This window comes from Phyllobates terribilis, unplaced genomic scaffold, assembly GCF_046119375.1.
Source record: "Phyllobates terribilis strain yellow unplaced genomic scaffold, ASM4611937v1 Scaffold_4__5_contigs__length_816908805, whole genome shotgun sequence".
Classification (NCBI taxonomy): Eukaryota; Metazoa; Chordata; class Amphibia; order Anura; family Dendrobatidae; genus Phyllobates; species Phyllobates terribilis.
The window spans coordinates 350,357,782-350,429,870 of record NW_027362764.1 but is presented as its reverse complement, the minus strand read 5'-3'; positions in this window follow the sequence as shown (position 1 = coordinate 350,429,870).

Here is a 72,089-nt window from a genome sequence, read left to right as displayed (position 1 = left end):
CCATACAGAATAATTGACCAATATATTGCTCCATACAGAATAATGGACCCCATATATTGCTCTATACAGAATAATGGGTACCATATATTGCTCCATACAGAATAATGGACCCCATATATTGCTCCATGCAGAATAGTGGACCCCATATATTGCTTCATACAGATTAATGGGCTCCATATAATATTCCATACAGAATAATAGACCCTATGTATTGCTCTATACAGAATCATGGACTCCATATATTGTTTCATACAGAATACTGGGCCCCATATAATGCTCCATAAAGAATAATGGACCCATATTTTGCTCCATACAGAATAATGGACCCCATATATTGCTCCATACAGAATAAATGACCATATATAAAGCTCCATACAGAATATTGGACCCCATATAATGCTCTATAAAGAATAATGGACCCCATATATTGCTCCATACAGAATAATGGACCCCATATATTGTTCCAAAAAGAATAATGGACCCCATATAATGCTCCATTCAGAATAATAAACCCTTTTTATTGCTCTATACAGCATAATGGAACCATATATTGCTCCATACAGAAAAATGGACCACAGATATTCCTCCGAACAGAATAATGGACCCCATATATTGCTCCATACAGAATAATGGACCCTGTATGTTGCTTCATAGAGAATAATGGGCCTCATAATGCTCCATACAGAATAATGGACCCATATATTACTCCATACAGAATAATGGACCCCATATATTGCTCCATACTGAATAATGGACCCATATATTGTTCGATACAGAATAATGGACTCCATATATTGCTCCATACAGAATAATGGGCCCCATATATTGCTCCATACAGATTATTATACCCATATATTTCTCCATACACAATAATGGACCCAATATATTGCTCCATACAGAATAAGGGACCCATATATTGCTCCATACAGAATAATGGCCCCATATAATGCTCGATGCAGAATAATGGACCCATATATTGCTTCATACAGAATATTGTACCCCATATAATGCTCTATCCAGAATAATGGACCCCATATATTTCTCCATACACAATATTGGACCCCACATATTGCTCCATACAGAACAATGGACTCCATATATTGCTCCATACAGAATAATAGACCTCATATATTGCTCCATACAGAAAAATAGGTCCCATATATTGCTCCATTTAGAAAAATGGACCCCATATATTGCTCCATGCAGAATAGTGGACCCTATATATTGCTCCAAACAGAATAATGGGCCTCATATAATGCTCCTTACAGAATGGATCCCATATATCGCTTCATACAGAATAATGGATCCCATATAATGCTCCATACAGAATAATAGACCCCGTATATTGATCTATACAGAATTATGGACCCCAAATATTGCTCTATACAGAACAATAGACCCCATATATTGCTCCATACAGAATAATAGACCCCATATAATGCTCTATACAGAATAATGGACCCCATATATTGCTCCCTACAGAATAATGGGTACCATATAGTGCTCCATACAGAATAACTGACCCCATATATTGCTCCATGCAGAATAGTGGACACCATATATTGCTCCATACAGAATAATGGACCCCATATATTGCTCCATACTAAACAAAGGACCCCATATATTGCTCCATACAAAATAATGGGTCCCATATATTGCTCCATACAGAAAAATGGACCCCATATATTGCTCATTGCAGAATAGTGGACCCCATATATTGCGTCATACAGAATAATGGGCCACATATAATGCTCCATACAGAATAATAGACCCTATGTATTGCTCTATACAGAATAATGGACCCCATATATTGTTCCATGCAGAATAATGGGCCCCATATATTGCTCCATACAGAATAATGGACCCCATATATTGCTCCATATAGAATAAATGACCCCATATAAAGCTCCATACAGAATAATGTACTCCATATATATTGCTCTATACAGAATAATTGGCCCCATATAATGCTCCATACAGAATAATGGACCCATATATTGCTCCATACAGAATATTGGACCCTATATAATGCTCTATAAAGAATAATGGACCACATATATTGCTCCATACAGAATAATGGACCCCATATATTTCTCCATACAGAGTAATGGATCATGTATTGCTCCACACAGAATAATGGACCCCATATATTGCTCCAAAAAGAATAATGGACCCCATGTAATGCTCCATACAGAATAATGGGCCCCATATAATGCTCGATGCAGAATAATGGACCCATATATTGCTTCATACAGAATATTGTACCCCATATAATGCTCTATCCAGAATAATGGACCCCATATATTTCTCCATACACAATATTGGACCCCATATATTGGTCCATACAGAACAATGGACTCCATATATTGCTCCATACAGAATAATAGACCTCATATATTGCTCCATACAGAAAAATAGGTCCCATATATTGCTCCATTTAGAAAAATGGACCCCATATATTGCTCCATGCAGAATAGTGGACCCTATATATTGCTCCAAACAGAATAATGGGCCTCATATAATGCTCCTTACAGAATGGATCCCATATATCGCTTCATACAGAATAATGGATCCCATATAATGCTCCATACAGAATAATAGACCCCGTATATTGCTCTATACAGAATTATGGACCCCAATTATTGCTCTATACAGAACAATAGACCCCATATATTGCTCCATACAGAATAATAGACCCCATATAATGCTCTATACAGAATAATGGACCCCATATACTGCTCCCTACAGAATAATGGGTACCATATAGTGCTCCATACAGAATAACTGACCCCATATATTGCTCCATGCAGAATAGTGGACACCATATATTGCTCCATACAGAATAATGGACCCCATATATTGCTCCATACTAAACAAAGGACCCCATATATTGCTCCATACAAAATAATGGGTCCCATATATTGCTCCATACAGAAAAATGGACCCCATATATTGCTCCATGCAGAATAGTGGACCCCATATATTGCGTCATACAGAATAATGGGCCACATATAATGCTCCATACAGAATAATAGAACCTATGTATTGCTCTATACAGAATAATGGACCCCATATATTGTTCCATGCAGAATAATGGGCCCCATATATTGCTCCATACAGAATAATGGACCCCATATATTGCTCCATATAGAATAAATGACCCCATATAAAGCTCCATACAGAATAATGTACTCCATATATTGCTCTATACAGAATAATGGGCCCAATATAATGCTCCATACAGAATAATGGACCCATATATTGCTCCATACAGAATATTGGACCCTATATAATGCTCTATAAAGAATAATGGACCACATATATTGCTCCATACAGAATAATGGACCCCATATATTTCTCCATACAGAGTAATGGATCATGTATTGCTCCACACAGAATAATGGACCCCATATATTGCTCCAAAAAGAATAATGGACCCCATGTAATGTTCCATACAGAATAATAAAAACTTTTTATTGCTCTATACAGCATAATGGATCTATGTATTGCTCCATACAGAATAATGGACCCCATATATTGCTCCATACAGTATAATGGACCCTATAAAATGCTCCATACAGAATAATGGGCCCCAGATATTCATCCGAACAGAATAATGGACCCCATATATTGCTCCATACAGAATAATGGACCCTATATGTTGCTTCATACAGAATAATGGGCCTCATAATGCTCCATACAGAATAATGGACCCATATATTACTCCATACAGAATAATGGACCCCATATATTGCTCCATACAGAATAATGAACCCATATATTGCTCCATACAGAATAATGGACCGCATATATTGCTCCATACAGAATAATGGGCCCCATATATTGCTCCATACAGAATAATGGACCCATATATTGCTCCATACAGAATAATGGACCCCATATATTGCTCCATTCTGTATAATGGACCCCATATACTGCTCCATGCCGAATAATGCACCCCATATATTGCTCCATACAGAATAATGGACATCATATATTGCTCCATACAGAATAATGGGTCCCATATATTGCTTCCTACAGAATAAAGGTTCCCATATATTGCTCGATGCAGAATAGTGGACCACATATATTGTTTCATACAGAATTATGGGCCCCATATAATGCTTCATACAGAACAATAGACCCTGTGTATTGCTCTATACAGAATAATGGACCCCATATATTGCTCCATACAGAATAATGGACCCCATATAATGCTTCATAAAGAATAATGGACCCATATATTGCTCCATACAGACTAATGGACCCCATATATTGCTCCATACAGAATAATGGACTCCATATATTGCTCCATACAGAATAAATGACCCCACATAATGCTCCATACAGAATAATGGACTCCATATATTGCTCCATACAGAATAATGGACCTATGTATTGCTCCATACAGAATAATGGACCCTATATGTTGCTCCGTACAGAATAATGGACCCGATATAATGTTCCATACAGAATAATAGACCCATATATTGCTCCATACAATAAAATGGACTTCATATATTGCTCCATACAGTATAATGGACTCCATACAATGCTCCATAGAAAATAATGGGCCCCAGATATTCCTCCAAACAGAATAATGGGCCCCAGATATTCCTCCAAACAGAATAATGGACCCCATATGTTGCTCTATAGAGAATAATAGACCCCATATATTGCTCCATACAGAATAATGGACCCCATATAATGCTCCATACAGAATAATGGACCCCATATAATGCTCCATACAGAATAATGAGCCCCATGTAATGCTCCATACAGGATAAAGGGCCCCATACAATGCTCCATACAGAATAATGGACCCATAAATTGCTCCGTACAGAATAATGGAACCCATATAATGTTCCATACAGAATAATAGACCCATATATTGCTCCATACAGAAAAATGGACCCCATATATTGCTCCATACAGAATAATGGACCCCATATATTGCTCCATACAGAATAATGGGTCCCATGTATTGCTCCACACAGAATAATGGACCCCATATATTGTTCCATACAGTATAATGGACTCCATACAATGCTCCATACAGAATAATGGGCCCCAGATATTCCTCCAAACAGAATAATGGACCCCATATATTGCTCTATATAGAATAATGGACCGCATATATTGCTCCATACAGAATAATGGACCCCATATAATGCTCCATGCAGAATAATGGACCCCATATAATGCTCCATACAGAATAATGAGCCCCATGTAATGCTCCACACAGAATAATGGGCCCCATTTAATGCTCTATACAGATTAATGGACCCATATATTGCTCGGTACAGAATAGTGGACCCCATATATTGATCCATACAGAATAATGGTCCCTTATATTGCTCCATACAGAAAATGTTCACCATATATTGCTCCATACAGAATACTGGGCCCCATATAATGCTCGATATAGAATAATGTACCCCATATATTGCTCCATGCTGCATAATGGACCCCATATATTGCTCCATACAGAATAATGGACCCCATATAATGCTCTGTACAGAATAATGGACCCCATATATTGCTCCATACAGAATAATGGACCCCATATAATGCTACATACAGAATAATAGACCCATATATAGCTCCATACAGAATAATGGACCCCATATATAGCTCTATACAGAATAATGGACCCAATGTATTGCTCCATACAGAATAATGGGTCCCATTTATTGCTCCATACAGAATAATGGACCACATATATTGCTCCATTCAGAATAATAGGTCCCATATATTGCTCCATACAGAAGAATGTACCCAATATATTGCTCCATACAGAATAATGGGTCCCATATATTGCTCCATACAGAATAATGGACCCCATATATTGCTTCAATCAGAATAGTGGATCCCATATATTGCTCTATACAGAATAATGAGCCTCATATAATGCTCCATACAGAATGGATCCCATATATCGCTTCATGCAGATTAATGGATCCCATCCTTTTCTCCTTACCGAATAATGGACCCCATATATTGCTTCGTACAGAATAATGGGCCCCATATAATGCTCCATGAAGAATAATAGACCCTTTATATTGCTCTATGCAGAATAATGGACCCCACATATTGCTCCATTCAGAATAATTGTCCCCATATAATGCTCCATACGGAATAATGGACCCATATATTGCTCCATACAGAATATTGGACCCCATATATTGATCAATACAGAATAAATAACCCCATATAATGCTCCATACAGAATAATGGACCCCATATATTGCTCCATAGAGAATAATGGACCCCATATATTGCTACAAACTGAATAATAGACCCATATAATGATCCATGCAGAATAATGGACCCCATATAATGCTCTATACAGAATAATAGACACCATATATTGCTGCATACTGAATAATGGACCCCATATATTGCTCCATGCAGAATAGTGGACCCCATATATTGCTCCAAACAGAATAATGGGCCTCATATAATGCTCCATTAGGAATGGATCCCATATATCTCTTCATTCAGAATAATGGACCACATATAATGTTCCATACAGAATAATAGACCCATATATTGCTCCATACAGAATAATGGACCCCACATATTGCTCCATACATCCATACAGAATAATGGACCCCATATATTGCTCCATACAGCATTATGGGTCCCATATATTGCTCCATACAGAATAGAATAATGTACCCCATATATTGCTCCATGCAGAATAGTGGACCCCATATATTGCTTCATACAGAATAATTGGCCCCATATAATGCTCCATACAGAATAATGTACCCCATATATTGCTCCATGCAGAATAGTGGACCCCATATATTGCTTCATACAGAATAATTGGCCCCATATAATGCTCCATACAGAATAATGGACCCTATGTATTGCTCTATACAGAATAATGGACCCCATATATTGCTCCATACAGAATAATGGGCCCCATATAATGCTCCATAAAGAATAATGGACCCATATATTGCTCCATACAGACTAATGGACCCCATATATTGCTCCACACAGAATAATGGACCCCATATATTGCTCCATACAGAATAAATGACCCCATATAAAGCTCCATACAGAATAATGGATTCCATATATTGCTCTATACAAAATAATGGGCCCAATATAATGCTCCATACAGAAAAATGGACCCCATATATTGCTTCATGCAGAATAGTGGACCCCATATTTTGCTCCAAACAGAATAATGGGCCTCATATAATGCTCCATTAGGAATGGATCCCATATATCTCTTCATTCAGAATAAAGGACCCCATATAATGTTCTATACAGAATAATGGACCCCATATATTGCTCCAAACAGAATAATGGACTCCATATATTGCTCCATACAGAATAATGGGTCCCATATATTGCTCCATACAGAATAATGTACCCCATATATTGCTCCATGCAGAATAGTGGACCCCATATATTGCTTCATACAGAATAATGGACCCCATATATTGCTTCATACAGAATAATTGTCCCCATATAATGCTCCATACAGAATAATGTACCCAAATATTGCTCCATACAGAATAAAGGACCCATATATTGCTCCATACAGAATAATGGACCCCATATATTGCTCCATACAGAATAATGGACCCTATATAATGCTCCATACAGAATAATGAGCCCCATTTAATGCTCAATACAGAATAACGGGCCTCATAAAATTCTCCATGGAGAATAATGGGCCCCATAAAATGCTCCATACAGATTAATGGACCCATATATTGCTCAGTACAGAATAATGGACCCCATATATTGCTCCATACAGAATAATGGACCCATATATTGCTCCGTACAGAATAATGTAACCCATATATTGCTCCATACAGAATTATGGGCCCCATATAATGCTCGATACAGAATAATGTACCCCATATATTGCTCCATGCTGCATAATGGACCCCATATATTGCTCCATACAGAATAATGGACCCTATATGTTGCTTCATACAGAATAATGGGCCTCATAATGCTCATACAGAATAATGGACACATATATTGCTCCATACAGATTAATGGACCCCATATATTGCGCCATATAGAATAATGGACCCATATATTGCTCCATACAGAATAATGGACCCCACATATTGATCCATACAGAATAATGGACCCCATGTAATGCTCCATACAGAATAATGGACCCCATATATTGCTCCATTCAGAATAAAGGACCCCATATAATGCTCCATGGAGATTAATGGACCCCATATAATGCTCCATACAGAATAATGAGCCCCATGTAATGCTCCATACAAACTAACGGGCCTCATAAAATGCTCCATAGAGAATAATGGTCCCCATATAATACACCCTACAGAATAATGGACCCATATGTTGCTCCATACAGAATAATGGACCCAATATATTGCTCCATACAGAATAATGGACCAATATATTGCTCCATACAGAATAATGGACCCCATATATTTCTCCATACAGAATATTGGGCCCCATATAATGCTCGATGCAGAATAATGGACCCATATATTGTTCCATACAAAATAATGTACCCGATATATTGTTCCATACAGAATAATGAACCCCATATAATGCTCTATGCAGAATAATTAACCCTATATATTGCTCCATACAGAATAATGGACCCCATATATTGCTCCATGTAGAATAGTGGACCCCATATATTGCTCCAAACAGAATAATGGGCCTCATATAATGTTCTATTAGGAATGGATCCCATATATTTCTTCATTCAGAATAATGGACCCCATATAATGTTCCATACAGAATAATAGACCCATATATTGCTCCATACAAAATAATGGACCCCATATATTGCTCCATACAGAATAATTGGCCCCATATAATGCTCCATAAAGAATAATGGACCCATATATTGCTCCATACAGAATAATGGACCCCATATATTGCTCCATACAGAAAAATGGACCCCATATATTGCTCCATGCAGAATAGTGGACCCCATATATTGCTTCATACAGAATAATGGGCCGCATATAATGCTCCATACAGAATAATAGACCCTATGTATTGCTCTATACAGAATAATGGTCCCCATATATTGTTTCATACAGAATAATGGGCCCCATATAATGCTCCATAAAGAATAATGGACCCATATATTGCTCCATACAGACTAATGGACCCCATATTCTGCTCCATACAGAATAATGGACCCCATATATTGCTCCATATAAAATAAATGACCCCATAAAAAGCTCCATACAGAATAATCTACTCCATATATTGCTCTATACAGAATAATGGGCCCCATATAATGCTCCATACAGAATAATGGACCCATATATTGCTCCATACCGAATATTGGACCCCATGTAATGCTCGATAAAGAATAATGGACCCCATATATTGCTCCATACAGAATAATGGACCCCATATATTTCTCCATACAGAATAATGGACCCATGTATTGCTCCATACAGAATAATGCACCCCATATATTGCTCCAAAAAGAATAATGGACCCCATATAATGCTCCATACAGAATAATAAAAACTTTTTATTGCTCTATAAAGCATAATGTACCCATGTATTGCTCCATACAGAATAATGGACCCTATATGTTGCTTCATACAGAATAATCGCCTCATAATGCTCCAAACAGAATAATGGACACATATATTGCTCCATACAGATTAATGGACCCCATATATTGCTCCATATAGAATAATGGACCCATATATTGCTCCATACAGAATAATGGACCCCATATATTGCTCCATACAGAATAATGGACCCCATGTAATGCTCCATACAGAATAATGGACACCATATATTGCTCCATTCAGAATAATGGACCCCATATAATGCTCCATGGAGAATAATGGACCCCACATAATGCTCCATACAGAATAATGAGCCCCATGTAATGCTCCATACAAACTAACGGGCCTCATAAAATGCTCCATAGAGAATCATGGTCCCCATATAATACACCCTACAGAATAATGGATCCATATGTTGCTCCATACAGAATAATGGACCCAATATATTGCTCCATACAGAATAATGGACCAATATATTGCTCCATACAGAATAATGGACCCCATATATTTCTCCATACAGAATATTGGGCCCCATATAATGCTCGATGCAGAATAATGGACCCATATATTGTTCCATACAAAATAATGTACCCGATATATTGCTCCATACAGAATAATGAACCCCATATAATGCTCTATGCAGAATAATTAACCCTATATATTGCTCCATACAGAATAATGGACCCCATATATTGCTCCATGCAGAATAGTGGACCCATATATTGCTCCAAACAGAATAATGGGCCTCATATAATGTGCTATTAGGAATGGATCCCATATATTTCTTCATTCAGAATAATGGACCCAATATAATGTTCCATACAGAATAATAGACCCATATATTGCTCCATACAAAATAATGGACCCCATATATTGCTCCATACAGAATAATTGGCCCCATATAATGCTCCATAAAGAATAATGGACCCATATATTGCTCCATACAGACTAATGGACCCCATATATTGCTCCATACAGAAAAATGGACCCCATATATTGCTCCATGCAGAATAGTAGACCCCATATATTGCTTCATACAGAATAATGGGCCGCATATAATGCTCCATACAGAATAATAGACCCTATGTATTGCTCTATACAGAATAATGGACCCCATATATTGTTTCATACAGAATAATGGGCCTCATATAATGCTCCATAAAGAATAATGGACCCATATATTGCTCCATACAGACTAATGGACCCCATATGTTGCTCCATACAGAATAATGGACCCCATATATTGCTCCATATAAAATAAATGACCCCATAAAAAGCTCCATACAGAATAATGTACTCCATATATTGCTCTATACAGAATAATGGGCCCCATATAATGCTCCATACAGAATAATGGACCCATATATTGCTTCATACAGAATAATGGGCCTCATAATGCTCCATACAGAATAATGGACCAATATATTGCTCCATACAGAAAAATGGGCCCGATATAATGCTCTATACAGAATAATGGACCCATATATTGCTCCATACTGAATAATGGACCCCATATATTGTTACATACAGAATAATGGACCCCATATAATGCTCCATACAGAATAATGGACCCATATAATGCTCCATACAGAATAATGAGCCCCATGTAACGCTCCATACAGAATTATGGGCCCCATATAATGCTCCATACAGACTAATGGACCCCATATATTGCTCCATACAGAAAAATGGACCCCATATATTGCTCCATGCAGGATAGTGGACCCCATATATTGCTTCATACAGAATAATGGGCCGCATATAATGCTCCATACAGAATAATAGACCCTATGTATTGCTCTATACAGAATAATGGACCCCATATATTGTTTCATACAGAATAATGGGCCCCATATAATGCTCAATAAAGAATAATGGACCCATATATTGCTCCATACAGACTAATGGACCCCATATATTGCTCCATACAGAATAATGGACCCCATATATTGCTCCATATAGAATGAATGACCCCATAAAAAGCTCCATACAGAATAATGTACTCCATATATTGCTCTATACAGAATAATGGACCCCATATATTGCTCCATATAGAATAAATGACCCCATAAAAAGCTCCATACAGAATAATGTACTCCATATATTGCTCTATACAGAATAACGAGCCTCATAAAATTCTCGATAGAGAATAATGGGCCCCATATAATACACCATACAGAATAATGGACCCATATATTTCTCCAATAACAATAATGGACCCAATATATTCCTCCAAACAGAATAATGAACCCCATATATTGCTCCATACAGAATAATGGACCCAATATATTGCTCCATACAGAATAATGGACCCCATATAATGTTCCATACAGAATAATGGACCCCATATAATGCTAACTACAGAATAATGAGCCCCATGTAATGCTCCATACAGAATAATGGGCCCCATATAGTGCTCCATACAGATTAATGAACCCATACATTGCTCGTTACAGAATAATGGAACCCATATATTGCTCCATACAGAATAATGGACCCATATATTGCTCCATACAGAATAATGTACCCCATATATTGCTCCATACAGAATAATGGGGCCCATATAATGCTCAATACAGAATAATGTACCCCATATATTGCTCGATGCTGCATAATGGACCCCATATATTGCTCCATACAGAATAATAGACCCCATATAATGCTCCATAAAGAATAGCAGACCCATATATAGCTCCATACAGAATAATGTGCCCCATATATAGCTCCATACAGAATAATGGACCCAATGTATTGCTCCATATAGAATAATTGGTCCTATATATTGGTCCATACAGAATAATGGACCCCATATATTGCTCCATACAGAATAATGGGTCCCATATATTGCTCCATACAGAATAATGGAACCCATATAATGCTCCATACAGAATGATAGACCCATATATAGCTCCATACAGAATAATGGACCCCATATATAGCTCCATACAGAATAATGGACCCAATGTATTGCTCCATACAGAATAATAGGTCCCATATTTTGCTCCATACAGAACAATGGACCTCATATATTGCTCCATACAGAATAATGGGTCCCATATATTGCTCCATACAGAATAATGGACCCAATATATTGCTCCATACAGAATAATGGGTCCCATATATTGCTCCATACATAATAATGGACCCCATATATTGCTCCATGCAGAATAGTGGATCCCGTATATTGCTCCATACAGAATAATGAGCCTCATATAATGCTCCACACAGAATAATGGATACCATCTTTTTCACCTTACCGAATAATGAACACCATATAATGCTTCGTACAGAATAATGGGCCCCATATAATGCTCCATACAGAAAAATAGACCCTTTGTATTCCTCTATACAGAATAATTGACCCGACATATTGCTCCATACAGAATAATAGACCCCATATATTGCTCCATATAGAATAATGGACCCCATATAATGCTCTATACAGAATAATGGACCCCATATATTGCTCCATACAGAATAATGGACCCCATATAATACTCCATAAAGAATAATGGGCCCATATATTGCTCCATACAGACTAATGGACCCCATATATTGCTCCATATAGAATATTGGACTCCATAATTTGCTTCATACAGAATAAATGACCCCATATAGGGCTCCATACTGAATAATGGACCCCATATACTGCTCCATACAGTATAATGAACCCCATAAAATGCTCCATACAGAATAATGGCCCCAGATATTCCTCGAAATAGAATAATTTACCCCATATATTGCTCCATTCAGAATAATGGACCCCATATAATGCTCCATGGAGAATAATGGACCCCATATAATGCTCCATACAGAATAATGAGCCCCATGTAATGCTCCAAACAAATTAACGGGCCTCATAAAATGCTCCATAGAGAATAATGGTCCCCATATAATACACCCTACAGAATAATGGACCCATATGTTGCTCCATACAGAATAATGGACCCAATATATTGCTCCATACAGAATAATGGACCAATATATTGCTCCATACAGAATAATGGACCCCATATATTTCTCCATACAGAATATTGGGCCCCATATAATGCTCGATGCAGAATAATGGACCCATATATTGTTCCATACAAAATAATGTACCTGATATATTGCTCCATACAGAACAATGAACCCCATATAATGCTCTATGCAGAATAATTAACCCTATATATTGCTCCATACAGAATAATGGACCCCATATATTGCTCCATGCAGAATAGTGGACCCATATATTGCTCCATACAGACTAATGGACCCCATATATTGCTCCATACAGAATAATGGACCCCATATATTGCTCCAAAAAGAATAATGGACCCCATATAATGCTCCATACAGAATAATAAAAACTTTTTATTGCTCTATAAAGCATAATGTACTCATGTATTGCTCCATACAGAATAATGGACCCTATATGTTGCTTCATGCAGAATAATGGGCCTCATAATGCTCCATACAGAATAATGGACACATATATTGCTCCATACAGATTAATGGACCCCATATATTGCTCCATATAGAATAATGGACCCATATATTGCTCCATACAGAATAATGGACCCCATATATTGCTCCATACAGAATAATGGACTCCATATAATGCTCCATACAGAATAATGAGCCCCATGTAATGCTCCATACAAACTAACGGGCCTCATAAAATGCTCCATAGAGAATAATGGTCCCCATATAATACACCCTACAGAATAATGGACCCATATGTTGCTCCATACAGAATAATGGACCCAATATATTGCTACATACAGAATAATGGACCAATATATTGCTCCATACAGAATAATGGACCCCATATATTTCTCCATACAGAATATTGGGCCCCATATAATGCTCGATGCAGAATAATGGACCCATATATTGTTCCATACAAAATAATGTACCCGATATATTGCTCCATACAGAATAATGAACCCCATATAATGCTCTATGCAGAATAATGGACCCCATATATTTCTCCATACAGAATATTGGGCCCCATATAATGCTCGATGCAGAATAATGGACCCATATATTGTTCCATACAAAATAATGTACCCGATATATTGCTCCATACAGAATAATGGACCCCATATATTGCTCCATGCAGAATAGTGGACCCATATATTGCTCCAAACAGAATAATGGGCCTCATATAATGTTCTATTAGAAATGGATCCCATATATTTCTTCATTCAGAATAATGGACCCCATATAATGCTCCATACAGAATAATAGAAGCTATGTATTGCTCTATACAGAATAATGGACCCCATATATTGTTTCATACAGATTAATGGGCCCCATATAATGCTCCATAAAGAATAATGGACCCATATATTGCTCCATACAGACTAATGGACCCCATATATTGCTCCATACAGAATAATGGACCCCATATATTGCTCCATATAAAATAAATGACCCCATAAAAAGCTCCATACAGAATAATGGACCCCATATATTTCTCCATACAGAGTAATGGACCGATGTATTGCTCCATACAGAATAATCGACCCCATATATTGCTCCAAAAAGAATAATGGACCCCATATAATGCTCCATACAGAATAATAAAAACTTTTTATTGCTCTATAAAGCATAATGTACCCATGTATTGCTCCATACAGAATAATGGACCCCATGTATTGCTCCATACAGTATAATGGTCCCTATAAAATGCTCCATACAGAATAATGGGCACCAGATATTCCTCCGAACAGAATAATGGACCCCATATATTGCTCCATACAGAATAATGGACCCTATATGTTGCTTGATACAGAATAATGTGCATCATAATGCTCCATACAGAATAATGGACCCATATATTACTCCATACAGAATAATGGACCCCATATATTGCTCCATACAGAATAATGGACCCACATATTGCTCCATACAGAATAATGGACCCCATGTAATGCTCCATACAGAATAATGTGCCCAATATAATGCTCCATACAGAATAATGGACCCATTTATTGCTCCGTACAGAATAATGGACCCCATATAATGTTTTATACAGAATAATAGACCAATATATTGCTCCATACAGAATAATGGACCCCATATATTGCTCCATACAGAATAATGGACACCATATATTGCTCCATACAGAATAATGGGTCCCATATATTGCTCCATACAGAATAATAGGTCCCATATAATGCTCCATGCAGAATAGTGGACCCAATATATTGTTTCATACAGAATTATGGGCCCCACATAATGCTCCATACAGAACAATAGACCCTGTGTATTGCTCTATACAGAATAATGGACCCCATATATTGCGCCATACAGAATAATGGACCCCATATAATGCTTCATAAAGAAAAATGGACCCATATATTGCTCCATACAGACTAATGGACCCCATATATTGCTCCATACAGAATAATGGACTCCATATATTGCTCCATACAGAATAAATGACACTATATAAAGCTCCATACAGTATAATAGACTCCATACATTGCTCCATACAGAATAAAGGGCCCCAGATATTCCTCCAAATAAAATAATGGACCCCATATATTGCTCCATACAGAATAATGGACCCTATATGTTGCTTCATACAGAATAATGGGCCTCATAATGCTCCATACAGAATAATGGACCCATATATTGCTCCATACAGAAAAATGGGCCCGATATAATGCTCTGTACAGAATAATGGACCCATATATTGCTCCATACAGAATAATGGACCCCATATATTGTTACATACAGAATAATGGACCCCATATAATGCTCCATACAGAATAATGGACACCATATAATGCTCCATACAGAATAATGAGCCCCATGTAACGCTCCATACAGAATTATGGGCCCCATATAATGCTCCATATGGATTAATGGACCCATATATTGCTCCCTACAGAATAATTGGCCCAATATAATGCTCCATAAAGAATAATGGACCCATATATTGCTCCATACAGACTAATGGACCCCATATATTGCTCCACACAGAAAAATGGACCCCATATATTGCTCCATGCAGAATAGTGGACCCCATATATTGCTTCATACAGAATAATGGGCCGCATATAATGCTCCATACAGAATAATAGACCCTATGTATTGCTCTATACAGAATAATGGACCCCATATATTGTTTCATACAGAATAATGGGCCTCATAATGCTCCATACAGAATAATGGACCCATATATTGCTCCATACAGAAAAATGGGCCCGATATAATGATCCATACAGAATAATGGACCCATATATTGCTCCATACAGAATAATGGACCCCATATATTGTTACATACAGAATAATGGACCCCATATAATGCTCCATACAGACTAATGGACCCCATATATTGCTCCATACAGAATAATGGACCCCATATATTGCTCCATATAGAATGAATGACCCCATAAAAAGCTCCATACAGAATAATGTACTCCATATATTGCTCTATACAGAATAATGGACCCCATATATTGCTCCATATAGAATAAATGACCCCATAAAAAGCTCCATACAGAATAATGTACTCCATATATTGCTCTATACAGAATAACGAGCCTCATAAAATTCTCGATAGAGAATAATGGGCCCCATATAATACAACATACAGAATAATGGACCCATATATTTCTCCAATCACAATAATGGACCCAATATATTCCTCCAAACAGAATAATGGACCCCATATATTGCTCCATACAGAATAATGGACCCAATATATTGCTCCATACAGAATAATGGACCCCATATAATGTTCCATACAGAATAATGGACCCCATTTAATGCTCCCTACAGAATAATGAGCCCCATGTAATGCGCCATACAGAATAATGGGCCCCATATAGTGCTCCATACAGATTAATGAACCCATACATTGCTCGTTACAGAATAATGGACCCCATATATTGCTCCATACAGAATAATGGACCCATATATTGCTCCATACAGAATAATGTACCCCATATATTGCTCCATACAGAATAATGGGGCCCATATAATGCTCAATACAGAATAATGTACCCCATATATTGCTCGATGCTGCATTATGGACCCCATATATTGCTCCATACAGAATAATGGACAGCATATAATGCTCTGTTCAGAATAATGAACCCCATATATTGCTCCATACAGAATAATAGACCCCATATAATGCTCCATACAAAATAGTAGACCCATATATAGCTCCATACAGAATAATGTGCCCTATATATAGCTCCATACAGAATAATGAACCCAATGTATTGCTCCATATAGAATAATTGGTCCTATATATTGGTCCATACCGAATAATGGACCCCATATATTGCTCCGTACAGAATAATGGGCCCGATATAATGCTCCATAGAGAATATTGGATCCATATATTGCTCCATACAGAATAATGGGTCCCATATATTGTTCCATACATAATAATGGACCTCATACATTGCTCAATGCAGAATAGTGAATCTCATATATTGCTCCATACAGAATAATGAGCCTCATATAATGCTCCATACACAATGGATCCCATATATCGCTTCATACAGAATAATGGATCCCATCTAATTCTCCTTACCGAGTAATGGACCCCTATATTGCTTCGTACAGAATAATGGGCCCCATATAATGCTCCATACAAAATATTAGACCCTTTATATTGCTCTATGCAGAATAATGGACCCCACAAATTGCTCCATACACAATAATTGTCCCCATATAATGCTCCATACGGAATAATGGACCCATATATTGCTCCATACAGAATAGTGGACCCCATATATTGCTCCATACAGAATAAATAACCCCATATAATGCTCCATACATAATAATGGACCACATATATTGCTCCATACAGAATAATGGACCCCATATATTGCTCCATACTGAATAATGGACCCATATACTGCTACATACAGAATAATGGAGCCCATATAATTCTCTATACAGAATAATGGACCCCATATATTGCTGCATACAGAATAATAGACCCCATATATTGCTCTATACAGATTAATGGAAACATGTATTGCTCAATACAGAATAATGGACCCCATATATTGCTTCATACACAATAATGGTCCCCATATAATGTTCCATACAGAATAATAGACCCTTTTTATTGCTGTATTCAGTATAATGGACCCATATATTGCTCCATACAGAATAATTGGCCCTGTATGTTGCTCCCTGAAGAATAATGGGCCACATAATGATACATATAGAATAATGGATCCATATATTGCTCCATACAGAATAATGGACCCGATATATTGCTTCATACAGAATAATGGGCCCCATATAATGCTCCATACAGAATAATTGACCCTTTATATTGCTCTATGCAGAATAATGGACCCCACATATTGCTCCATACAGAATAATTGTCCCCATATAATGCTCCATACGGAATAATGGACCCATATATTGCTCCATACAGAATAAAGGACCCATACATTGCTCCATACAGAATAATAGACACCATATATTGCTCCATACAGAATAATGGACCCCATATAATGCTCCATACAGAATAATGGACCCCATATAATGCTCCATACAGAATAATGAGCCACATTTAATGCTCCATACAGAATAACAAGCCTCATAAAATGCTCCATAGAGAATAATGGGCCCCATATAATACACCATACAGAATAATTGACCCATATATTGCTCCATACCGATTAATGGACCCAATATATTGCTCCATACAGAATAAGGGACCCATATATTGCTCCATACAGAATAATGGACCCCATATATTGCTCCATACAGAATATTGGGCCCCATATAATGCTCAATGCAGAATAATGGACCCCATATATTGCTCCATACAGAATAATAGACCCCATATATTGCTCCATACAGAATATTGGACCCCATATATTGCTCCATACAGAATAATGGACCCCATATATTGCTCCATACAGAATAATAGACCCCATATATTGCTCCATACAGAAAAATGAGTCCCATATATTGGTCCATACAGAAAAATGGAACCCATATATTGCACCATGCAGAATAGTGGACCCTATATATTGCTCCAAACAGAATAATGGGCCTCATGTAATGCTCCTTACAGAATAGATACCATATATCGCTGCATACAGAATAATGGATCCCATATATTGCTTCATACAGAATAATGGACCCCATATAATGCTCTATACAGAATAATGGACCACATATATTGCTCCATACAGAATAATGGACCCCATATATTGCTCCATGCAGAATAGTGGACCCCAAATATTGCTCCAAACAGAATAATGGGCCTCATATAATGCTCCATACAGAATGGATCCCATATATCTCTTCATACAGAATAATGGATCCCATATAATGGTCCATACAGAATAATAGACCCATATATTGCTCCATACAGAATAATGGACCCCATATATTGCTCCATACTGAATAATGGACCCAATATATTGCTCCATACAGAATAATGGGTCCCATATATTGCTCCATACAGAATAATGGACCCCATATATTGCTCCATGCAGAAAAGTGGACCCCATATATTGCTTCCTACAGAATAATGGGCCCCATATAATTCTCCATACAGAATAATAGACCCAATGTATTGCTCTATACAGAATAATTGACCCCATATATTGCTCCATACAGAATAATGGACCCATATATTGCTCGATACAGAATAATGGACCCCATATATTGCTCCATACAGAAAAATGGGCCGCATATATTGCTCAATACAGAATAATGAACCCATATATTGCTCCATACAGAATAATGGACCCCATATATTGCTCCATTCTGAATAATGGACCCCATATAATGCTCCATGCAGAATAATGGACCCGATATAATGCTCCATACAGAATAATGAGCCCAATGTAACGCTCCATACAGAATAATGGGCCCCATATAATGCTCCTTACAGAATAATGGACCCATATATTGCTCCATACAGAATAATGGGTCCCATATATTGCTCCATACAGAATAATGGACCCCATATATTGCTCCATACAGAATAATGGGTCCCATATATTGCTCCATACAGAATAAAGGACCCCATATATTGCTCCATACAGAATAATGGACCCCATATATTGCTCCATACAGAATAATGGGTCCCGTATATTGCTCCATACAGAATAGTGGACCCCATATATTGCTTCATACAGAATAATGGGCCACATATAATGCTCCATACTGAATAATAGACCCTGTTTACTGCTCTATACAGAATAATGGACCCCATATATTGCTCCATACAGAATAATGGACCCCATATAATGCGCCATAAAGAATAATGGACCCATATATTGCTCCATACAGACTAATGGACCCCATATATTGCTCCATACAGAATAATGCACTCCATATATTACTCAATACAGAATAAATGACCCCATATAATGCTCCATACAGAATAATGGACTCCATATATTGCTCTATACAGAATAATGGGCCCCATATAATGCTCCATACAGAATAATGGACCCATATATTGCTCCCTACAGAATAATGGACCCCATATAATGCTCTTTACAGAATAAAGGACCCCATATATTGCTCCATACAGAATAATGGACCCCATATATTGCTCCATACAGAGTAATTGACCCATGTATTGCTCTATACAGCATAATGGACCCATATATTGCTCCATACAGAATAATGGTCGCTATATATTGCTCCATGCAGTATAATGGACTCCATACAATGCTCCATACAGAATAATGGACCCCATATATTTCTCCATACAGAGTAATGGAACCATGTATTGCTCCATACTGAATAATGGACCCCATATATTGCTCCATACAGAATAAATGACCACATATAAAGCTCCATACAGAATAATGGACTCCATATATTGCTCTATACAGCATAATGTACCCATACATTGCTCCATACAGAATAATGGAACCCATATATTGCTCCATACAGAATAATGAGCCCCATTTAATGCTCCACACAGAATAATGGGCCCCAGATATTCCTCCAAACAGAATAATGGACCCCATATATTGCTCCATACAGAATATAATGCTCCATACAGAATAATAGACCATGTATATTGCTCTATACAGTATAATGAACCCATATATTGCTCCATACAGAATAATGGTCCCTGTATGTTGCTCCATAAAGAATAAGGGGCCTCATAATGAACATATAGAATAATGGACCCATATATTGCTCCATACAGAATAATGGACCCCATATATTGCTCCATAAAGAATAATGGGCCCCATATAATGCTCCATACAGAATAATGGACCCATATATTGCTCCATACAGAATAAAGGACCCATATATTGCTCCATACAGAATAATGGACCCCATATATTGCTCCATACAGAATAATAGACCCCATATGATTCTCTATACAGAATAATCAACCCCATATCTTGCTCCATACAGAATAATGGTCCCTGTATGTTGCTCCATAAAGAATAAGGGGCCTCATAATGAACATATAGAATAATGGACCCATATATTGCTCCATACAGAATAATGGACCCCATATATTGCTTCATAAAGAATAATGGGCCCCATATAATGCTCCATACAGAATAATGGACCCATATATTGCTCCATACAGAATAAAGGACCCATATATTGCTCCATACAGAATAATGTACCCCATATAATGCTCCATACAGAATAATGAGCCCCATTTAATGCTCCATAAAAAAATCAGGCCTCATAAAATGCTCCATAGAGAATAATGGTCCCCATATAATACACCCTACAGAATAATGTACCCATATATTGCTCCATACAGAATAATGGACCCCATATATTGCTCCATACAGAATAATGGACCCATATATTGCTCCATACAAAATAATGAACCCCATATATTGCTCCATACAGAATAATGGGCCCCATATATTGCTCCATACAGAATAATGGACCCATATATTGCTCCATACAGAATAATGGACCCCATATATTGCTCCATTCTGAATAATGGACCCCATATAATGCTCCATGCAGAATAATGGACCCCATATAATGCTCCATACAGAATAATGAGCCCAATGTAATGCTCCATACAGAATAATGGGCCCCATATAATGCTCCATACAGAATAATGGACCCATATATTGCTCCATACAGAATAATGGACCCCATATAATGCTCTCTACAAAATAATGGACTCCATATATTGCTCCATACAGAATAATGGACCCCATATATTGCTCCATAGAGAGTAATTGACCCATGTATTGCTCCATACAGAGTAATGGACCCTATATATTGCTCCAAAAAGAATAATGGACCCCATATAATGCTCCATACAAAATTATAAACCATTTTTATTGCTCTATACAGCATAATGGACCCATATATTGCTCCATACAGATTAAGGGACCCTATATATTGCTCCATACAGTATAATGGACTCCATACAATGCTCCATACAGAATAATGGGCTCCAGATATTCCTCCAAACAGAATTATGGACCCCATATATTGCTCCATACAGAATAATGGACCCTATATGTTGCTTCATACAGAATAATGGGCCTCATAATGCTCCATACAGAATAATGGACCCATATATTGCTCCATACAGAATAATGGGCCCAATATAATGCTCCATACAGAATAATGGACCCATATATTGCTCCATACAGAATAATGGACCCCATACAATGTTCCATACTGAACAATAGACCCATATATAGCTCCATACAGAATAATGGACCCCATATATAGCTGCATACAGAATAAAGGATCCAATATATTGCTCCATACTGAATAATGGACCCCATATATTGCTCCATACTGAATAATGGACCCCATATATTGCTCCATACTGAATAATGGACCCATATACTGCTCCATACAGAATAATGGACCCCATATAATGCTCTATACATAATAATGGACCCCATATATTGCTCCATGCAGAATCGTGGACCCTATATATTGCTTCATACAGAAAAATTGGCCCCATATAATGCTCCATACAGAATAGTAGACTCTATGTATTGCTCTATGCAGAATAATTGACCCCATATATTGCTCCATACAGAATAATGGGGCCCATATAATGCTCCATAAAGAATAATGGACCCATATATTGCTCAATACAGACTAATGGACCCCATATATTGCTCCATACAGAATAATTGACCCCATATAAAGCTCCATACAGAATAATGGATTCCATATATTGCTCTATACAGAATAATGGGCCCCATATAATGCTCCATACAGAATAATCGACCCATATATTGCTCCATACAGAATAATGGACCCCATATAATGCTCTATACAGAATAATGGACCCCATATATTGCTCCATACAGAATAATGGACCCCATATATTTCTCCATACAGAGTAATGGACCCATGTATTGCTCCATACAGAATAAGGGACCACATATATTGCTCCAAAAAGAATAACGGACCCCATATAATGCTCCATACAGAATAATAAACACTTTTTATTGCTCTATACAGCATAATGGACCCATATATTGCTCCATACAGAATAAAGGACCCCATATATTGCTCCATACAGTATACTGGACCCCATAAAATTCTCCATACAGAATAATGGGCCTTAGATATTCCTCCAAACAGAATAATGGACCCCATATATTGCTCCATACAGAATAATGGACCCTATATGTTGCTTCATATAGAATAATGAGACTCATAATGCTCCATACAGAATAATGGACCCATATATTGCTCCATACAGAATAATGGACCCCATATATTGCTCCATACAGAATAGTGGACCCATATATTGCTCCATACAGAATAATGGACCCCATATATTGCTCTATACAGAATAATGGACCCCATGTAATGCTCCATACAGAATAATGGACCCATATATTGCTCCATTCAGAATAATGGACCCCATATAATACTCCATGGAGAATAATGGACCCCATATAATGCTCCATACAGAATAATGAGCCCCATGTAATGCTCCATACAGAATAATGGGCCCCAGATATTACTCCAAACAGAATAATGGACCCCATATATAGCTCTATACAGAATAATGGACCCCGTATATTGCTCCATACAAAATAATGGACCCCATATAATGCTCCATTCAGAATAACGGACCCCATATAATGCTGCATATAGAATAATGAGCCCCATGTAATGCTCCATACAGAATAATGAGCCCCATATAATGCTCCATACAGATTAAAGGACCCATATATTGCTCGGTACAGAATAATGGACCCCATATATTGCTCCATACAGAATAATGGACCCATATATTGCTCGATATATAATAATGTACCCCATATATTGCTCCATTCTGCATAATGGACCCCATATATTGCACCATTCAGAATAATGTACCCCATATAATGATGCATACAGAATAATGAGCCCCATGTAATGCTCCATACAGAATAATGGGCCCCATATAATGCTCCATACAGATTAAAGGACCCATATATTGCTCCATACAGACTAATGGACCCCATATATTGCTCCATACAGAATAATGCACTCCATATATTACTCAATACAGAATAAATGACCCCATATAATGCTCCATACAGAATAATGGACTCCATATATTGCTCTATACAGAATAATGGGCCCCATATAATGCTCCATACAGAATAATGGACCCATATATTGCTCCCTACAGAATAATGGACCCCATATATTGCTCCATACAGAATAATGGACCCATATATTGCTCCATACAGAATAATGTTCCCCATAAATTGCTCCATATAGAATACTGGGCCCCATATAATGCTCGATATATAATAATGTACCCCATATATTGCTCCATGCTGCATAATGGACCCCATATATTGCACCATACAGAATAATGTACCCCATATAATGCTCTGTACAGCATAATGGACCCCATTTATTGCTCCATACAGAATAATGGACCCCATATAATGCTCCATACAGAATAATAGACCCATATATTGCTCCATGCAGAATAGTGGACCCCATATACTGTTTCATACAGAATTATGGGCCCCATATAATGCTCCATACAGAACAATAGACCCTGTGTATTGCTCTATACAGAATAATGGATCCCATATATTGCTCCATACAGAATAATGGACCCCATATAATTTTCCATAAAGAATAATGGACCCATATATTGCTCCATACAGACTAATGGACCCCATATATTGCTCCATACAGAATAATGGACTCCATATATTGCTCCATACAGAATAAATGACCCCATATAATGCTCCATGCAGAATAATGGACCCATATATTGCTCCATACAGAATAATGGACCCCATATAATGCTCTGTAAAGAATAATGGACCCCATATATTGCACCATGCAGAAAAATGGACCCCATATATTGCTCCATACAGAGTAATGGACCCATGTATTGCTCCATACAGAATAATGGACCCCATATATTGCTCCAAAAAGAATAATTGACCCCATACAATTTTCCATACAGAATAATAAACCCTTTTTATTGGTCTATACAGCATAATGGACCCATATATTGCTCCTTACAGAATAATGGACCCCATATATTGCTCCATACAGTATAATGGACTCCATACAATGCTCCCTACAGAATAAAGGGCCCCAGATATTTCTCCAAACAGAATAATGGTCCCCATATATTGCTCTATACAGAATAATGGACCCTATATATTGCTCCATACAAAATAATGGGCCCGATATAATTCTCCATACAGAATAATGGACCCATATATTGCTCCATACAGAATAATGGACCCCATATATTGTTACATACAGAACAATAGACCCCATATAATGCTCCATACAGAATAATGGATACCATATAATGCTCCGTACAGAATAATGAGCTCCATGTAATGCTCCATACAGAATAATGGGCCATATATAATGCTCCATACAGATTAATAGACCCATATATTGCTCCGTACAGAATAATGGACCCCATATATTGCTCCATACAGAATAATGGACCCATATATTGCTCCATACAGAATAATGTACCCCAGATATTGCTCGATATATAATAATGTACCCCATATATTGCTCCATTCTGCATAATGGACCCCATATATTGCACCATTCAGAATAATGTACCCCATATAATGATGCATACAGAATAATGAGCCCCATGTAATGCTCCATACAGAATAATGGGCCCCATATAATGCTCCATACAGATTAAAGGACCCATATATTGCTCGGTACAGGATAATGGACCCCATATATTGCTCCATACAGAATTATGGACCCATATATTGCTCCATACAGAATAATGTTCCCCATAAATTGCTCCATATAGAATACTGGGCCCCATATAATGCTCGATATATAATAATGTACCCCATATATTGCTCCATGCTGCATAATGGACCCCATATATTGCACCATACAGAATAATGTACCCCATATAATGCTCTGTACAGAATAATGGACCCCATTTATTGCTCCATACAGAATAATGGACCCCATATAATGCTCCATACAGAATAATAGACCCATATATTGCTCCATGCAGAATAGTGGACCCCATATACTGTTTCATACAGAATTATGGGCCCCATATAATGCTCCATACAGAACAATAGACCCTGTGTATTGCTCTATACAGAATAATGGATCCCATATATTGCTCCATACAGAAGAATGGACCCCATATAATTTTCCATAAAGAATAATGGACCCATATATTGCTCCATACAGACTAATGGACCCCATATATTGCTCCATACAGAATAATGGACTCCATATATTGCTCCATACAGAATAAATGACCCCATATAATGCTCCATGCAGAATAATGGACCCATATATTGCTCCATACAGAATAATGGACCCCATATAATGCTCTGTAAAGAATAATGGACCCCATATATTGCACCATGCAGAAAAATGGACCCCATATATTGCTCCATACAGAGTAATGGACCCATGTATTGCTCCATACAGAATAATGGACCCCATATATTGCTCCAAAAAGAATAATTGACCCCATACAATTTTCCATACAGAATAATAAACCCTTTTTATTGGTCTATACAGCATAATGGACCCATATATTGCTCCTTACAGAATAATGGACCCCATATATTGCTCCATACAGTATAATGGACTCCATACAATGCTCCCTACAGAATAAAGGGCCCCAGATATTTCTCCAAACAGAATAATGGTCCCCATATATTGCTCTATACAGAATAATGGACCCTATATATTGCTCCATACAAAATAATGGGCCCGATATAATGCTCCATACAGAATAATGGACCCATATATTGCTCCATACAGAATAATGGACCCCATATATTGTTACATACAGAACAATAGACCCCATATAATGCTCCATACAGAATAATGGATACCATATAATGCTCCGTACAGAATAATGAGCTCCATGTAATGCTCCATACAGAATAATGGGCCATATATAATGCTCCATACAGATTAATAGACCCATATATTGCTCCGTACAGAATAATGGACCCCATATATTGCTCCATACAGAATAATGGACCCATATATTGCTCCATACAGAATAATGTACCCCAGATATTGCTCCAAACAGAATAATTGGCACTATATAATGCTCGATAAAGAATAATGTACCCCATATATTGCTCCATGCAGAGTAATGGACCCCATATATTGCTCAATACAGAATAATGGACCCAATAAAATGCTCTGTACAGAATAATGGACCCCATATAATGCTCCATACAGAATAATGCTCCATAAAGAATAATAGACCCATAAATAGCTCCATACACAATAATGCACCCCATATATAGCTCCATACAGAAAAATGGACCCAATATATTGCTCCATACAGAATAATGGGTCCCATATAATGCTCCATACAGAATATTAGACCCTATGTATTGCTCTATACAGAATCATGGACTCCATATATTGTTCCATACAGAATAATGGGCCCCATATAATGCTCCATAAAGAATAATGGACCCATATATTGCTCCATTCAGACTAATGGACCCAATATATTCCTCCATACAGAATAATGGACCCCATATATTACTCCATACAGAATAAATGATGCTATTTAAAGCTCCATACAGAATAATGGACTGCATATATTGCTCTATACAGAATAATGGGCCCCATATAATGCTCCATACAGAATAATGGACCCATATATTGCTCCATACAGAATGTTGGACCCCATATAATGCTCTATAAAGAATAATGGACCCCATATATTGCTCCATACAGAATAATGGACCCCATATATTTCTCCATACAGAGTAATGGACCCATGCATTGCTCCATACAGAATAATGGATCCCATATATTGCTTCAAAAAGAATAATGGACCCCATATAATGCTCCATACAGAATAATAAACCTTTTTTATTGCTCTATACAGCATAAGGGACCCATATATTTCTCCATACAGAATATTGGACCATATAAAATGCTCCATACAGAATAATGGGCTCCAGATATTCCTCCGAACAGAATAATGGACCCCATATATTGCTCTATACCGAATAATGGACCCTATATGTTGCTTCATACAGAATAATGGGCCTCATAATGCTCCATAGAGAATAATGGACCCATATATTACTCCATATAGAATAATGGACCCCATATATTGCTCCATACAGAAAAATGGACCCATATATTGCTCCATACAGAATAATGAGCCCTATGTAATGCTCCATACAGAAAAATGGGCCCAATACAATGCTCCATACAGAATAATGGACCCATATATTGTTCCGTACAGAATAATGGACGCCATATAATGTTCCATACAGAATAATAGACCCATATATTGCTCCATACAGAATAATGGACCCCATTTATTGCTCCATACAGAATAATGGACCCCATATATTGCTCCATACAGAATAATGGGTCCCATATATTGCACCATGCAGAATAATGGGTCCCATATATTGCTCCATGCAGAACAGTGGACCCCATATAAAGCTTCATACAGAATTATGAGCCCCATATAATGCTCCATACAGAACAATAGACCCTGTATATTGCACCATACAGACTAATGGACCCCATATATTGCTCCATACAGAATAATGGACTCCATATATTGCTCCATATAGAATAAATGACCCCATATAATGCTCCATACAGAATAATGGACTCCATATATTGCTCTATACAGAATAATGGGCCCCATATAATGCTCCATACAGAATAATGGACCCCATATAATGCTCCATACAGAATAATAAACCCTTTTTATTGCTCTATACAGCATAACTGACCCATATATTGCTCCATACAGAATAATGGACCCTACAAAAATCTCCATACAGAATAATGGGCCCCAGATATTCCTCCGAACAGAAAAATGGACCCCATATATTGCTCCATACAGAATAATGGACCCTATATGTTGCTTCATACAGAATAATGGGCCTCATAATGCTCCATACAGAATAATGGACCCATATATTACTCCATACAGAATAATGGACCCATATATTGCTCAATACAGAATAATGTACCCCATATATTGCTCCATACAGAATAATGGGCCCCATATATTGCTCTATACAGAATAATGGACTTATATATTGCTCCATACAGAATAATGGACCCCATATATTGCTCCATTCAGAATAATGGACCCCATATACTGCTCCATGCAGAATAACGGACCCCATATAATGCTCCATACCGAATAATGAGCCCCATGTAATGCTCCATACAGAATAATGGGCCCAATTTAATGCCCCATACAGAATAATGGACCCATATATTGCTCCGTACAGAATAATGGACCCCATATAATGTTCCATACAGAATAATAGACCCATATATTGTTTCTACAGAATAATGGACCCCATATATTGCTCCATACAGAATAATGGACCCCATATATTTCTCCATACAGAATAATGGGTCCCATATATTGCTCCATACAGAATAATGGGTCCCATATATTGCTCCATGCAGAATTGTGGACCCCATATATTGTTTCATACAGAATTATGGGCCGATATAATGCTCCATATAGAACAATAGACCCTGTGTATTGCTCTATACAGAATAATGGACCCCATATATTGCTCCATACACAATAATGGACCCCATATAATGATCCATAAAGAATAATGGACCCATATATTGCTCCATACAGAATAATGGACTCCATATATTGCTCGATACAGAATAAATGACCCCATATAATGCTCCACACGGAATTATGGACTCCATATATTGCTCTATACAGAATAATGGGCCCCATATAATGCTCCATACAGAATAATGGACCCATATATTGCTCCATACAGAAGAATGGACCCCATATAATGCTCTATACAGAATAATGGACCCCATATATTGCTCCATACAGAATAATGGACCAATATATTGCTCCATTCAGAGTAATGGACCCATGTATTGTTCCATACAGAATAATGGACCCCATATATTGCTCCAAAAAGAATTATGGACCCCATATAATGCTCCATACAGAATAATGGACTTCATATATTGCTCTATACAGCACAATGGACCCATATATTGCTCCATACAGAATAATGGACCCCATATATTGCTCCATACAGTATAATGGACTCCATACAATGCTCAATACAGAATAAAGGGCCCCAGATATTCCTCCAAACAGAATAATGGACCCCATATATTGCTCCATACAGAATAATGGACCCTATGTGTTGCTTCATACAGAATAATGGGCCTCATAATGCTCCATACAGAATAATGGACCCATATATTGCTCCTTACAGAATAATGGGCCCGATATAATGCTCCGTACAGAATATTGGACCCATATATTGCTCCTTACAGAATAATGGACACCATATAATGCTCCATACAGAATAATGAGCCCCATGTAATGCCCCATACAGAATAATGGGCCCCATATAATGCTCGATACAGAATAATGGACCCATACATTGCTCCATACAGAATAATGGGTCCCATATATTTCTCCATACAAAATAATGGACCCCATATATTGCTCCACACAGTATAATGGACTCCATACAATGGTCCATACAGAATAATGGTCCCAGATATTCCTCCAAACAGAATAATGGACCCCATATATTGCTCTATACAGAATAATGGACCCCGTATATTGCTCCATACAAAATAATGGACCCCATATAATGCTCCATACAGAATAACGGACCCCATATAATGCTGCATACAGTATAATGAGCCCCATGTAATGCTAAATACAGAATAATGGGCCCCATATAATGCTGCATACAGATTAAAGGACCCATATATTGCTCGGTACAGAATAATGGACCCCATATATTGCTCCATACAGAATAATGGACCCATATATTGCTCCATACAGAATAATGTTCCCCATATATTGCTCCATACAGAATACTGGGCCCCATATAATGCTCGATATATAATAATGTACCCCATATATTGCACCATGCTGCATAATGGACCCCATATATTTCACCATACAGAATAATATACCCCATATAATGCTTTGTACAGAATAATGGACCCCAATTATTGCTCCATACAGAATAATGGAACCCATATAATGCTCCATACAGAATAATAGACCCATATATTGATCCATGCAGAATAGTGGACCCCATATACTGTTTCATACAGAATTATGGGCCCTATATAATGCTCCATACAGAACAATAGACCATGTGTATTGCTCTATACAGACTAATGGACCCCATATATTGCTCCATACAGAATAATGGACTCCATATATTGCTCCATACAGAATAAATGACCCCATATAATGTTCCATACAGAATAATGGACCCATATATTGCTCCATACATAATAATGGACCCCATATAATGCTCTGTACAGAATAATGGACCCCATATATTGCTCCATACAGAATAATGGACCCCATATATTGCTCCATACAGAGTAATGGACCCATGTATTGCTCCATACAGAATAATGGACCCCATATATTGCTCCAAAAAGATTAATGGACCCCATACAATGCTCCATATAGAATAATAAACCCTTTTTATTGGTCTATACAGCATAATGGACCCATATATTGCTCCTTACAGAATAATGGACCCCCATATATTGCTCCATACAGTATAATGGACTCCATACAATGCTCCATACAGAATAAAGGGCCCCAGATATTTCTCCAAACAGAATAATGGACCCCATATATTGCTCCATACAGAATAATGGACCCTATATGTTGCTTCATACAGAATAATGGGCCTCATAATGCTTCATACAGAATAATGGACCCATATATTGCTCCATACAAAATAATGGGCCCGATATAATGCTCCATACAGAATAATGGACCCATATATTGCTCCATAAAAAAAAATGGACCCCATATATTGTTCCATACAGAACAATAGACCCCATATAATGCTCCATACAGAATAATGGACACCATATAATGCTCCATACAGAATAATGAGCTCCATGTAATGCTCCACACAGAATAATGGGCCCCCTATAATGCTCCATACAGATTAATGGACCCATATATTGCTCCGTACAGAATAATGGACCCCATATATTGCTCCATACAGAATAATGGACCCATATATTGCTCCATACAGAATAATGTACCCCAGATATTGCTGCATACAGAATAATGGGCCCTATATAATGCTTGATAAAGAATAATGTACCCCATATATTGCTCCATGCAGAGTAATGGACCCCATATATTGCTCGATACAGAATAATGGACCCAATATAATGCTCTGTACAGAATAATGGACCCCATATAATGCTCCATACAGAATAATGCTCCATAAAGAATAATAGACCCATAAATAGCTCCATACACAATAATGGACCCCATATATAGCTCCATACAGAAAAATGTACCCAATATATTGCTCCATACAGAATAATGGGTCCCATATAATGCTCCATACAGAATATTAGACCCTATGTATTGCTCTATACAGAATCATGGACTCCATATATTGTTCCATACAGAATAATGGGCCCCATATAATGCTCCATAAAGAATAATGGACCCATATATTGCTCCATACAGACTAATGGACCCCATATATTGCTCCATACAGAATAATGGACCCCATATACTACTCCATACAGAATAAATGACGCTATTTAAAGCTCCATACAGAATAATGGACTGCATATATTGATCTATACAGAATAATAGGCCCCATATATTGCTCCATACAGAATAATGGACCCATATATTGCTCCATACAGAATGTTGGACCCCATATAATGCTCTATAAAGAATAATGAACCCCATATATTGCTCCATACAGAATAATGGACCCCATATATTTCTCCATACAGAGTAATGGACCCATGCATTGCTCCATACAGAATAATGGATCCCATATATTGCTTCAAAAAGAATAATGGACCCCATATAATGCTCCATACAGAATAATAAACCTTTTGTATTGCTCTATACAGCATAATGGACCCATATATTTCTCCATACAGAATATTGGGCCTCATAATGCTCCATACAGAATAATGGACCCATATATTACTCCATACAGAATAATGGACCCCATATATTGCTCCATACGGAATAATGGACCCATATGTTGCTTCATACAGAATAATGGGCCTCATAATGCTCTATACAGAATAATGGACCCATATATTACTCCATACAGAATAATAGACCCATATATTGCTCCATACAGAATAATGGACCCCATTTATTGCTCCATACAGAATAATGGACCCCATATATTGCTCCATACAGAATAATGGGTCTCATATATTGCACCATACAGAATAATGGGTCCCATATATTGCTCCATGCAGAATAGTGGACCCCATATATTGTTTCATACAGAATTATGAGCCCCATATAATGCTCCATACAGAACAATAGACCCTGCATATTGCTCCATACAGAATAATGGACTCCATATATTGCTCCATATAGAATAAATGACCCCATATAATGCTCCATACAGAATAATGGACTCCATATATTACTCTATACAGAATAATGGGCCCCATATAATGCTCCATACAGAATAATGGACCCCATATAATGCTCCATACAGAATAATAAACCCTTTTTATTGCTCTATAAAGCATAATTGACCCATATATTGCTCCATACAGAATAATGGACCCTACAAAATGCTCCATACAGAATAATGGGCCCCAGATATTCCTCTGAACAGAATAATGGACCCCATATATTGCACCATACAGAATAATGGACCCTATATGCTGCTACATACAGAGTAATGGGCCTCATAATGCTCCATACAGAATAATGGACCACATATATTACTCCATACAGAATAATGGACCCCATATATTGCTCCATACAGAATAATGGACCCATATATTGCTCCATACAGAATAATGGACCCCATATATTGCTTCATACAGAATAATGGGCCCCATATATTCCTCCATACAGAATAATGAACTTATATATTGCTCCATACAGAATAATGGACCCCATATATTGCTCCATTCAGAATAATGGACCCCATATACTGCTCCATGCAGAATAACGGACACCATATAATGCTCCATACCGAATAATGAGCCCCATGTAATGCTCCATACAGAATAATGGGCCCAATTTAATGCCCCATACAGAATAATGGACCCATATATTGCTCCGTACAGAATAATGGACCCCATATAATGTTCCATACAGAATAATAAACCCATATATTGCTTCATACTAAATAATGGACCCCACATATTGCTCTATACAGAGTAATGGACCCCATATATTGCTCCATACGGAATAATGGGTCCCATATATTGCTCCATACAGAATAATGGGTCCCATATATTGCTCCATGTAGAACAGTGGACCCCATATATTGTTTCATACAGAATTATGGGCCGATATAATGCTCCATACAGAACAATAGACCCTGTGTATTGCTCTATACAGAATAATGGACCCCATTTATTGCTCTATACAGAATAATGGACCCCATATAATGATCCATACAGAATAATGGACCCATATATTGCTCCATACATACTAATGGACCCCATATGTTGCTCCATACAGAATAATGGACTCCATATATTGCTCCATACAGAATAAATGACCCCATATAATGCTCCATACAGAATAATGGACTCCATATATTGCTCTATAGAGAATAATGGGCCCCATATAATGCTCCATACAGAATAATGGACCCATATATTGCTCCATACAGAATAATGGACCCCATATAATGCTCTATACAGAATAATGGACCCCATATATTGCTCCATACAGAATAATGGACCCCATATATTGCTCCAAAAAGAATTATGGACCCCATATAATGCTCCATACAGAATAATGGACTCCATATATTGCTCTATACAGCACAATGGACCCATATATTGCTCCATACAGAATAATGGACCCCAGATATTGCTCCATACAGTCTAATGGACTCCATACAATGCTCCATACAGAATAAAGGGCCCCAGATATTCCTCCAAACAGAATAATGGACCCCATATATTGCTCCATACAGAATAATGGACCCTATGTGTTCCTTCATACAGAATAATGGGCCTCATAATGCTCCATACAGACTAATGGACCCCATATATTGCTACATACAGAATAATGGACCCATATATTGCTCCTTACAGAATAATGGGCCCGATATAATGCTCCGTACAGAATAATGGACCCATATATTGGTCCATACAGAATAATGGACCCCATATATTGTTCCATACAGAATAATGGACCCCATATAATGCTACATTCTGAATAATGGACACCATATAATGCTCCATACAGAATAATGAGCCCCATTTAATGCTCAATACAGAATAATTTGCCCCATATAATGCTCCATACAGAATAATGGACCCATATATTGCTCCGTAAAGAATAATGGACCCCATATATTGCTCCATACAGAATAATGGACCCATATATTGCTCCATACAGAATAATGTACCCCAGATATTGCTCCATAGAGAATAATGGGCCCTATATAATGCTCGATACATAATAATGTACCCATATATTGCTCCATGCAGAATAATGGACCCCTTATATTGCTCCATACAGAATAATGGACCCAATATAATGCTCTGTACAGAATAATGGACACCATATATTGCTCCATACAGAATAATGCTCCATACAGAATGACAGACCCATATATAGCTCCATACACAATAATGGACCCCATATATAGCTCCATACAGAAAAATGGACCCCATATAATGCTCTATACAGAATAATGGACCCCATATATTGCTCCATACAGAATAATGGACCCCATATAATGTACCATACAGAATAATAGACCCATATATTGCTCCATACAGAATAATGGACCCCATATATTGCTCCATACAGAATAATGGGTACCATATATTGCTCCATACATAATAATGGACCCCATATATTGCTCCATTCAGAATAGTGGAGCCTATATATTGCTCCAAACTGAATAATGGGCCTCATATAATGCTCCATACAGAATGGATCCCATATGTCTCTTCATACAGAATAATGGACCCCATATAATGTTCCATACAGAATAATAGACCCATATATTGCTCCATACAGAATAATGGACCCCATATAATGCTCTATACAGAATAATGGACCCCATATATTGCTCCATACAGAATAATGGACCCCATATAATGTACCATACAGAATAATAGACCCATATATTGCTCCATACAGAATAATGGACCCCATATATTGCTCCATACAGAATAATGGGTACCATATATTGCTCCATACAGAATAATGGACCCCATATTTTGCTCCATTCAGAATAGTGGACCCTATATATTGCTCCAAACTGAATAATGGGCCTCATATAATGCTCCATACAGAATGGATCCCATATGTCTCTTCATACAGAATAATGGACCCCATATAATGTTCCATACAGAATAATAGACCCATATATTGCTCCATACAGAATAATGGACCCCATATATTGCTCCATACAGAACAAAGGACCCCATATATTGCTCCATACAGAATAATAGGTCCCATATATTGCTCCATACAGAGTAATGGTCCTAATATATTGCTCCATACAGAATAATGGGTCCCATGTATTGCTCCATACAGAATAATGGACCCAATATATTGCTCCATGCAGTATAATGGACTTCATACAATGCTCCATACAGAATAATGGGCCCCAGATATTCCTCCGAACAGAATAATGGACCCCATATATTGCTACCTATAGAATAATGGACCCCATATAATGCTCCATACAGAATAATGGACCCATATAATGCTCCATACAGATAATGAGCCCATGTAGTGCTCCATACAGAATAATGGGCCCCATATAATGCTCCACACAGATTAATGGACCCATATATTGCTCGGTACAGAATAATGGACCCCATATATTGCTCCATACAGAATAATGGACCCATATATTGCTCCATACAGAATAAGGTACCCCATATATTGCTCCATTCAGAATAATGGGCCCCATAAAATGCTCCATACAGAATGATAGACCCATATATAGCTCCCTACAGAATAATGGAACCTATATATAGCTCGATACAGAATAAAGTACCCAATGTATTGCTCCATACAGAATAATGGGTCCCATATTTTTCTCCATACAGAATAATGGACCCCATATATTGCTCCATACAAAATAATGGACCCAGTATATTGTTCCATACAGAATAATGGACCCTATATGCTGCTACATACAGAATAATGGGCCTCATAATGCTCCATACAGAATAATGGGTCCCATATATTGCTCCATACAGAATAATGGACCCCACATATTGTTCCATGCAAAATAGTGGACCCCATATATTGCTTCATACAGAATAATGGGCCCTATATAATGCTACATACAGAATAATAGACCCTATGTATTGCTCCATACAGAATAATGGACAGCATATTGTTCCATACAGAATAATGGGCCCCCTATAATGCTCCATAAGGAATAATGGACCCATATATTGCTCCATACAGAATAATGGACCCCATATATTGCTCCATACAGAATAAATGACCCCATATAAAGCTCCAAACAGAATAATGGACTCCATATATTGCTCAATACAGAATAATGGGCCCCATATAATGCTCCATACAGAATAATGGACCCATATATTGCTCTATACAGAATATTGGACCCCATATAACGCTCTATAAAGAATAATGGACCCCATATATTGCTCCATACAGAATAATGGACCCCATATATTTTTCCATACAGAGTAATGGATCGATGTATTGCTCCATACAGAATAATGGTACCCATATATTGCTCCAAAAAGAATAATGGACCCCATATAATGCTCAATACAGAATAATAAACCCTTTTTATTTCTCTATACAGCATAATGGACCCATTTATTGCTCCATACAGGATAATGGACCCCATATATTGCTCCATACAGTATAATGGACCCTATAAACTGCTCCATACAGAATAATGGGCCCCAGATATTCCTCCGAACAGAATAATGGACTCCATATATTGCTCCATACAGGCTAATGGACTCTAAATCTTGCTTCATACAGAATAATGAGCCTCATAATGCTCCATACAGAATAATGGACCCATATATTACTCCATACAGAATAATGGACCCCATATATTGCTCCATACAGAATAATGGACCCATTTATTGCACCATACAGAATAATGGACCCCATATATTGCTCCATACAGAATAATGGGCCCCATATATTGGTCCATACAGAATAATGGACCCATATATAGCTCCGTACAGAATAATGGACCTCATATATTGCTCCATACAGAATAATGGACCCCATATAATGCTCCATACAGAATAATGGACCCATATAATGCTCCATACAGATAATGAGCCCATGTAGTGCTCCATACAGAATAATGGGCCCCATATAATGCTCCACACAGATTAATGGACCCATATATTGCTCGGTACAGAATAATGGACCCCATATATTGCTCCATACAGAATAATGGACCCATATATTGCTCCATACAGAATAAGGTACCCCATATATTGCTCCATTCAGAATAATGGGCCCCATATAATGCTCGATATAGAATAATGTACCCCATATATTGCTCCATGCTGCATAATGGACCCCATATATTGGTCCATACAGAATAATGGACCCCATATAATGCTCTGTACAGAATAATGGACCCCACATATTGCTCCATACAGAATAATGGACCCCATAAAATGCTCCATACAGAATGATAGACCCATATATAGCTCCCTACAGAATAATGGAACCCATATATAGCTCGATACAGAATAAAGTACCCAATGTATTGCTCCATACAGAATAATGGGTCCCATATTTTTCTCCATACAGAATAATGGACCCCATATATTGCTCCATACAAAATAATGGACCCAATATATTGTTCCATACAGAATAATGGACCCTATATGCTGCTACATACAGAATAATGGGCCTCACAATGCTCCATACAGAATAATGGGTCCCATATATTGCTCCATACAGAATAATGGACCCCACATATTGTTCCATGCAAAATAGTGGACCCCATATATTGCTTCATACAGAATAATGGGCCCTATATAATGCTCCATACAGAATAATAGACCCTATGTATTGCTCTATACAGAATAATGAACAGCATATTGTTCCATACAGAATAATGGGCCCCCTATAATGCTCCATAAGGAATAATGGACCCATATATTGCTCCATACAGAATAATGGACCCCATATATTGCTCCATACAGAATAATGGACCCCATATATTGCTCCATACAGAATAAATGACCCCATATAAAGCTCCAAACAGAATAATGGACTCCATATATTGCTCAATACAGAATAATGGGCCCCATATAATGCTCCATACAGAATAATGGACCCATATATTGCTCTATACAGAATATTGGACCCCATATAACGCTCTATAAAGAATAATGGACCCCATATATTGCTCCATACAGAATAATGGACAACATATATTTTTCCATACAGAGTAATGGATCCATGTATTGCTCCATACAGAATAATGGTACCCATATATTGCTCCAAAAAGAATAATGGACCCCATATAATGCTCAATACAGAATAATAAACCCTTTTTATTTCTCTATACAGCATAATGGACCCATTTATTGCTCCATACAGAATAATGGACCCCATATATTGCTCCATACAGTATAATGGACCATATAAACTGCTCCATACAGAATAATGGGCCCCAAATATTCCTCCGAACAGAATAATGGACTCCATATATTGCTCCATACAGGCTAATGGACTCTAAATGTTGCTTCATACAGAATAATGAGCCTCATAATGCTCCATACAGAATAATGGACCCATATATTACTCCATACAGAATAATGGACCCCATATATTGCTCCATACAGAATAATGGACCCATATATTGCACCATACAGAATAATGGACCCCATATATTGCTCCATACAGAATAATGGGCCCCATATATTGGTCCATACAGAATAATGGACCCATATATAGCTCCGTACAGAATAATGGACCTCATATATTGCTCCATACAGAATAATGGACCCCATATATTGCTCCATACAGAATAATGGACTTATATATTGCTCCATACAGAATAATGGACCCCATATATTGCTTTATACAGAATAATGGGCCTCATATATTGCTCCATACAGAATAATGGACTTATATATTGCTCCATACAGAATAATGGACCCCATATATTGCTCCATTCAGAATAATGGACCCTATATACTGCTCCATGCAGAATAACGGACCCCATATAATGCTCCATACCGAATAATGAGCCCCATGTAATGCTCCATACAGAATAATGGGCCCAATTTAATGCCCCATTCAGAATAATGGACCCATATATTGCTCCGTACAGAATAATGGACCCCATATAATGTTCCATACAGAATAATAGACCCATATATTGCTTCATACAGAATAATGGACCCAATATATTGCTCCATACAGAATAATGGACCCCATATATTGCTCCATACGGAATAATGGGTCCCATATATTGCTCCATACAGAATAAATGGGTCCCATATATTGCTCCATGCAGACTACTGGACCCCATATATTGCTCAATACAGAATAATGGACTGCATATATTGCTACATACTGAATAAATGACCCCATATAATTCTCCATACTGAATAATGGACTCCATATATTGCTCTATACAGAATAATGAGCCCCATATAATGCTCCATACAGAATAATGGACCCATATATTGCTCCATACAGAATAATGGACCCCATATAATGCTCTATACAGAATAATGGACCCCATATATTGCTACATACAGAATAATGGACCAATATATTGCTCCATTCAGAGTAATGGACCCATGTATTGTTCCATACAGAATAATGGACCCCATATATTGCTCCAAAAAGAATTATGGACCCCATATAATGCTCCATACAGAATAATGGACTCCATATATTGCTCTATACAGCACAATGGACCCATATATTGCTCCATACAGAATAATGGACCCCATATATTGCTCCATACAGAATAAGGTACCCCATATATTGCTCCATTCAGAATAATGGGCCCCATATAATTCTCGATATAGAATAATGTTCCCCATATATTGCTCCATGCTGCATAATGGACCCCATATATTGCTCCATACAGAATAATGGACCCCATATAATGCTCTGTACAGAATAATGGACCCCACATATTGCTCCATACAGAATAATGGACCCCATAAAATGCTCCATACAGATTGATAGACCCATATATAGCTCCCTACAGAATAATGGAACCCATATATAGCTCCATACAGAATAATGGACCCAATGTATTGCTCCATACAGAATAATGGGTCCCATATTTTTCTCCATACAGAATAATGGACCCCATATATTGCTCCATACAGAATAATGGCTCTCATATATTGCTCCATACAAAATAATGGACCCAATATATTGTTCCATACAGAATAATGGGTCCTATATATTGCTCCATACAGAATAATGGACCCCATATATTGCTCCATGCAGAATAGTGGATCCCATATATTGCTCCATACAGAATAACGAGCCTCATATAATGCTCCATACAGAATGGATCCCATATATCGCTTCATACAGAATACTGGATCCCATCTTTTTCTCCTTACCGAATAATGGACCCCATATATTGCTTCATACAGAATAATGGGCCCCATATAATGCTCCATACAGAATAATAGACCTTTTATATTGCTCTATGCAGAATAATGGACCCCACATATTGCTCCATACAGTATAATTGTCCACCTATCATGCTCCATACGGAATAATGGACCCATATATTGCTCCATACAGAATAATGGACCCTTTATATTGCTCTATGCAGAGTAATGGACTCCACATATTGCTCCATACAGAATAAAGGACCCATATATTGCTCCATACAGAATAATGGACCCCATATATTGCTCCATACAGAATAAATAACTCCATATAATGCTCCATACAGAATAACGGACCCCATATCTTGCTCCATACAGAATAATGGACCCCATATAATGCTCCATACAGAATAATGGACCCCATATAATGCTCCATACAGAATAATGATCCCCATTTAATGCTCCATACAGAATAACCAGCCTCATAAAATTCTCCATAGAGAATAATGGGCCCCATATAATACATCATACAGAATAATGGACTCATATATTTCTCCATTCACAATAATGGACCCAATATATTCCTCCAAACAGAATAATGGACCCCATATAATGCTCCATACAGAATAATGGACCCATATATTGCTTCATACAGAATAATGGACCCCATATATTGCTCCATGCAGAATAAATAACTCCATATAATGCTCCTTACAGAATAATGGACCCCATATATGGCTCCATACAGAATAATGGACCCCATATATTGCTCCATACTGAATAATGGACCCATATACTGCTCCATACAGAATAATGGACCCCATATAATGCTCTTTACAAAATAATGGACCCCATATATTGCTGCATACAGAATAATCAACCCCATATATTGCTCTATACAGATTAATGGAAACATGTATTACTCCATACAGAATAATGGACCCCATATATTGCTCCATACAGAATATTGTACCCCATATAATGCTCCATACAGAATAATAGACCCTGTATATTGCTCTATACACTTTAATGGACACATATATTGCTCCATACAGAATAATGGGCCCTGTATGTTGCTCCATAAAGAATAATGGCCCTCATAATGCTACATATAGAATAATGGACCCATATATTGCTCCATACAGAATAATGGACCCCATATATTGCTTCATACAGAATAATGGGCCCCATATAATGCTCCATACAGAATAATAGACCCTTTATATTGCTCTATGCAAAATAATGGACCCCACATATTGCTCCATACAGAATAATTGTCCCCATATAATGCTCCATACGGAATAATGGACCCATATATTGCTCCATACAGAATAAAGGACCCATATATTGCTCCATACAGAATAATGGACCCCATATATTGCTCCATACAGAATAATAGATCCCATATAATGCTCTATACAGAATAATGGACCCCATATCTTGCTCCATACAGAATAATGGACCCCATAAAATGCTCCATACAGAATAATGGACCCCATATAATGCTCCATACAGAAAAATGAGCCCCATTTAATGCTCCATACAGAATAACCGGCCTCATAAAATTCTTCATAGAGAATAATGGGCCCCATATAATACACCATACAGAATAATGGACCCATATATTTTTCCATTCACAATAATGGACCCAATATATTCCTCCAAACAGAATAGTGGACCCCATATATTGCTCCATACAGAATAATGGACCCCATATATTGCTCCATACAGAATAATGAACCCCATATAATGCTCTATACAGAAGAATGGACCTCATATAATGCTCCATACAGAATAATGAGCCCCATGTAATGCTCCATACAGAATAATTGGCCCCATATAATGCTCCATACAGATTAATGGACCCATATATTGGTCGGTACAGAATAATGGACCCCATTTATTGCTCCATACAGAATAATGGACCCCATATATTGCTCCATGCAGAATAGTGGACCCTATATATTGCTCCAAACAGAATAATGGGCCTCATATAATGCTCCTTGCAGAATGGATCCCATATATGGCTTCATACAGAATAATGGATCCCATATAATGCTCCATACAGAATAATAGACCCTATGTATTGCTCTATACAGAATAATGGACCCCATATATTGTTCCATACAGAATAATTGGCCCCATATAATGCTCCATAAAGAATAATGGACCCATATATTGCTCCATACAGAATAATAGACCCCGTATATTGCTCTATACAGAATTATGGACCCCATATATTGCTCTATACAGAACAATAGACCCCATATATTGCTCCATACAGAATTATGGACCCAAGATAATGCTCTATACAGAATAATGGACCCCATATGTTGCTCCATACAGAATAATGGACCCCATATAATGTACCAGACAGCATAATAGACCCATATATTGCTCCATACAGAATAATGGACCCCATATATTGCTCCATACAGAATAATGGGTCCCATATATTGCTCCATACAGAATAATGGACCCCATATATTGCTCCATGCAGAATAGTGGACCCCATATATTGCTTCATACAGAATAATGGGCCCCATATAATGCTCCATACAGAATAATAGACCCTATGTATTGCTCTATACAGAATAATGGACCCCATATATTGTTCCATGCAGAATAATGGGCCCCATATAATGCTCCATAAAGAATAATGGACCCATATATTGCTCCATACAGAATAATAGACCCCGTATATTGCTCTATACAGAATTATGGACCCCATATATCGCTCTATACAGAATAATAGACCCCATATATTGCTCCATACAGAATAATGGACCCCATATAGTGCTCTATACAGAATAATGAACACCATTTATTGCTCCATACAGAATAATGGACCCCATATATTGTACCTTACAGCATAATAGACCCATATATTGCTCCATACAGAATAATGGACCCCATATATTGCTCCATACAGAATAATGGGTCCCATATATTGCTCCATACAGAATAATGGACCCAATATATTGCTCCATGCAGAATAGTGGACCCCATATATTGCTCCATACAGAATATTGGACCCCACATATTGTTCCATGCAGAATAGTGGACCCCATATATTGCTTCATACAGAATAATGTGCCCCATATAATGCTCCATACAGAATAATAGACCCTATGTATTGCTCTATACAGAATAATGGACCCCATATTGTTCCATACAGAATAATGGGCCCCATATAATGCTCCATAAGTAATAATGGACCCATATATTGCTACATACAGACTAATGGACCCCATATATTGCTCCATACAGAATAATGGACCCCATATATTGCTCCATACAGAATAAATGACCCCATATAAAGCTCCAAACAGAATAATGGACTCCATATATTGCTCAATACAGAATAATGGGCCCCATATAATGCTCCATACAGAATAATGGACCCATATATTGCTCTATACAGAATATTGGACCCAAAATAATGCTCTATAAAGAATAATGGACCCCATATATTGATCCATACAGAATAATGGACCCCATATATTTCTCCTTACAGAGTAATGGACCTATGTATTGCTCCATACAGAATAAAGGTCCCCATATATTGCTCCAAAAAGAATAATGGACCCCATATAATGCTCCATACAGAATAATAAACCCTTTTTATTTCTCTATACAGCATAATGGACCCATTTATTGCTCGATACAGAATAATGGACCCCATATATTGCTCCATACAGTATAATGGACCTTATAAACTGCTCCATACAGAATAATGGGCCCCAGATATTCCTCCGAACAGAATAATGGACCCCATATATTGCTCCATACAGGCTAATGGACTCTAAATGTTGCTTCATACAGAATAATGGGCCTCATAATGCTCCATACAGAATAATGAACCCCATATACTGCTCCATGCAGAATAATGGACCCCATATAATGCTCCATACAGAATAATGAGCCCCATGTAATGCTCCATACAGAATAATGGGCCAAATATAATACTCCATACAGAATAATGGAACCATATGTTGCTCCGTACAGAAAAATCGACATCATATAATGTTCCACACAGAATAATAAACTCATATATTGCTCGATAAAGAATAATGGACCCCATATGTTGCTCCATACAGAATAATGGACCCCATATATTGCTCCATACAGAATAATGGGTCCCATATATTGCTCCATACAGAATAATGGACCCCATATATTGCTCCATGCAGAATAGTGGAACCCATATATTGCTTCATACAGAATAATGGGCCCCATATAATGCTCCATACAGAATAATAGACCCTATGTATTGCTCTATACAGAATAATGGACCCCATATATTGTTCCATGCAGAATAATGGGCCCCATATAATGCTCCATAAAGAATAATGGACCCATATATTGCTCCATACAGAATAATAGACCCCGTATATTGCTCTATACAGAATTATGGACCCCATATATCGCTCTATACAGAATAATAGACCCCATATATTGCTCCATACAGAATAATGGACCCCATATAGTGCTCTATACAGAATAATGAACCCCATTTATTGCTCCATACAGAATAATGGACCCCATATAATGTACCTTACAGCATAATAGACCCATATATTGCTCCATACAGAATAATGGACCCCATATATTGCTCCATACAGAATAATGGGTCCCATATATTGCTCCATACAGAATAATGGACCCAATATATTGCTCCATGCAGAATAGTGGACCCCATATATTGCTTCATACAGAAGAATGGGCCCCATATAATGCTCCATACAGAATAATAGACCCTATGCATTGCTCTATACAGAATAATGGACCCCATATTGTTCCATACAGAATAATGGGCCCCATATAATGCTCCATAAAGAATAATGGACCCATATATTGCTCCATACAGACTAATGGACCCCATATATTGCTCCATGCAGAATAATGGACTCCATATATTGCTCCATACAGAATAAATGACCCCATATAAAGCTCCAAAGAGAATAATGGACTCCATATATTGCTCTATACAGAATAATGGGACCCATATAATGCTCCATACAGAATAATGGACCCATATATTGCTCTATACAGAATATTGAACCCCATATAATGCTCTATAAAGAATAATGGACCCCATATATTGCTCCATACAGAATAATGGACCCCATATATTTCTCCATACAGAGTAATTGACCCATGTATTGCTCCATACAGAATAATGTTCCCCATATATTGCTCCAAAAAGAATAATGGACCTCATATAATGCTCCATACAGAATAATAAACCCTTTTTATTGCTCTATAGAGCATAATGGACCCATTTATTGCTCCATACAGAATAATGGACCACATATATTGCTCTATACAGTATAATGGACCCTATAAACTGCTCCATACAGAATAATGGGCCCCAGATATTCCTCCGAACAGAATAATGGACCCCATATATTGCTCCATACAGGCTAATGGACCCATATATTACTCCATACAGAATAATAGACCCCATATATTGCTCCAAACAGAATAATGGACCCATGTATTGCTCCATACAGAATAATGAACCCCATATATTGCTCCATACAGAATAATGGGCCGCATATATTGCTCCATACAGAATAATGGACCCATATATTGCTCCGTACAGAATAATGGACCCCATATATTGCTCCATTCAGAATAATGGACCCCATATACTGCTCCATGGAGAATAATGGACCCCATATAATGCTCCATATAGAATAATGAGCCCCGTGTAATGCTCCATACAGAATAATGGGCCAAATATAATACTCCATACAGAATAATGGAATCATATGTCGCTCCGTACAGAAAAATGGACCCCATATAGTGTTCCATACAGAATAAAAAACTCATATATTGCTCCATACAGAATAATGCACCCCATATATTGCTCCATACAGAATAATAGACCCCATATATTGCTCCATACAGAATAATAGGTCCCATATATTGCTCCATACAGAATAATGGGTCCCATATATTGCTCCATGCAGAATAGTGGACCCCATATATTGTTTCATACAGAATTATGGGCCTCATATAATGCTCCATACAGAACAATAGACCCTGTGTATTGCTCTATACAGAAAAATGGACCCCATATATTGCTCCATACAGAATAATGGACCCCATATAATGCTCCATAAAGATTAATGGACCCATATATTGCTCCATACAGACTAATGGACCCCATATATTGCTCCATACAGAATAATCGACTCCATATATTGCTCCATACAGAATAAATGACACCATATAATGCTCCATACAGAATAATTGACTCCATATATTGCTCTATACAGAATAATGGGCCCCATATAATGCTCCATACAGAATAATGGACCCATATATTGCTCCATACAGAATAATGGACCCCATATAATGCACTATACAGAATAACGGACCCCATATATTGCTCCATACAGAATAATGGACCCCATGTACTGCTGCATACAGAATAATGGACCCCATATATTGCTATATACAGATTAAAGGAAACATGTATTGCTCCATACAGAATAATGGACCCCATATATTGCTCCATACAGAATAATGGACCCCATATGTTGCTCCATACAGAATAATAGACCCTGTATATTGCTCTATACAGTATAATGGAACCATATATTGCTCCATACAGAATAATGGGCCCTGTATGTTGCTCCATAAAGAATAATGGCCCTCATAATGCTACATATAGAATAATGGACCCATATATTGCTCCATACAGAATAATGGGCCCCATATAATGCTCCATACAGAATAATAGACCCTTTATATTGCTCTATGCAAAATAATGGACCCCACAAATTGCTCCATACAGAATAATTGTCCCCATATAATGCTCCATACAGAATAATGGACCCCATATATTGCTCCATACAGAATAATAGACCCCATATAATGCTATATACAGAATAATGGACCAGATATCTTGCTACATAAAGAATAATGGACCCCATATAATGCTCCATACAGAATAATGGACCCCATAAAATGCTCCATACAGAATAATGAGCCCCATTTAATGCTCCATACAGAATAACGGGCCTCATATAATGCTACATAGAGAATAATGGGCCCATATATTGCTCTATACAGAATAAGGGACCCCATATATTGCTCCATACAGAATATTGATCCCCATATAATGCTCGATGGAGAATAATGGACCCATATATTGCTTCATACAGAATAATGTACCCCATATAATTCTCTATCCAGAATAATGGACCCCATATATTTCTCCATACACAATATTGGACCCCATATATTGCTCCATACAGAATAATGGACCCCATATATTGCTCCATACAGAAAAAAGGGTCCCATATATTGCTCCATACAGAAAAATGGACCCCATGTATTGCTCCATACAGAATAGTGGACCCTATATATTGCTCCAAACAGAATAATGGGCCTCATATAATGCTCCTTACAGAATGGATCCCATATATCGTTTCATACAGAATAATGGATCCCATTTAATGCTCCATACAGAATAATAGACCCCGTATATTGCACTATACAGAATTATGGACCCCATATATTGCTCTATACAGAATAATAGACCCAATATATTGCTCCATACAGAATAATGGACCCCATATAATGCCCTATAGAGCATAATGGACCCCATATATTGCTCCATGCAAAATAATGGACCCCATATAATGTACCATACAGAATAATAGACCCATATATTGCTCCATACAGAATAATGGACCCCATATATTGCTCCATACAGAATAATGGGTACCATATATTGCTCCATACAGAATAATGGACCCCATAAATTGCTCCATGCAGAATAGTGGACCCCATATATTGCTCCAAACAGAATAATGGGCCTCATATAATGCTCCATACAGAATGGATCCCATATATCTCTTCATACAGAATAATGGACCCCATATAATGTTCCATACAGAATAATGGACCCCATATATTGCTCCATGCAGAACAAAGGACCCCATATATTGCTCCATAAAGAATAATGGACCCCATATATTCCTCCATGCAGAATAGTGGACCCCATATATTGCTTCATACAGAATAATGGACCCCATATAATGCTCCATACAGAATAACAGACCCTATGTATTGCTCTATACAGAATAATGGACCCCATATATTGTTCCATACAGAATAATGGGCCCCATATAATGCTCCATAAAGAATAATGGACCCATATATTGCTCCATACAGAATAATGGACCCCATATATTGCTCCATACAGAATAAATGACCCCATATAAAGCTCCATACAGAATAATGGACTCCATATGTAGCTCTATACAGAATAATGGGCCCCATATAATGCTCCATACAGAATAATGGACCCATATATTGCTCCATACAGAATATTGGACCCCATATAATGCTATATAAAGAATAATGGATCCCATATATTTCTGCATACAGAATAATGGACCCCATATATTGCTCTATACAGATTAATGGAAACATGTATTGCTCCATACAGAATAATCGACCCCAAATATTGCTCCCTACAGAATAATGGGCCCTGTATGTTGCTCGATAAAGAATAATGGGCCACATAATGCTACATATAGACTAATGGACCCATATATTGCTCCATACAGAATAATGGACCCCATATATTGCTTCATACAGAATAATGGGCCCCATATAATGCTCCATACAGAATAATAGACCCTTTATATTGCTCTATGCAGAATAATGGACCCCACATATTGCTCCATACAGAATAATTGTTCCCACATAATGTTCCATACGGAATAATGGACCCATATATTGCTCCATACAGAATAAAGGACCCATACATTGCTCCATACAGAATAATGGACCCCATATATGGCTCCATACAGAAATATAGACCCCATATAATGCTCTATACAGAATAATGGACCCCATATCTTGCTCTATACAGAATAATGGACTCCATATAATGCTCCATACAGAATAATGGACCCCATATAATGCTCCATACAGAATAATGAGCCCCATTTAATGCTCCATACAGAATAACGGGCCTCATAAAATGCTCCATAGAGAATAATGGGCCCCATATAATACACCATACAAAATAATGGACCCATATATTGCTCCATACAGCTTAATGGACCCAATATATTGCTCCATACAGAATACGGGACCCATATATTGCTCCATACAGAATAATGGATCCCATATTTTGCTCCATACAGAATATTGGGCCCCATATAATGCTCGATGCAGAATAATGGACCCATATATTGCTCCATACAGAATAATGTACCCCATAAAATGCTCTATCCAGAGTAATGGACCCCATATATTTCTCCATACACAATATTGGACCCCATATATTTCTTCATACAGAATAATGGACCCCATATATTTCTCCATACAGAATAATAGACCCCATATATTGCTCCAAACAGAAAAATGGGTCCCATATATTGGTCCATACAGAATAATAGACCCTATATATTGCTCCATACAGAATAATGGACCCCATATAATGCTTTATACAGAATAATGGACCTCATATATTGCTCCATACAGAATAATGGACCCCATATATTGCTCCATGCAGAATAGTGGACCACATATATTGCTCCAAACAGAATAATGGGCCTGATATAATGCTCCATACAGAATGGATCCCATATATCTCTTCATACAGAATAATGGACCCCATATAATGTTCCATACAGAATAATAGACCCATATATTGCTCCATACAGAATAATGGACCCCATATATTGCTCCATACAGAATAATGGACCTCATATATTGCTCCATACAGAATAATGGACCCCATATATTGCTCCATGCAGAATAGTGGACCACATATATTGCTCCAAACAGAATAATGGGCCTGATATAATGCTCCATACAGAATGGATCCCATATATCTCTTCATACAGAATAATGGACCCCATATAATGTTCCATACAGAATAATAGACCCATATATTGCTCCATACAGAATAATGGACCCCATATATTGCTCCATACTGAATAATGGACCCCATATATTGCTCCATACAGAACAATGGGTCCCGTATATTGTTCCATACAGAATAATGGACCCCATATATTGCTTCATACAGAATAATGGGCCCCATATAATTCTACAAACAGAATAATAGACCCTATGTATTGCTCTATACAGAATAATGGACCCCATATATTGCTCCATGCAGAATAATGGACCCCATATAATTCTCCATAAAGAATAATGGAACCATATATTGCTCCATACAGACTAATGGACCCCATATATTGTTCCATACAGAATAATGGACCCCATATATTGCTCCATACAGAATAAATGACCCCATATAAAGCTCCATACAGAATAATGGTCTCCATATATTGCTCTATACAGAATAATGGGCCCCATATAATGCTCCATACAGAATAATGGAAACATATATTGCTCCATACAGAATATTGGACCCCATATAATGCTCTATACTGAATAATAGGCCCCATATATTGCTCCATACAGAATAATGGACCCCATATATTTCTCCATGTAGAGTAATGGACCCATGTATTGTTCCATACAGAATAATAGTCCCCATATATTGCTCCATACAGAATAAATGACCCCATATAAAGCTCCATACAGAATAATGGACTCCATATATTGCTCCATACAGCATAGTAGACCTATATATTCCTCAAAACAGAATAATGGACCGCATATATTGCTCCATACAGAATAATGGGTCTCATAATGCTCCATACAGAATAATGGACTGATATATTACTCCATACAGAATAATGGACCCCATATATTGCTCCATACAGAAAAATGGACCCATATATTGCTCCATACAGAATAATGGGCCCCATATATTACTCCATACAGAATAATGGACCCATATATTGCTCCATACAGAATAATGGACCATATATTTTGCTCCATTCAGAATAATGGACCCCACATAATGCTCCATGCAGAATAATGGACCCCATATAATGCTACGTACAGAATAATGGGCCCCATGTAATGCTCCATACAGAATAATGGGCCCCATATAATGCTCCATACAGAATAATTGACACATGTATTGCTCCATACAGAATAATGGACCCCATATATTGCTCCATACAGAATAAATAACCCCATATAATGCTCCATACAGAATAATGGACCCCATATATTGCTCCATACAGAATAATGGACCCCATATATTGCTCCATATTGAATAATGGACCCATATACTGCTCCATACAGAGTAATGGACCCCATATAATGCTCTATACAGAATAATGGACCCCATATATTGCTGCATACAGAATAATGGACCCCATATATTGCTCTATACAAATTAATGGACCCATGTATTGCTCCATACAGAATAATGGACCACATGTATTGCTGCATACTGAATAATGGACCCCATATAATGCTCCATACAGAATAATTGACCCTGTATATTGCTCTATACAGTATACTGAACCCATATATTGCTCCATACAGAATAATGGGCCCTGTATGTTGCTCCATAAAGAATAATGGGCCTCATAATGAATATATAGAATAATGGACCCATATATTGCTCCATACAGAATAATGGACCCGATATATTGCTTCATAAAGAATAATGGGCCCCATATAATGCTCCATACAGAATAATAGACCCTTTATATTGCTCTATACAGAATAATGGACAACACATATTGCTCCATACAGATTAATTGTCCCCATATAATGCTCCATACGGAATAATGGACCCATATATTGCTCCATACAGAATAAAGGACCCATATATTGCTCCATACAGAATAATGGACCCCATATATTGCTCCATACAGAATAATAGACCCCATATAATGCTATATACAGAATAATGGACCCCATATCTTGCTTCATACAGAATAATGGACCCCATATATTGATCCATACAGAATAATGGGTCCCGTATATTGCTCCATACAGAATAATGGACCCTATATGTTGCTTCATACAGAATAATGGGCCTTATAATGCTCCATACAGAATAATGTACCCATATATTGCTCCATACAGAATAATGGACCCCATATATTGCTCCATACAGAATAATGGACCCCATATATTGCTCCATACAGAATAATGGGCCCTATATAATGCTCGATAAAGAATAATGTACCCCATATATTGCTCCATGCAGAATAATGGACCCCATATATTGCTCCATACAGAATAATGGACCCAATATAATGCTCTGTACAGAATAATGGACCCCATATATTGCTCCATAGAGAATAATGCTCAATAAAGAATAATAGACCCATATATAGCTCCATACACAATAATGGACCCCATATATAGCTCCATACAGAAAAATGGACCCAATATATTGCTCCATACAGAATAATGGGTCCCATATATTGCTCCATACAGAATAATGCACCCCATATATTGCTCCATACAGAATAATGGGTCCGATATACTGCTCCATACAGAACAATGGACCCTATATATTGCTCCATGCAGAATAGTGGATCCTATATATTGCTCCATACAGAATAATGAGCCTCATATAATGCTCTATACAGAATGGATCCCATATATCGCTTCATAGAGAAGAATGGATCCCATCTAATTCTCCTTACCGAATAATGGACGCCATATCTTGCTTTGGACAGAATAATGGGCCCCATAGAATGCTCCATACAGAATAATAGACCCTTTATATTGCTCTGTGCAGAATAATGGTCCCCACATATTGCTCTATACAGAATAATTGTCCACATATAATGCTCCATATGGAATAATGGACCCATATATTGCTCCATACAGAATAATGGACCCCATATATTGCTCCATACAGAATAAATAACCCCATATAATGCTCCATACAGAATAATGGACCCCATATATTGCTCCATACAGAATAATGGACCCTATATATTGCTCCATATTGAATAATGGACCCATATACTGCACCATACAGAGTAATGGACCCCATATAATGCTCTATACAGAATAATGGACCCCATATATTGCTGCATACAGAATAATGGACCCCATATATTGCTCTATACAGATTAATGGACCCATGTATTGCTCCATACAGAATAATGGACCCCATGTATTGCTCCATACTGAATAATGGACCCCATATAATGCTCCATACAGAATAATTGACCCTGTATATTGCTCTATACAGTATACTGAACGCATATATTGCTCCATACAGAATAATGGGCCCTGCTTGTTGCTCCATAAAGAATAATGGGCCTCATAATGAATATATAGAATAATGGACCCATATATTGCTCCATACAGAATAATGGACCCGATATATTGCTTCATAAAGAATAATGGGCCCCATATAATGCTCCATATAGAATAATAGACCCTTTATATTGCTCTATACAGAATAATGGACAACACATATTGCTCCATACAGATTAATTGTCCCCATATAATGCTCCATACGGAATAATGGACCCATATATTGCTCCATACAGAATAAAGGACCCATATATTGCTCCATACAGAATAATGGGCCCCATATATTGCTCCATACAGAATAATAGACCCCATATAAGGCTCCATACAGAATAATGGACCCCATATAATGCTCCATACAGAATAATGGACCCCAAATAATGCTCCATACTGAATAATGAGCCCCATTTAAAGCTCCATACAAAAAAACGTTCCTCATAAAATACTCCATAGAGAATAATGGACCCCATATAATACACCTTACAGAATAATGTACCCATATATTTCTCCATACAGAATAATGGACCCAGTATATTGCTCCTCACAGAATAATGGACACATATATTGCTCCATACAGAATCATGAAGCCCATATATTGCTCCATACAGAATATTGGGCCCCATATAATGCTTGATGCAGAATAATGGACCCATATATTGCTCCATACAGAATAATGTACCCCATATATTGCTCCATACAGAATAATGGACCCCATATAATGCTCTATGCAGAATAATTGACCCCATATATTGATCCATACAGAATAATGGACCCCATATATTGCTCCATTCTGAATAGTGGTCCCCATATATTGATCCATACAGAATAATGGACCCCATATATTGCTCCATACAGAATAATGGACCCCATATATTGCTTCATACAGAATAATGGGCCCCATATCATGCTCCATACAGAATAATAGACCCTTTATATTGCTCTATGCAGAATAATGGACCCCACATATTGCTCCATACAGAATAATTTTTCCCATATAATGCTCCATACGGAATAATGGATCCATATATTGATCCATACAGAATAAAGGACCCATACATTGCTCCATACAGAATAATGGACCCCATATATGGCTCCATACAGAATTATAGACCCCATATAATGCTCTATACAGAATAATGGACCCCATATCTTGATCCATACAGAATAATGGACCCCATATAATGCTCCATACAGAATAATGGACCCCATATAATATTCCATACAGAATAATGAGCCCCATTTAATGCTCCATCCAGAATAACGGGCCTCATAAAATGCTCCATAGAGAATAATGGGCCCCATATAATACACCATACAAAATAATGGACCCATATATTGCTCCATACAGCTTAATGGACCCAATATATTGCTCCATACAGTATACGGGACCCATATATTGCTCCATACAGAATAATGGACCCCATATATTGCTCCATACAGAATATTGGGCTCCATATAATGCTCGATGCAGAATAATGGACCCATATATTGCTCCATACAGAATAATGTACCCCATATAATGCTCTATCCAGAGTAATGGAACCCATATATTTCTCCATACACAATATTGGACCCCATATATTGCTTCATACAGAATAATGGACCCCATATATTTCTCCATACAGAATAATAGACCCCATATATTGCTCCAAACAGAAAAATGGGTCCCATATATTGGTCCATACAGAATAATAGACCCTATATATTGCTCCATACAGAATAATGGACCCCATATAATGCTTTATACAGAATAATGGACCTCATATATTGCTCCATACAGAATAATGGACCCAATATATTGCTCCATGCAGAATAGTGGACCCCATATATTGCTCCAAACAGAATAATGGGCCTGATATAATGCTCCATACAGAATGGATCACATATATCTCTTCATACAGAATAATGGACCCCATATAATGTTCCATACAGAATAATAGACCCATATATTGCTCCATACAAAATAATGGACCCCATATATTGCTCCATACTGAATAATGGACCCCATATATTGCTCCATATAGAATAATGGGTCCCGTATATTGCTCCATACAGAATAATGGACCCCATATATTGCTTCATACAGAATAATGGGCCTAATATCATTCTCCAAACAGAATAATAGACCCTATGTATTGCTCTATACAGAATAATGGACCCCATATATTGCTCCATGCAGAATAATGTACCCCATATAATGCTCTATCCAGAATAATGGACCCCATATATTTCTCCATACACAATATTGGACCCCATATATTGCTTCATACAGAATAATGGACTCAATATATTTCTCCATACAGAATAATAGACCCCATATATTGCTACGTACAGAAAAATGGGTCCCATATATTGGTCCATACAGAATAATAAACCCTATATATTGCTCCATACAGAATAATGGACCCCATATAATGCTTTATACAGAATAATGGACCTCATATATTGCTCCATACAGAATAATGGACCCCATATATTGCTCCATGCAGAATAGTGTACCCCATATATTGCTCCAAACAGAATAATGGGCCTCATATAATGCTCCATACAGAATGGATCCCATATATCTCTTCATACAGAATAATGGACCCCATATAATGTTCCATACAGAATAATAGACTCATATATTGCTCCATACAGAATAATGGACCCCATATATTGCTCCATACTGAATAATGGACCCCATATATTGCTCCATACAGAATAATGGGTCCCGTATATTGCTCCATACAGAATAATGGACCCCATATATTGCTTCATACAGAATAATGGGCCCCATATAATTCTCCAAACAGAATAATAGACCCTATGTATTGCTCTATACAGAATAATGGACCCCATATATTGCTCCATGCAGAATAATGTATCCCATATAGTGCTCTATCCAGAATAATGGACCCCATATATTTCTCCATACACAATATTGGACCCCATATATTGCTTCATACAGAATAATGGACCCCATATATTTCTCCATACAGAATAATAGACCCCATATATTGCTCCTTACAGAAAAATGGGTCCCATATATTGGTCCATATAGAATAATAGACCCTATATATTGCTCCATACAGAATAATGGACCCCATATAATGCTTTATACAGAATAATGGACCTCATATATAGCTCCATACAGAATAATGGACACCATATATTGCTCCATGCAGAATAGTGGACCCCATATATTGCTCCAAACAGAATAATGGGCCTCATATAATGCTCCATACAGAATGGATCCCATATATCTCTTCATACAGAATAATGGACCCCATATAATGTTCCATACAGAATAATAGACCCATATATTGCTCCATACAGAATAATGGACCCCATATATTGCTCCATACTGAATAATGGACCCCATATATTGCTCCATACAGAATAATGGGTCCCGTATATTGCTCCATGCAGAATAGTGGACCCCATATATTGCTTCATACAGAATAATGGGCCCCATGTAATGCTCCAAACAGAATAATAGACCCTATGTATTGCTCTATACAGAATAATGGACCCCATATATTTCTCCATGCAGAATAATGGGCCCCATATAATTCTCCATAAAGAATAATGGAACCATATATTGCTCCATACAGACTAATTGACCCCATATATTGCTCCATACAGAATAATGGACCCCATATATTGCTCCATACAGAATAAATGACCCCATATAAAGCTCCATACAGAATAATGGACTCCATATATTGCTCTATACAGAATAATGGGCCCCATATAATGCTCCATACAGAATAATGGACCCATATATTGCTCCATACAGAATATTGGACCCCATATAATGCTCTATACAGAATAATAGAACTCATATATTGCTCCATACAGAATAATGGACCTATTATATTTCTCCATGTAGAGTAATGGACCCATGTATTGCTCCATACAGAATAATAGTCCCCATATATTGCTCCATACAGAATAAATGACCCCATATAAAGCTCCATACAGAATAATGGACTCCATATATTGCTCTATACAGCATAGTAGACCCATATATTACTCCAAACAGAATAATGGACCCCATATATTGCTACATACAGAATAATGGGTCTCATAATGCTCCATACAGAATAATGGACTGATATATTACTCCATACAGAATAATGGACCCCATATATTGCTCCATACAGAAAAATGGACCCATATATTGCTCCATACAGAATAATGGGCCCCATATATTGCTCCATACAGAATAATGGATCCATATATTGCTCCATACAGAAAAATGGACCATATATTTTGCTCCATTCAGAATAATGGACCCCACATAATGCTCCATGCAGAATAATGGACCCCATATAATGCTACATACAGAATAATGAGCCCCATGTAATGCTCCATACAGAATAATGGGCCCCACATAATGCTCCATACAGAATAATGGACACATATATTGCTCCATACAGAATTATGGGTCCCATATATTGCTACATACAGAATAATGGACCCCATATATTGCTCCACACAGAATAATGGGTCTCATATATTGCTCCATACAGAATAATGGACCCCATATAATGCTTTATACAGAATAATGGACCTCATATATTGCTCCATACAGAATAATGGACCCCATATATTGCTCCATGCAGAATAGTGGACCCCATATATTGCTCCAAACAGAATAATGTGCCTCATATAATGCTCCGTACAGAATGGATCCCATATATCTCTTCATAAAGAATAATGGACCCCATATAATGTTCCATACAGAATAATAGACCCATATATTGCTCCATACAGAATAATGGACCCCATATATTGCTCCATACTGAATAATGGACCCCATATATTGCTCCATACAGAATAATGGGTCCCGTATATTGCTCCATGCAGAATAGTGGACCCCATATATTGCTTCATACAGAATAATGGGCCCCATATAATGCTCCAAACAGAATAATAGACCCTATGTATTGCTCTATACAGAATAATGGACCCCATATATTGCTCCATGCAGAATAATGGGCCCCATATAATTCTCCATAAAGAATAATGGACCCATATATTGCTCCATACAGACTAATGGACACCATATAATGTTCCATACAGAATAATAGACCCATATAATGCTCCATACAGAATAATGGACTCCATATATTGCTCCATACAGAATAATGGACCCCATATATTGCTCCATATTGAATAATGGACCCATATACTGTTCCATACAGAGTAATGGACCCCATATAATGCTCTATACAGAATAATGGACCCCATATATTGCTGCATACAGAAGACTGGACCCCATATATTGCTCTATACAGATTAATGGACCCATATATTGCTCCATACAGAATAATGGACCCCATATAATGCTTTATACAGAATAATGAACCCCATATATTGCTCCATACAGAATAATGGACCCCATATAATGTACCTTACAGCATAATAGACCCATATATTGCTCCATACAGAATAATGGACCCCATATATTGCTCCATACAGAATAATGGGTCCCATATATTGCTCCATACAGAATAATGGGCCCAATATATTGCTCCATGCAGAATAGTGGACCCCATATATTGCTTCATACAGAATAATGGGCCCCATATAATGCTCCATACAGAATAATAGACCCTATGTATTGCTCTATACAGAATAATGGACCCCATATTGTTCCATACAGAATAATGAGCCCCATATAATGCTCCATAAAGAATAATGGACCCATATATTGCTCCATACAGACTAATGGACCCCATATATTGCTCCATGCAGAATAATGGACCCCATATATTGCTCCATACAAAATAAATGACCCCATATAAAGCTCCAAACAGAATAATGGACTCCATATATTGCTCTATACAGAATAATGGGACCCATATAATGCTCCATACAGAATAATGAACCCATATATTGCTCTATACAGAATATTGGACCCCATATAATGCTCTATAAAGAATAATGGACCCCATATATTGCTCCATACAGAATAATGGACCCCATATATTTCTCCATACAGAGTAATGGACCCATGTATTGCTCCATACAGAATAATGGACCCCATATATTGCTCCATACAGAATAATCGACCCATGTATTGCTCCATACAGAATAATAAACCCTTTTTATTGCTCTATACAGCATAATGGACCCATTTATTGCTCCATACAGAATAATGGACCCCATATATTGCTCCATACAGTATAATGGACCCTATAAACTGCTCCATACAGAATAATGGGCCCCAGATATTCCTCCGAACAGAATAATGGACCCCATATATTGCTCCATACAGGCTAATGGACCCATATATTACTCCATACAGAATAATGGACCCCATATATTGCTCCATACAGAATAATCGACCCATGTATTGCTCCATACAGAATAATGAACCCCATATATTGCTCCATACACAATAATGGGCCGCATATATTGCTCCATACAGAATAATGGACCCATATATTGCTCCGTACAGAATAATGGACCCCATATATTGCTCCATTCAGAATAATGCACCCAATATACTGCTCCATGCAGAATAATGGACCCCATATAATGCTCCATATAGAATAATGAGCCCCGTGTAATGCTCCATACAGAATAATGGGCCAAATATAATACTCCATACAGAATAATGGAACCATATGTCGCTCCGTACAGAAAAATGGACTCCATATAATGTTCCATACAGAATAAAAAACTCATATATTGCTCCATACAGAATAATGGACCCCATATATTGCTCCATACAGAATAAAAGACCCCATATATTGCTCCATACAGAATAATGGGTCCCATATATTGCTCCATACAGAATAAAAGACCCCATATATTGCTCCATGCAGAATAGTGGACCCCATATATTATTTCATACAGAATTATGGGCCTCATATAATGCTCCATACAGAACAATAGACCCTGTGTATTGCTCTATACAGAAAAATGGACCCCATATATTGCTCCATACAGAATAATGGACCCCATATAATGCTCCATAAAGATTAATGGACCCATATATTGCTCCATACAGACTAATGGACCCCATATATTGCTCCATACAGAATAATCGACTCCATATATTGCTCCATACAGAATAAATGACACCATATAATGCTCCATACAGAATAATTGACTCCATATATTGCTCTATACAGAATAATGGCCCCATATAATGCTCCATACAGAATAATGGACCCATATATTGCTCCATACAGAATAATGGACCCCATATAATGCACTATACAGAATAACGGACCCCATATATTGCTCCATACAGAATAATGGACCCCATGTATTGCTGCATACAGAATAATGGACCCCATATATTGCTATATACAGATTAATGGAAACATGTATTGCTCCATACAGAATAATGGACCCCATATATTGATCCATACAGAATAATGGACCCCATATACTGCTCCATACAGAATAATAGACCCTGTATATTGCTCTATACAGTATAATGGACCCATATATTGTTCCATACAGAATAATGGGCCCTGTATGTTGCTCCATAAAGAATAATGGCCCTCATAATGCTACATATAGAATAATGGACCCATATATTGCTCCATACAGAATAATGGGCCCCATATAATGCTCCATACAGAATAATAGACCCTTTATATTGCTCTATGCAAAATAATGGACCCCACATATTGCTCCATACAGAATAATTGTCCCCATATAATGCTCCATACAGAATAATGGACCCCATATATTGCTCCATACAGAATAATAGACCCCATATAATGCTCTATACAGAATAATGGACCAGATATCTTGCTCCATAAAGAATAATGGACCCCATATAATGCTCCATACAGAATAATGGACCCCATATAATGCTCCATACAGAATAATGAGCCCCATTTAATGCTCCATACAGAATAACGGGCCTCATATAATGAACAATAGAGAATAATGGGCCCATATATTGCTCTTTACAGAATAAGGGACCCCATATATTGCTCCATACAGTATATTGAGCCCCATATAATGCTCGATGGAGAATAATGGACCCATATATTGCTTCAAACAGAATAATGTACCCCATATAATGCTCTATCCAGAATAATGGACCCCATATATTTCTCCATACACAATAATGGACCCCATATATTGCTCCATACAGAATAATGGACCCCATATATTGCTCCATACAGAAAAAGGGTCCCATATATTGCTCCAAACAGAAAAATGGACCCCATGTATTGCTCCATACAGAATAGTGGACCCTATATATTGCTCCAAACAGAATAATGGGCCTCATATAATGCTCCTTACAGAATGGATCCCATATATCGCTTCATACAGAATAATGGATCCCATATAATGCTCCATACAGAATAATAGACCCCGTATATTGCACTATACACAATTATGGACCCCATATATTGCTCTATACAGAATAATAGACCCCATATTTTGCTCCATACAGAATAATGGACCCCATATAATGCCCTATACAGAATAATGGACCCCATATATTGCTCCATGCAAAATAATGGACCCCATATAATGTACCATACAGAATAATAGACCCATATATTGCTCCATACAGAATAATGGACCCCATATAATGCTTTATACAGAATAATGGACCTCATATATTGCTCCATACAGAATAATGGACCCCATATATTGCTCCATGCAGAATAGTGGACCCCATATATTGCTCCAAACAGAATAATGGGCCTCATATAATGCTCCATACAGAATGGATCCCATATATCTCTTCATACAGAATAATGGACCCCATATAATGTTCCATACAGAATAATAGACTCATATATTGCTCCATACAGAATAATGGACCCCATATATTGCTCCATACTGAATAATGGACCCCATATATTGCTCCATACAGAATAATGGGTCCCGTATATTGCTCCATACAGAATAATGGACCCCATATATTGCTTCATACAGAATAATGGGCCCCATATAATTCTCCAAACAGAATAATAGACCCTATGTATTGCTCTATACAGAATAATGGACCCCATATATTGCTCCATGCAGAATAATGTATCCCATATAATGCTCTATCCAGAATAATGGACCCCATATATTTCTCCATACACAATATTGGACCCCATATATTGCTTCATACAGAATAATGGACCCCATATATTTCTCCATACAGAATAATAGACCCCATATATTGCTCCTTACAGAAAAATGGGTCCCATATATTGGTACATACAGAATAATAGACCCTATATATTGCTCCATACAGAATAATGGACCCCATATAATGCTTTATACAGAATAATGGACCTCATATATAGCTCCATACAGAATAATGGACACCATATATTGCTCCATGCAGAATAGTGGACCCCATATATTGCTCTATACAGAATAATAGACCCCATATTTTGCTCCATACAGAATAATGGACCCCATATAATGCCCTATACAGAATAATGGACCCCATATATTGCTCCATGCAAAATAATGGACCCCATATAATGTACCATACAGAATAATAGACCCATATATTGCTCCATACAGAATAATGGACCCCATATATTGCTCCATACAGAATAATGGGTACCATATACTGCTCCATACAGAATAATGGACCCCATATATTGCTCCATGCAGAATAGTGGACCCCATATATTGCTCCAAACAGAATAATGGGCCTCATATAATGCTCCATACAGAATGGATCCCATATATCTCTTCATACAGAATAATGGACCCCATATAATGTTCCATACAGAATAATGGACCCCATATATTGCTCCATGCAGAACAAAGGACCCCATATATTGCTCCATAAAGAATAATGGACCCCATATATTGCTCCATGCAGAATAGTGGACCCCATATATTGCTTCATACAGAATAATGGGCCCTATGTATTGCTCTATACAGAATAATGGACCCCATATATTGTTCCATACAGAATAATGGGCCCCATATAATGCTCCATAAAGAATAATGGACCCATATATTGCTCCATACAGACTAATGGACCCCATATATTGCTCCATACAGAATAATGGACCCCATATATTGCTCCATACAGAATAAATGACCCCATATAAAGCTCCATACAGAATAATGGACTCCATATATAGCTCTATACAGAATAATGGGCCCCATATATTGCTCCATACAGAATAATGGACCCAATATAATGCTCTGTACAGAATAATGGACCCCATATATTGCTCCATAGAGAATAATGCTAAATAAAGAATAATAGACCCATATATAGCTCCATATACAATAATGGACCCCATATATAGCTCCATACAGAAAAATGGACCCAATATATTGCTCCAAACAGAATAATGGGTCCCATATATTGCTCCATACAGAATAATGCACCCCATATATTGCTCCATACAGAATAATGGGTCCGATATACTGCTCCATACAGAACAATGGACCCCATATATTGCTCCATGCAGAATAGTGGATCCTATATATTGCTCCATACAGAATAATGAGCCTCATATAATGCTCTATACAGAATGGATCCCATATATCGCTTCATACAGAAGAATGGATCCCATCTAATTCTCCTTACCGAATAATGGACCCCATATATTGCTTCGGACAGAATAATGGGCCCCATAGAATGCTCCATACAGAATAATAGACCCTTTACATTGCTCTATGCAGAATAATGGTCCCCACATATTGCTCTATACAGAATAATTGTCCCCATATAATGCTCCATATGGAATAATGGACCCATATATTGGTCCATACAGAATAATGGACCCCATATATTGCTCCATACAGAATAAATAACCCCATATAATGCTACATACAGAATAATGGACCCCATATATTGCTCCATACAGAATAATGGACCCCATATATTGCTCCATATTGAATAATGGACCCATATACTGCTCCATACAGAGTAATTGACCCCATATAATGCTCTATACAGATTAATGGACCCCATATATTGCTGCATACAGAATAATGGACCCCATGTATTGCTCTATACAGATTAATGGACCCATGTATTGCTCCATACAGAATAATGGACCACATGTATTGCTCCATACTGAATAATGGACCCCATATAATGCTCCATACAGAATAATAGAACCTGTATATTGCTCTATACAGTATACTGAACCCATATATTGCTCCATACAGAATAATGGGCCCTGTATGTTGTTCCATAAAGAATAATGGGCCTCATAATGAATATATATATAATAATGGACCCATATATTGCTCCATACAGAATAATGGACCCGATATATTGCTTAATAAAGAATAATGGGCCCCATATAATGCTCCATACAGAATAATAGACCCTTTATATTGCTCTATACAAAATAATGGACAACACATATTGCTCCATACAGATTAATTGTCCCCATATAATGCTCCATACGGAATAATGGACCCATATATTGCTCCATACAGAATAAAGGACCCATATATTGCTCCATACAGAATAATGGACCCCATATATTGCTCCATACAGAATAATAGACCCCATATAATGCTATATACAGAATAATGGACCCCATATCTTGCTCCATACAGAATAATGGACCCCATATATTGCTCCATACAGAATAATGGGTCCCGTATATTGCTCCATACAGAATAATGGACCCTATATATTGCTTCATACAGAATAATGGGCCTTATAATGCTCCATACAGAATAATTGTTCCCATATAATGCTCCATACGGAATAATGGACCCATATATTGCTCCATACAGAATAAAGGACCCATACATTTCTCCATACAGAATAATGGACCCCATATATTGCTCCATACAGAAAAAAGGGTCCCATATATTGCTCCAAACAGAAAAATGGACCCCATGTATTGCTCCATACAGAATAGTGGACCTTATATATTGCTCCAAACAGAATAATGGGCCTCATATAATGCTCCTTACAGAATGGATCCCATATATCGCTTCATACAGAATAATGGATCCCATATAATGCTCCATACAGAATAATAGACCCCGTATATTGCACTATACACAATTATGGACCCCATATATTGCTCTATACAGAATAATAGACCCCATATATTGCTCCATACAGAATAATGGACCCCATATAATGCCCTATACAGAATAATGGACCCCATATATTGCTCCATGCAAAATAATGGACCCCATATAATGTACCATACAGAATAATAGACCCATATATTGCTCCATACAGAATAATGGACCCCATATATTGCTCCATACAGAATAATGGGTACCATATATTGCTCCATACAGAATAATGGACCCCATATATTGCTCCATGCAGAATAGTGGACCCCATATATTGCTCCAAACAGAATAATGGGCCTCATATAATGCTCCATACAGAATGGATCCCATATATCTCTTCATACAGAATAATGGACCCCATATAATGTTCCATACAGAATAATGGACCCCATATATTGCTCCATGCAGAACAAAGGACCCCATATATTGCTCCATAAAGAATAATGGACCCCATATATTGTTCCATGCAGAATAGTGGACCCCATATATTGCTTCATACAGAATAATGGGCCCCATATAATGCTCCATACAGAATAACAGACCCTATGTATTGCTCTATACAGAATAATGGACCCCATATATTGTTCCATACAGAATAATGGGCCCCATATAATGCTCCATAAAGAATAATGGACCCATATATTGCTCCATACAGACTAATGGACCCCATATATTGCTCCATACAGAATAATGGACCCCATATATTGCTCCATACAGAATAAATGACCCCATATAAAGCTCCATACAGAATAATGGACTCCATATATAGCTCTATACAGAATAATGGGCCCCATATATTGCTCCATACAGAATAATGGACCCAATATAATGCTCTGTACAGAATAATGGACCCCATATATTGCTCCATAGAGAATAATGCTAAATAAAGAATAATAGACCCATATATAGCTCCATACACAATAATGGACCCCCTATATAGCTCCATACAGAAAAATGGACCCAATATATTGCTCCATACAGAATAATGGGTCCCATATATTGCTCCATACAGAATAATGCACCCCATATATTGCTCCATACAGAATAATGGGTCCGATATACTGCTCCATACAGAACAATGGACCCCATATATTGCTCCATGCAGAATAGTGGATCCTATATATTGCTCCATACAGAATAATGAGCCTCATATAATGCTCTATACAGAATGGATCCCATATATCGCTTCATATAGAAGAATGGATCCCATCTAATTCTCCTTACCGAATAATGGACCCCATATATTGCTTCGGACAGAATAATGGGCCCCATAGAATGCTCCATACAGAATAATAGACCCTTTACATTGCTCTATGCAGAATAATGGTCCCCACATATTGCTCTATACAGAATAATTGTCCCCATATAATGCTCCATATGGAATAATGGACCCATATATTGGTCCATACAGAATAATGGACCCCATATATTGCTCCATACAGAATAAATAACCCCATATAATGCTACATACAGAATAATGGACCCCATATATTGCTCCATACAGAATAATGGACCCCATATATTGCTCCATATTGAATAATGGACCCATATACTGCTCCATACAGAGTAATTGACCCCATATAATGCTCTATACAGATTAATGGACCCCATATATTGCTGCATACAGAATAATGGACCCCATATATTACTCTATACAGATTAATGGACCCATGTATTGCTCCATACAGAATAATGGACCACATGTATTGCTCCATACTGAATAATGGACCCCATATAATGCTCCATACAGAATAATAGACCCTGTATATTGCTCTATACAGTATACTGAACCCATATATTGCTCCATACAGAATAATGGGCCCTGTATGTTGTTCCATAAAGAATAATGGGCCTCATAATGAATATATAGAATAATGGACCTGTCACGAAAACAACACCCACTCTTGGGTCAGACCTTGCAGCTCTCTGGCGCCCCCTTATCCTGCTGGTCAAACACGGTATTGACAGAGGATAAGCACGGGTGCAGCTGCTCTAAGTTATGTCGACTATTGCGGCACGTGATGTGACAGGACGTATATATACCACCAGTTCCTTCCAGGAACGTATATATACCTCCGACCAGCCACCCTCAAACCACAATATCACATAAATACTGGTATACTGCCACCACCGATCGCTTAACAGGTGGATCGGGTACCTGGTAGGTAACGTGAATTAGCGGGTGAGGAACGTGTTTGCTCGACATAGGACAAGAAGAAAGAAACTGGTAAATAATAATGATTTACTCCCAAAAGGGGGCAGTGTTTACAAAAGATATACAAGATATTATAAAGGAGACAATTTACATGTATGCATAAACAGTTATTAAAATAAAAGGGATAAGTAATAGCAAAACCTGCTTCACAAGGTGATGGTCTCAGATTCTGTGGGAGGGACGGCTCCCCGGAAATTAGAGGTGATTCTTCTTACGCCGCGTGATGTGCGTGCGTTCGACGTCCCTGAGAAGAATGACCTGAAAATGGCCGATTTGCTTTTTAGTAAGCAGCCAAAACTCTGGGGAACACCCCTTATTTACCTTACAAGGGGGGCTCGGCTTTGCGAGCCCACCCAGCTGCAGAAGACCCAAAAGATCCCTCAGATTCCATATCTTGGTGTGGGGGGGTCCCACATCCAAGAGGGAGACATCATCTTGACCGTCACCAATATTCATGAAGATAGATATTAAATATGAAACCTCTATGACGCTCAGAAGCTCAGAATCCATTATCTCAGTTCCCGGTCATTCCTCAGTTATGCAAGTTATACTATTGTAATGGGAAAAAGGTAAGCATTCAAAAAACGTGGTTCCGATGTTTCTGTCAGACCTGTGCGTGATTAAAATTGGCATAAAACGTTTGTACAATTAAACAATGGGATTTTTTGGAGGGATTTTCCGGTTTGTACTAGCGCTTGCCCTGGACTGAGGTTTTATGGCGGGTCATAAAAATTCCTGGTTTGGGGAAAAGCAAAAGTGAGTTCTATGTCTTCACTTACAAACAGATAGGGGGTGGGGTTTTTTTTTTTTCCTTTTTTAAAACATCTCTCATTTTTAAAAACTCGGGCAAAAATACCTTTTGCCTGACACCTCCCCCTTTTTGACTGCGCTATGGAGGTAGGACCTTCTGGTACTCCTCCAAGCGTATGTCTGGAGGCTCCCCTCGCCGGGACAACCCATCGGCATTGCCATGCTCGCTGCCCTTGCGGTGTTGAACAGTAAAGTCGTACTGCTGGAGGGTGAGGCTCCAGCGTAACAACCTTCCGTTGGCACCTGACATGGTGTGCAGCCAACTCAGGGGGTTGTGGTCAGTCACGACAGTGAAGGGGCGCCCGTACAAGTAAGGCTGTAAGCGGTTGAGGGCCCATACAATGGCCAGGCACTCTTTCTCTATGGTGGAATAGGCCACTTCCCTCGGCAGCAGTTTCCGGCTTAGGTACAACACGGGGTGTTCGTGGTTCCCCGAGTCGACCTGGCTGAGTACAGCACCGAGGCCAAATTCACTGGCGTCGGTCTGTACTAAGAGTGGCCGTGTGCCGTCGACCGCCTTTAGTACAGGAGAGCTGCTCAGGGCAGTCTTCAAAGCCCTAAAGGCCACCTCGCATTCATCCGTCCATTTGACGGAATGGGGTAGGCTCTTCCTGGTGAGGTCTGTCAAGGGCTTCGCAAGGCTACTATAGTCCTGCACAAAGCGTCTATAGTACCCTGCGGTGCCCAAGAAGGACTGCACCTGCTTCTTGGTCCTGGGGGTGGGCCAGGACACGATAGCGTCCACCTTCCCAGGCTCTGGCTTCAGAGTACCCCCACCTACCCGGTGCCCCAGGTAGTGGACCTCGTTCATGCCCATCTGGCACTTTCCCGGCTTGATGGTCAAGCCCGCCTGGTGAATGCGCCCGAGCACCTGCTGCAGATGCTCGAGGTGATCCTCCCAGGTGGGACTGAAGATGGCAATGTCATCCAGGTACGCTACTGCGTACCTCTCCAGTCCCTGGAGCAGGTGGTTGACCATTCGCTGGAACGTGGCAGGGGCATTTTTCATGCCGAAGGGCATGACCGTGGATTCATACAATCCGAAGGGGGTGATAAAGGCGGACTTCTCCTGAGCCCCGGGGCTCAAGGGAATCTGCCAATATCCCCAACTCAAATCCATAATGGAGAGATAGCTCGCGCTGGCTAACCGCTCCAGCAGCTCCTCAATGCGTGGCATTGGTTGTGCGTCAGAGGCGGTGATAGCGTTGAGCCCCCTGTAGTCCACACAGAACCGGGTGGTCCGGTCCTTCTTAGGCACCAGGACTACAGGTGAGGCCCACGCGCTCTTGGACCGCTTAATCACCCCCAACTGCAGCATCTCC